Raw genomic sequence first — 72,089 nt, forward strand, 5'->3', positions numbered from 1 at the left:
ATTGCCAACCTTCTTTGTTAGTGGTTACGGCCTAGTTTTATCTCTTCTAGGGAGACAAGGGGAGAGTTTTAGCTGGAGTGGGAAGGTTAGGTTGACCTAGGCATGTTAGCTACAGGCAGTGTCGTAACTAAAGTCTTGTAGGCCCCGGTGCAATCTTTTGTCCGGGGCCCCAATGCAATCTTGCGAATTCCTGATAGTGATGGGTATGGGTGCCAAGGAGTTGAATCAATCTTAGACTAGTTTGGGTAATCTGTGGGTCCACTTGGCTAATGGGCCAGATGGAAGCTGCAATCTCAATACTGATGTCAGTGCTTATGGGTGTTGTGTTGTAGCTACAACTAGGACCTTCATGGCCAACTATGAGCTTCACACCAAGCCTAGCAACTTTTAGGAGCTTCACCATACATCTTGGGCAATTGCAGGTATTTTTGTTAAGAAAATGAGAAAGCGTTATAAAAGAAACTACCAGAACCAAAGAAACTCAGACTAACCGAGGTAGAACCATCTTATAACCTCCAATTCTTGTAGTATTGTTATCAGTGTTCGGGAGTATTTATAATACAAGTAATTAAAATAGTATTTAAAATACTTGTCAGGTATTTGTATTGTAATTAAAATACTTTTAGGAAGTATTTTCCGTATTTTAATTACTGTCTAAATTCAATACAAATGTTGAAATTTAAATAACCCACCTTACACACTTAAAAAGAACCAACAGTGCGAGTCACGTCATCACTCTCGTTTCTCGTATGTCGTGCGAGGTGAGACGAGAGGAAGGAAAATTCCAGCGCGTTCCAGCAACACAAGTCCGCCTTGTAGTGAAACGTAATTTAGTTTTAGTTTTTAATCATCCCGATCACGTAATCCATTCTGTAAAATTACTTAAAAAATGGAGGAAAATCATAATACCAGTGAAGGGGACGCAACCGACAATGATTCAGATCTCGAAGACCCGCATCTCCCTGCAATTTTGGACGGAACTTTTTTCAAAATTAACAAGATTAAATCCGAAGCGGCGGGGGCAGGACAAAAAGTGTCTGCTAACTGCAAGGCCTGTCCGAACAAGTTAATCACAGGTCAAATAAACTCAACGTCCGACTTCCTTAAGCACTTAAGGGTAAGTTATTGAATGACATCATGGTTTGGTTTTTATTTTACAATCCCCAACCCCGAAGCAAATTTTTAAAACCGGACATACGGTTTAGGGGTGCGTGAGTTGAAAGTGATAAAAGCCTTTTCCTTTTTTTTTTTTTGAATAATTTATTTTTTACCGCACTATTAAAAATTAAAATAAAAAGCCGATTTCAAATTAAAAATTAAATATAATTATATAAAATATAAAAAACTAAATTAATATCCTTTTTTAAACAAGTAAAATACATTCAAAGAATTTTCTCACGTGTCCAGAGATTCACGAGAATTGACGAGAATCTCGCCCACGCTGCATTAATTAATTTAAAACAATTTCTACGTTTTTAACATGTTATTTACTTGGTTTCTTTTTTTAAGTATCTGATCGGGAAAAATATAACTGTATGATTATGTCATGAAATACAGTAAATTAGCTTCATTTAGCCTATGTTCAATTGTTCCATTTTTTGTTTTTTATTAAATTTTTTGTTTCAATTTTTCAAGTGTTTTAGTATTTTTTAAATACGTTTGAAGTAGTATTTAGTATTTCTATTTAAAATACTTTGGGATGAAAGTATTTAGGATTTGTATGTAAAATACTTCAATTTTGTATTTAAAATACTTTCCCAAAGTATTTTCCCAAACACTGATTGTTATATCGACTGTTCACCTGCCTTGTTGCCTGATTCACTACTACCATCAAGAACTTCCCAACCACCATCAGGCAGGAGACTGACTATAGGGTGTGCCCTATGGGAAACTGCTACCACCAACATCCACACTTATTATATTATTTATACACAATTATAAAGTAATTTCTATGATTGATCTGGGAAAGTTAGCCACTTACCACTACAGAGACAGTCACCTGGACTATGGGATGAACAGACAAACCAGCTTAGCATTTCTTAATAGGGTATGTAACGTGAAGTTGCAATAATGCAACCCTTTTTAATGTCTGCATGCAAAATCTTGTTCGGTCAAAGATCTTTCAGATACATAGATGGACAGTATGGCTATAACTATAAACATATTTTATACTGCAGATGCCACAATCTATGTGCAGTAACATCTGCCATCCAGGAAACAGAACATCTATAAGGGAAGGACAACCAGTTTGCTGCTACGATTGCCTATCTTGTCCAGAAGGACAAATTTCCAACCAAACAGGTTAGTATTAATATTTTGTCCTTGTCATCACTGTCTACATATACAATCATCGGAACCTTAAAGAATATTGTACTCACATAAAAGGACCAATAAAAAATATTAAGGTCTACCAACCCATCTGAGGGCCCTCATGACTAAAATTGGGCAAAACGGTTCCCAACTATCGTCATGACGCTTAACATGCCCATGTCAATGCTGAGGTCGAAAAGACGTAACAGAAGGAGAGTATAATAATTTCCCTTCTGGTTCTATCTATACAAGTTCAGACCAAACCGAATCAGGGCTTCACTTCATCTGAATATAGGATAAAACCAAACCTCTTCTGAGGTTTGCCCATCTTTATTCATGACATTATGGCACCCAGGATAGAAAACACGTAACCAGATAATATACCTCCCATTACCACTGTAACGTTATTAGTCCTAGTGATAGGTTCCCTATAATCTTAAAAATTTAGCATACCGAACCGTAACTTGAGCATTCAGCTTTCAAATGTCAAGGTTACGTTTCTTCTATCATTTCAGACATGGCTGTGTGTATCATGTGCCCGGAAGACGAATGGCCCAATGAGGAGAAGACCGAATGTGTCAAGAAAGTTATAATATTTCTGTCGTATGATGATCCAATTGGAATTGTCTTGGCTTCCATAGCCGTCTTATTCTTTCTCTCTTCTGTTGTAGTTCTTGGGATATTTATTAAGAATCGGCACACACCAATTGTCAAAGCCAACAATCGGGACCTCAGCTACCTCATTTTATTATCACTTATGATTTCCTGCCTTTGTTGTCTCATTTTTATTGAACGTCCAGAAAGAGTAACATGTTTCTTACGACAAGCAATATTCGGAATCACATTCACTGTCTCTGTGTCATCACTTTTGGCTAAAACATTGATTGTAGTGATTGCGTTCAATGCCACCAAACCTGGGAAAAACTTAAGAAAATGGGTGGGGGCCAAAGTTCCAAAATACATTGTCTTCACTTTCTCCACCATTCAGGTGTTTATATGTATGATGTGGTTATTTGTAGCCCCCCCTTCTATCTATTATAACAAACAGTCGGAAATGGCAAAAATCATAGTTGAGTGCGATAAGGAATCGGCCATTGTTTTCTACATCATCTTGGGTTATTTGTGTATTTTGGCCTCTGTCTGTTTTCTCGTTGCCTTCCTTGCAAGAAAACTTCCAGACACCTTTAACGATGCGAAATTAATAACTTTTAGTATGTTGGTTTTCTTTAGTGTTTGGGTTTTCTTCATTCCCACATATCTCAGTGCTAAAGGAACATCGACGGTGGCTGTTGAGGTATTTGCCATCTTGGCCTCTAGTTCTGGGATGTTGTGCTCCATATTTGCACCAAAGTGTTACATCATTTTGGTAAAGCCTCATAAAAACAGGAAGAACTTTGTTTTGAAAGGAACTTTGTAAGACGTTTGATTCAGTTTACAACATACTAAAAAGAGTTTTCGAATTATAGTAGTAATATGTAAAACTGATGCCGAATAATGAATTAAATAATGAGTTCAAAATAAATATAAATTTAAAATTAATATAAATTAATATAAAATAATAATATAAAATAAATATAAATTTAAAATTAAATATAAATCTAGAATATAAAAAAATTTAAATAAAAAACAAAAAAACCCTAAAAATAAATGTAATAATGTTGACCAATAAAGGTCAAACATTGACTGTTTTGTCCTCCAGTAAGTATAGAAATCTATTTATAAATATATATATATATATATATATATATATATATGTTCCCTGGTACCTGGAGAGCAGAAGGAAAAGTGTTTTCTCATTCTAAGACTAAAGACTGTATCCTCATTATATAATTGCTGGCTGCTAACAATACTTGTTGCTTACTGCTGATATGTTCCTGTAAATAGTTCATCTCCAGTTGATGTCTCCTGCGCAAAATATCAATACAACCCTGAGACAAAATGTGTTGGAGGAGAGGGAGATTCCCTCCCTGCAGGACTGCCCATGAAGATGTGGAAACTCCATGGAACAGAAAAATGACTTAACTGTATTATTTTTATCTGAGACTATACTTAATGCTCTTAAGTAAAAAATCTATATTGCAAATAAAGTCTGTCCTTATTAAGACCCTGTGCACGTTCCAAAGTCACATCAATCTACTCTGACCCCTGTAAGTTTATGGCAGACTATCAGGAGGACCCGGCTTTGTACAAGTATATTTAATTTTTTGTTTGTGTAGTGTACCTATAAGAATTGCCCAGTTTTGCACTTGTGTATTTTGTATGTCGTTTGTGTGTGTGTCTTTGCCCGCGACTTTGTCTGCGTGTTGTTGGAGTTGATGATCCTCCTATATTCAGTAAATTGCTGCCATCGATGGTTTGCTAGCTCTGGTATTTCGGCAGCTCTTAAGCTGTCCTGCTGCTGAACTTGTTCCTCATACCATGCCTGTGATTGCTCCGGCATCTCTGCAGCTCGCTGGGATGCCATATAATAAGCGTGTTGCTGATGTTGATGATCCGCCTGCTCCAGCGTTTTGGAAGCTGTCAAGCTGGCCTGCCGCTGAACTCATTCCTCGCGTTGTGCCCGTGATTGTTCCGGTTTCTCAGCAGCTCACTGGGACAGCATATAATGAGCATGTTGTTGGTGCCGATGATCCCCATCAGCTCCACTTGAGGAGAACTCTGTGACTTCTGGCTCCTTCATAGCTGTCGTTTTAGAATTTTTCAACAAATTAGATTTTCTTTTTCCAGGCATGTTTAAAAGTAGCAAATTGCCAAATCGGTTTAAAGGTGTTTTCCTATCCAGTGTTTGAGCTTGGAGCAGATCAGATCATATGAAAATGCGTTTATACACTGAGGGTTAGCATGTGTTTACACAGAGAGATAACAGCCCTGGGACCTGAGATAAGCTGCTGCAAGAGCAGTGTAATATAGTATATGAACATAAATTCATAACAGTCGTGAACCCATGTCATTTACCGGCATAAAAAGTAGCCTATGTTTTAATCGAGATTACAATCTATCTATGTGCCAAATTTCATTCCAATCCGTTCAGCCGTTTTTGCGTGATTGATTAACGAATACACAAACACACAAACATACAAACTTTCACATATTAGTAGGATTTCTTTGTTGTTCTTGATTTGGCGCTTGAGCCCATGTTACTTAAATGATGTTTCCCTACTGGCCTCCTTCCATTTAATCTTATTAAATTCTGTCCATCCTGAACTGTTGCTGCTACAAATATTTAACAACTGTCATCCACCTGTCAATATTAACGATCAGATCAAGTATATATGGTTGTGACGCTAGGTTCACGCCTGCATTTGGGTTTCCATTCATTGGGTCTGCTTGGGGAATGGAAACCTAATCTGCTTAAAAAGCAGTTACTCAACAGAAACCCGTGCAGGACTTTTCTCTCTGCACTTTTTAAGCAGATTTGGGGACAGAAACCTCAAACGGAATCCATGCGTAGGTGTAAAAAACCCAGGGGCTGATTATTGCAGATGTGACTGTCCTAATGTACATATTGATTGATCACTTATATATATAAAAATTAGTTTCTGTCTGTCTATCCTCTAAGCACAACCAAACGACTGGACCGATCTTCACCAAATTTGGCCCACAGATTCATCAGGCATCATCAGGCATTTTATACTGGTTCTCAACTCTCTCGGACGTACCGTTCCTGAGATACAGTATTCCCAAAATAATGACCTGCATTAGCCAATACAAACCTGCAAGTCTTTCACTCATATTCCAACTGCCATACACATGGTCACTGCACATGCACAATCCAACACTGATATCCAAACTGAGATACACGCATCAGAGGATTAGATACACAGCTCAGCACACACTATCACACATCAGAGGACTAGATACACAGCTCAGCACACATTATTACACATCAGAGGATTAGATACACAGCTCAGCACACCCTATCACACATCAGAGGATTAGATATACAGCTCAGCACACACTATCACACATCAGAGGATTAGATAAACAGCTCGGCACACACTATCACACATCAGAGGATTAGATACACAGCTCTGCACACACTACCACAAATCAGATGATTAGATACACAACTCAGCAGACAGTATAACACATCAGAGGTTTAGATACACAACTCTGCACATACTATCACACATCAGAGGATTGGATACAAAGCTCAGCACATATTATCACACATCAGAGGATTAGATATACATCTCAGCACACACTATCACACATCAGAGGATTAGATACACAGCTCAGCACACAGTATCACACATCAGAGCTTTACTCCAGGTTTCCTTAACAACCCAGCCATTTTTCTTCACTGCAGTAGGTCAGCTTTAAAGGGGCAATGCGCTGTAGATGACACTGTTACACAAGGTCACATACACACAACTTTACTCCAGGTATCCATAACAACCGATCACAAGTTTTTCACTTATATTCAAACTGAGATACATGTGATCACATGATCACATGAGGGAAGCATAATGAGCACCGAAATAAAGTTGGACTTGGTAAATTCAGAAACCCAGAACCGCAACTGCCCAGAGAGCACTGCACACTCAGTGAACCCAAGTAATAGAGTAGCCAAAAAACCCAGAAACACTAACCTCAGTGGATAAATAAACAGAAGAGCTGGTCAGCACATAGAGAGATGTTCTGAGGTTTGCCAGGAGGTAGCAGAAGCACCGCAGGGAAGTCATACAGGCCACGTTGGTACACAGGAGGTCTCGCAGGTTCCAGGGACAGCCAAAAATGAAGTCAATCAAGCCGGGTCGCTACACAGGAGGTCACGTGGTAGCAGGAGGGAGAAGCAAATGTATAGTCAGGAGAGCTGGGTCATACACAAGAGGTCATGGAGTAGCCAAGCAGAGGTCATGCAGGAGTAGTCACGAAACAAGCTGAGGTCATCCACAGGACATCAGAAGGTAGCCAAATCAGGAGGTCAAGGAGAGGTAGATTGGAAGGCAATTCGAGGTCATGCACAGGAACACAGAAGGGCAAACAGGAGGTTCAGGGAGTCAGGATAGGAACAGAAGGGCAGGAGGAGCTGTCACCGGGTAATCTGAATAACCAGCAATGGACCGGAGCCAGAATGAGGCCTAAATAGCCTCCGGCCGCCGTTGACCCTGCTGACCCCGGAAGTAGGCCTTCTGGTCCCAGGAGGAGACCGGAATCCTCGCTGACTATTACAGAGGTTCCAGCCTGCCTCCATAGGACCGTAAGCGCCAACACGCGTTATCAACAGAGTGGACCCGGGACATTAACATCATTGTTATGCTATGTTCACATTAGCGTATCTTTGTTGTTGAACAATGGAGAGGTGGACTGCTACCATAGCAGAAATACATGGAGTCTTACACACTCCATTGCCTACAATGGGATCCATCGGTCGTCCATCGTTTTAAAACTGAATATGGCCTCTGTGTAGGACTTCTTCCTCTGCTGATTTTCAGGCGGACACTGCATTGGAGTCTCCAATGAAGACTATGGCGTAGAGGTGAACATAGTCTTAGGATGTTGTCCGAGCCTTGAACTTCAGAATCTACAGGTCAACATTGTCTCTGTAACTTAACACATGTACAGTATATATTTACCACTCTTTGGGGAAATAATGTCCAAGTTACAAAGTCCAGACCTTATTCGGGAACAATGAATCAAATATTATTCAACATGCGAAATTATAAAACATTTTTTAAACAGGTTTGTTTTCGTGAAACTAAAGTTTGCAATCTATGTAACTCTTTATTCCCTGGAAAGCTGCTTTTTCGCTGACTAATAATTACATCGGAATTATAATTACTTCTTTTGGAAGGTGACAATTTGAACTCTGCAATAACCAAGCGCTTTTCCCATTGGGACATGACATATATATATATACAGGACATGCTATAAAAGCGCTTTTCTGTTACGGGCATCTCGTGTAATTTTGAAGAGCAATATTTTTCAAATTAACCCTCGACGCTCCATTGACCATTTGCCTTTAATACATTGCACCCAAGGATTATGTCAAATGTCACTATGAAAGTCATTCTTAGAATTACATTGACACTGCTACTGATCTGTGAAGGCGCCTGTCAGACCGCAGCGTTTGGCTGCAGACCCGGGACGCCGTATCCTCAAAGACCATTCTACATGAGCGGAGATGTTTTTATAGGAGGGCTTTTTGATATACATATTTACTATAAGACTGAAGCTTTTAACTTCTCAAGTCCTCCGCATCTTCAGCCTCGACAGATAAGGTGAGAATGGATTTCTTCTCTTTGGTTAAGGTCCCACGTTGTGGAAACACAGCTTTTTTTTGTTGCAAATTTTGCTGTCAAAGCCAGGACTGGATTGAGCAGAAGGAAGAAGTATCAGAATTTCCTATAGATTTCCCATTCCTTCTAAATCCATTCTTGGCTTTGGGTCAAAAAAACGCAACAAAATCTGCAACAAAAAAAGTTGAGTCCCCGCAACGTGGGGCTTTAGTCTTTGTCTGTTATTAGATACAATTCCTAAACAAAATAATTCGGTTCTATCTGAATTTATCATTCATTTCAAGGTAACCAGATCAACGTAATGTACACGGTGCTTAGATTGGAGACTAAACCCTGCCATCTAGTGGTTACTAAGCCTTCTCCTCGATGGCAATATATGTCAGGGATCACGAAATATTTTTTTAGATCTATTTTACTATACACCAGTATATTCACTCCTGCGACTATGACCCACCTAAATTATCCCATATAAGTCACATAATAGGTCAACTGTAGATGACCAAGGCAGTCATAGTATTCCAAGTGTAATAGAAAATTCATGGCCAAAAATTAAAGGAAAATATTAAAAAACATGACTGTGTGTCTCTATGAAAAATACCGTACCTGCACTATACCGTGTTTTAGAAAATATTCTCGACACCTTAAAATACTATAAAAATTCTCCAAAACAAAAGGCTACCTATGTGGAGACTACAATATTTTACTCTAGAATTTAAAATAAAATTTCGGTGGGAAAAAACCCACAAAATTTCCACCAAAAAAAAAAAAAAAACAACTAAAAAATTAAACATAAGTTTTTGGTTCCTGAAAAGTACTGGTAACAGATATATTTCTATGCCACTAAATATAGCTTGAATAAATTTGTCACGGCCGTATTCCAACCTAAAGTAAGCAGGGAATGGAATAATTTACAAGAGATATTTAACTCTCTCTTAAAGGGGTTGCTTAAGGCTCCAAGTGTTTTGGATACTGATGACATGTCCGTATCTGACATGCAGACCCCGCACCAATTTGTTGATTTGGCTGCTTGAAGCTGTATACGGTATATACTGCTAGAAGAAGCTCTGCTCCTAGTTAAGTGAATGGGAGCAGAGATGCCGTTCTCCAGGTAGCACCACTACAAAGCCGTGCACATCAATAGGAGCAGAGCTGCTTCCAGCCATATATACGTAGTGTATATATAGCTACTACGCAGACTGAATGATTGGGTCTGTCTGTCAGACCACCAGTAATCAGATACTAATGACCTAACCTTCAACTTATCAGTATCCAAAATACATGGAGTCTTGGACAGCCCCTTTAAGGAGTTACGTAATTCCCTTGCACACAAATATTTCCCCAACACTTATCTAATTTTGTAGTCTATTGCAGATGACAACATTAGGTGAAAAAATGTCCCATGGTTTGATGAGACCAAAATTGTCCGCTTTCTCCGGGGCTTAGGACAGAAACCTGGCGGAATGACACAGGGAGCGCAAGGGCGCAAGTGTGATGCTGGTTTAATATGCTTCTCCCTGGTGACAGACTCCCTTTAAGATGGTGATGGTCCCTTTCATTGTCCCTTTATATGACCCTCACGCTCTCATTGTACAGGGTGTCTCACTTGCCAGAGGCTTGGAGCACAATCACATTGTAATGAAATTTGGAGCAGACATATTGAATTACATTATACATTACTCAGTAACACTGCAGCGATTTTTTGCAATTTTTTTTAATTCTTGGATAGTTCCGGGCTTAACCTTGCCATTGAGAGAGCCCCAGAAAAAACTATCTAGGAATTGAACAGGAACATTGCACAAGAAATTGCTCCCAATGTATTTATTGGAACATGTAACAATTTACTATTCCTGCAAAGTAACTATAGGGAATGAGCAAACGGTCTGAGGCTCCGCGTGCACACTCACTCACCTCTCTATTGGCTGGATAGTTAATAGTAGTTATATTGGTGTGTCTAAATATAGGGACACGAGACATATTCACACTTGTGGTACTTGATATTTCAGCATGCTCTTGGAGGACTTTTACAATTTTCTAAGTTTGGTGTTTGCAGTGGATGAGATCAATCGTAACCCCAATATTTTACCTAACGTGACCCTGGGCTATAACGTGTATGACTCTTATGTCGACCTCTTCAGGACTGTACAAGGGGCCGTCCGCATCTACTCAGGGAGTACTAAGCAATATCCAAATTACAACTGCGATAAATATGGCGTCCTTGCTGCCGTCATTGAGGGAATGGCATCTAGTTTCTCCATACAATATGCCAATATATTCGGAATCTATAAATACCCACAGGTAAGTAAATATAGAAAGGGCCCTTATGGCTTCAATGCAGAATGATCAGATCAATTGTACGGTGTGACATATTTAAGGTCATCCACTGCAGATCGGTTCTACAACCACTGGATGCAAGATAGTCATTGAAATCCGAACACATTTGCAAGCGGTGTGCAGTGAAAGCACATGGACCCCATAGACTATAACGGGGTCTGTGTGCTTGCCGCAACATCTCTGCACGAGTCATGTGGACAGGAAGCTATATTGTGAAGTAGCATGTTCCCTGCAGAGATCTCACGGCAAGCACACGGACCCCATTATAGTCTATGGGGATCTGTGTGCGTTCACTGCACACCATTTGCAAATGCGCTCGGTAGTCCATTTGGAGGGTCCCCATGCGGACTCCCCCAAACCGATTACCAAATGCAGATGTGAACGTGGCCTTAATGATGACTATATCAGTCTTTCTTATCTTAAAAGTATGTCGCACTTAAGATCTGAATAGGTTTGTACCCAAAGTTGCTGGTCATGGATATTAAGACTATATTCCGATCTGGCATAGAATCTTGTAGAAATAGAAAATTCAGGGTGCAATTGGTGCAGTTTGTGTTAGGAATTGTTACAGCTATCTGCTTCAGTATATGAACGTATATGGCCATTTTATTAGGCATTTTATTTTGCAGATCAGTTTCATGTCACAAGAACCTTTACAGAGTAACAAGCTTTATTTTCCGTACTTCTACCGCGCAGTCCCGAGCGAGAAGACCTTATACTCTGCAATAATAGCGTTACTGAAGCACTTTGGCTGGATGTGGGTTGGTATTATATATCCAGATGATGACAGCAGCATAAATGCTATAAAAATTATTAAAAACATGATAGTGGAAAATGGAGGATGCATCGAATTCACTAAGCTTGTACCTTCTATCAATGACTTCAATAAAGAACGAATCAAGGACATCGAGCAAACCGTTGCAAATTCCACAGCAAATGTTATACTTGTCTACGGATCCAAAAATTACGTCTATTACTTGGAGTTAAATGTGCACGTGACCAGCATTCCTGGGAAAGTGTGGATCCATACCGCAGAATCCGGTTTCCGAATACTTAACATGGCAAACGACACGGCCGTCAATGGTTCTTTGAGGTTCATTATGCAGAAAAATGACAACCCAGAATTTATTAAATTTATAAAAGAAGTAAATCCGAGTAGGTTCCCAACAGGACGGACATTTACAACATGGTGGGATGAGTTATGTGAAAACCGGTGTCCATTCAACCCAAGGAGAAGAAACTGCACAGGAGTGGAGAACGGAAGGCCGATATATTACTCCCATTGTAATCTGCGATTCACAGGCATGAGCTACATTGTATATAACTCGGTATACACAGTGGCTCATGCGTTGCATGAGATGTATCAAGAAATACCAATGAGCGAGAGACTCCTTGATAAGAATAAACTCAAATTTCAAGATTTAAAAGGATGGAAGGTAAGAATGGCGATACTACCCTAGCCACAGAATAGTGTATACGTTTACTTCCCATTCTAAAACTTCTTATAACAGGGGTGCGTTACTATCATGTTAGCTTCCCCTGCTTTGTTTGCATCTACAGAAAAAAGGGGGTAAGTATCTGAGTACCGCGGGTTCCGGAAATTAGACACTTACCCTCTTTTCCTACGGATAAGGCCGATTCAACACACCTGTGTGTTGCTGCCCGGCTGTGAATTAAAGGAACAGGCGGCACACTGGGGTCATGCAGATATCCCCCATTTGTTGCCCATGCACGGGGCGTGCCTCTGTGACCCCTTCATTAAATGAATAGGAACCATGGATGCAAAATAGGACAGGAATAGGACTTGCTCTATATTTTGTGGCCCACAATTCACGATCATGTGTACGGGCCCGTAGGAATGAATGGGTCAGTGTGCTATCTATGAAATACACGGATAGCACACTGACCCACACCACAGTCATCTTCAGCTAACCTAAATAGAACAGGGGGTAACAAGTTCCTCTGAATGCTCCACGTGAATGGAGCAGTGATATGAGTGGTTGGCCAATGCTCCATTACCTTCTATAAAGCTACTGAAGGTCACCACCCAACAGTCCCACAGAAATGAACTGGTAATGGATATTCATGCCCCTGTTCTCATTCAGACATTCAGACTCATAAGTGCTGGGTGATGTAGTGGTTGGACCACCAGGACGGAGACATTTCAGCATAGGCTGGACATGACCCGATTTTGCTCCCTATTTAAACATTCTTTAGTGACCTTGTGGGCTAGAATACTTAGATATCGTATTTTGAGAATTTACTCTGCTTTTGGATAGGCACATTAAAAAAGTTGGCCATCTAGTCCCCCTACAAGGCCCCCCACCTCCCATGGTGCTGTCTTCTTATATACTAGGACCTAGCAACCTCTGAACTTCTAATAGCTACACCTCTGTAGACAACCCCCTCTTAAATAGGTTGTCCCCCTGGTGAAAGTTAGTACCAGTTAGTACCAGTTAGTACCGTATATACTCGAGTATAAGCCGACCCGTATATAAGCAGAGTCGCCTAATTTAAACACAAAAAACTGGGAAAACTTATTGACTCGAGTATAAGCCGAGGGGAGGAAATGCAGCAGCTACTGGAAAATTTCAAAAATTAAAATGGTCGGAGTTTTTGGGTGCAGTAGTTGCTGGTGCTGGGGAAGGGGAGGGGGTGTTTTGGTTGTCTGTCTGCCCCTTCCCTGAGCTTGAGGACTGTTTTTTTTCCCCCACTTGGAATTCAGCCTGGCTGACTATAGGGGATCTGCAGTGCTCCTATTAACCCCTTCCCGACGGAATAGGAGCACTGCAGATCCCCTATATTCAGTAGACCGGGCACTGTCAGACACAGGGATACCTAATGTGTTTGTGTTTCACAGTAATTTTCTACCTATCTATGTATTCTAGGGAAAGGAGGGATTTAGAACTTTTATTTATTTTATTTTTTATCATTTTTTTAAAGCTTTTTTTTTTCTCACTATTTTATGGTAAATTCTATACATTTATACATTACTATTGTGGCTGGTCATAGACCCCGCCCCCCCCCCCCCCCCTCCAAAATTTTTTTTTTTCTTTGCTTGACTCGAGTATAAGCTGAGGGGGGCTTTTTCAGCATAAAAACTGTGCTGAAAAATTTGGCTTATACTCGAGTATATACGGTAATACAGCTAGTATTGCTGGGATAAACATATTAAATGTCTGGTATTAAATTTAGAAAAATAGGCAATCGTATAAAATGTGGTTGCATTGGAGTCCTCCAGATTAGGAGCAGATTTTTGCATTGGAGTCTTCCAGACTGGTTGCTCATTAATATAGGGAACCTTCGGCTCTCCAGCTGCTGTGAAACTAGAATTCCCATCATGCTCTATTTGATTCCATGGGAGTTCCAAGAACAGCAGAGCCAGTCTGCATGCTGGGAGTTGTAGTTTTGCAACAGCTGGAGAGCCGTACGTTCCCTACCCCTGCTTTAGCCTATGCATGACAACCTTATCTGCTAAAATGGCATAATGGGATAAATAATAAACCAAAAAACAATAATAATTACACATTTTAAACCAAGAACTAAAAAAGTTATTAATGTACTAAATGTTTTTGGGTTATTTTTTTACATGATATAATGTAACAAGAACATTCCGTGACTTTTTAATGTTTCCCTAACACTTTTTTTGAATTCCATTACAGTTGCATAAATACCTTAAAAAAGTCAATTTCACAAACCCGGTTGGACAAGATATTTTCTTTAGTAATGGAGAAATATCAGTCGGATATGATATTTATAATGTTATTTATTATAAAAATTGGACCATAAATTCCCAAAAAGTTGGAAGTTTTGATTACCACGCTCCAATAGGGAAACAGATCACTTTGGACAAGTCAGCCATGGTTTGGGAAAATAAATTCCCCAAGGTGAGTAAAATTCTATCAAGTGAACAGTGGCGTAGCAGGGGTAGCGGCTGCTACAGGGCCTGGGATATTGGGAGCCCGGCGACAGCCACTACCCCTGCATTTTTTTTTTCTTCTTAATAGGCCATTAGGATTGAGGTCAGGGCTCATAGAAGGCCACTTCAGAATAGTCCAATGTTTTCCTCTTAGCCATTCTTGGGTGTTTTTAGCTGTGTTTTGGGTCATTATCCTGATACAAGACCCATGACCTGCGACTGAGACCAAGCTTTCTTACACTGGGTAGCAAATTTCTCTCTAGAATCCCTTGATTGTCTTGAGATTTCATTGTACCCTGCACAGATTCAAGACACCCTGTGCCAGATGCAGCAAAGCAGCCCCAGAACATAACAGAGCCTCCTCCATGTGTCACAGTAGGGACAGTGTTCTTTTCAAGATATGCTTCATTTTTCCGTCTGTGAACATAGAGCTGATGTGCCTTGCCAAAAATTTTGATTATTGTCTCATCTGTCCATAGGACATTCTCCCAGAAGCTTTGTGGCTTGTCAACATGTATTTTGGCAAATTACTTTTGTCAGATTCAAATTATTTCTGTGACCATTGTGGGTTTTTCTTTCATTGAACAAGGGGCACCAACAATTTTGTCCACACCCAACATAATGATCTCATAAGGGCAAAAATCCTAATAGCAGGATGTAAGAAGAGGTTGTAGACATCAAATGTCCTAATTTTAATGGTTTCAAGTACATTTCAACATTATGACATTTTATCATCTAGATACCACGATCTGTGTGCAGTGAAATCTGTCAGCCTGGAAACCGTAAATCTGTTCGGGAAGGACAGCCAGCGTGCTGCTACGACTGTCTTCTTTGTCCAGAAGGCCAAATTTCTAACCAGACAGGTTTGTTTCTGCAAAAAAAAAAAAAAAGAAATTGGCAAGTTATTTCATACTAAATAGGATCCCAAAACAACACTACATTTGTAGCCAGTGTCGGACTGGGATGTCTAGCGTCCACCACTAGGGGCTCACCCAACTACTATGTCTGGCATAGAAGCCATATACAAAAGTCATGCCAATTTCCCGGCCTCATCACATTTCTCATCATTTACATCATGGTATAAAGTCCCATTATCTGGCTTCCACCCACCAGCCAAACTTGTTTCATACGCTTAGACTTGATACACTATTAATCTCTTATTGGTATGAAATAGTTTATCATTTATTTAAAGCCTTCAATGGTCTCTCTGCGCTGCACATCATGTCGTGATATGATGACGTAATGTGCCATGCACTGGGCCCCGTGGAGGCTGAAGAGGAAAACTATGAAAAGCATCTTAGGCCACCTAAATAAAATTTAGAGGGTTTGTAAGTTTTTGTTGCAATGTAGCTGTATATATAGCATATGGTGAAATATCTTAGGCTAGAAGGTTCACGTATCTAAGATCGTAAAAGCCAACATCAGTTATGTTGTACATTGATATAGTGTTTTGACAAACCTATATGTTAGGAATCTAATGCGACAATAACAGACAGTAAGTCCAGGGCAACCAGAATCCCCAAACACTGAGGCAAAAACAGTCCTGAGTGTGCAATGTTCTCCTAACCAGAGCGGAACCAAGCCTCAGACGTCTTCGCCAGAGCCCCTGATGGTGGAGTTGGACTTGGTAAATTCTGGGACCCAGAACCGCAACTGCCCAGAGAGCACCACATACTCAGCGCACCCCAAATAATAGAGGAGCCAGAAGACCCAGAAACACTAACCTCAGCAGATGAATAAACAGGAGAGGTGGTCAGCACAGAGAGAGATGTTCTGAGGTTTGCCAGGAGGTTGCAGAAGCCCTGCAGGGAAGTCGTACTGTCCAAGTCGGTACACAAGAGGTCTCGCAAGTTCCAGTGTTAGCCAAAAACGAAGTCAATCAAGCTGGGTCGGTACACAGGAGGTCACGTGGTAGCAGGAGGAAGAAGTAAATGCCTAGTCGGGAGAGCTCGGTCATACTCAAGAGGTCGTGGAGTAGCCCAGCAGAGGTCAAGCAGGAGTAGTCATGAAACAAGCTGAGGTCATCCACAGGACATCAGAAGGTAGCCAAAACAGGAGGTCAAGGAAAGGTAGTCTGGAAGGCAAGCTGAGGTCATACACAGGAACACAGAAAGGCAAACAGGAGGTTCAGGGGGTTAGGATAGGAACAGAAGGGCAGGAGGAACTGTCACCAGGCAATCTGAATAACCAGCAGCGGGTCAGAGCCAGAATGAGGCCTAAATAGCCTCCAGCCCGCTGCTGACTCCCCCTGACCCTGGAAGTGCCGGTCCCGGCCACAGAAGGAGACTGGAATCCCCAAAGACTAATGCGGAGGTTCCTGCCTTCCCTCACAGGGACTGGAAGCGCCACTCCAGTGCTGCAAACAGAGCGGGTCCAGCGGATGCTCCTGCCCCGCTTAACACTATAGTTTCCACAGTAGTCACAATGTGTAGATAATCAATATAGGTAAATGTACAAAAATGACAACTAGATAAAAAATGTTATCAAATATTCTTCTATCATTGTAGATGTGGATGTGTGTATCAAGTGTCCTGAGGATGAATGGCCCAATGAGCAGAGGAGAGAGTGTATCAAAAAATCTTTAACATTTCTGTCTTACGAAGATCCAGTTGGAGTTGTCTTGGCTTTTATCGCTATCTTGTTCTCTGCGCTTTCTGTTGTAGTTCTCGGGATATTTATTAAGAATCGGCACACACCAATTGTCAAAGCCAACAATCGGGACCTCAGCTACCTCATTTTATTATCACTTATGCTTTCCTGCCTTTGTTGTCTCATTTTTATTGAACGTCCAGAGAGAGTAACATGTTTTTTACGACAAGCAATATTCGGAATCACATTCGCCATCTCTGTCTCATCACTTTTAGCTAAAACATTGATTGTAGTGATTGCGTTCAATGCCACCAAACCTGGGAAAAACTTAAGTAGGTGGGTGGGGGCCAAAGTTCCAAAATACATTGTCTTCACTTTCTCCACCATTCAGGTGTTTATCTGTATGATGTGGTTATTTGTAGCCCCCCCTTCTATCTATTATAACAAACAGTCAGAAGTGGCAAAAATCATAGTTGAGTGCGATAAGGAATCGGCCATTGTTTTCTACATCATCTTGGGTTATTTGTGTATTTTGGCCTCTGTCTGTTTTCTCGTTGCCTTCCTGGCAAGAAAACTTCCGGACACCTTTAACGATGCAAAATTAATAACTTTTAGTATGTTGGTTTTCTTTAGTGTTTGGGTTTTCTTCATTCCCACCTATCTCAGTGCTAAAGGGACATCGACGGTGGCTGTTGAGGTATTTGCCATCTTGGCCTCTAGTTCTGGGATGTTGTGCTCCATATTTGCACCAAAGTGTTACATCATTTTGGTGAAACCTGAAAAAAATAGGAAAAACTTTGTATTAAAAGGGACCATATAGACCGATTGAGTTACGCAAGTATTAATAGACATTAACACTGGGGAATAGACGACGTTCAACGTACCAAAAACTTAATAGGCTTGGACCATTCCCGAATTTCCTCCTTAAAATTATATGATGTATCAGACTGAAAATGAGACTATTTTTGTAGAAATTTTAGATCAGCGGGATTTCCATACCATCAGGTGCCAAGGAAATTGACTGTGTCATATCTTTATTGTTATACTATGTGTGTAGGATTTACAATGAATCGGTTTATTTGCACATTCTTCATTTATCAGGAAATCTAAAGATTTTGTCACTATTTATTCCTCATACATTGGTCTATGTTGACTTCAATAAATTCTTTTGATGGAAAACTGATAAGACTGATTTTATTTTTGGATTTATGAGATTTATTGATAAGGTTTGACTGGTTAATGGTTCTGGTTTATTCTTCATTAAAGGGAGTCGGTCACCTACACCCAGCATACACTGTCTACCAATAAGTATTTGGACACCCATGCAAATGATATCATTGGAGTAACAAAGCCATTGTTGTTTATCTATTTGGAGCAACAGTAACACCCTCATTGCTCCAAATAGCTCATTTGCATGTGGACAAAAATAACTATATCTCTGCAACAGAGTCTCTGATTCACAAGAGATTCACACTGCTTGTGACTCGCATTGAAATCCATGGGAGGTCGTTATTTTAGGCGGATTCAACGTCATAAAACTCTGAGTCAACAGACCCTAAGATATCTATCGGGAGGGCTGGGTTGATATGCTGGGTTCTGGTCAGAGACCACCTTTAATAAAATGAATCACATGCTGCACAATGGTTACAATGATAATGATCTTACCTAATGTTTCATGTCCATGAGTTTTCTCTTGCTGTTAGTTAAAAATTTACGGACAGGACACCGTGTACTAAAAGTCCTCTTGACAGTACATGAAAGTATAAGGCTATTGCTATCTTTACTATCAAGATAGTGAAGCCAAACAATACAATACCATTGTGCACCTTTGTGAAGATGTACAATGTATAATAATGTAATAAATAAGAAAGTATTAAAAGACATAATAAATAATAATAGGATTAAACATCTATGCCGATCGCGGGTTCATATTGACAATTGTGTATTCCATTACACTGGTTTCTGATTTTCCATAATTGACTGCTTTGGCTTTAGAAATTCAGAATTTTTTCACCATACACCGGACTAAAATGACATCCGAGCCTCTGATCTAGATTTTATTTTCCGCTCTTCCTCTGAATTAGAATAGTAAGATTTACAGCATATGTACAGTTTCTACAATAGTTTTCTTGGAGCTACATGACTAGTTTATGAACCCCACGCACGTGTTGAGATGTGGGTTTTGCTAAGTAGTAAAGAGGACGACAAGGTGAGTTCATCCTAAATATTCCAAAACCAAACAAATGGAGATTTATCTTGGGTGAACTGAGATGACCAGTACATTATACGCTGGGGTCTATTCAGACACCAGAGTATAAAAGGTGGAGCCCCAGGGGAAGTGGAAGGCTGATCTACTCCTCATGTGGGCCAAATTTCTGCAACGTCTGATCTACTGCTCCTGTGTACTGAGCTTTGCAAACGTCTGACCACGGTTTCTGCTGATGTACTATTTCTTGCATCTCTTACTATTTAAGTACTGTACCATTGTCTCCCCTTTTGGACTCCAGATCTGATAACTAGGATAGTTAAAATTATTCTCTATGTTTTATAGATAGGTTCCTAGGAGCTCTGACAGTGTTCTACACTATGTTATATAGATATATAATCCTAGGAGTCCTGACAGTGTTATACACTATGTTTTATAGATAGGTTCCTAGGAGCCCTGACAGTGTCATACACTATGTTTTATAGATAGGTTCCTAGGAGCCCTGACAGTGTCATACACTATGTTTTATAGATAGGTTCCTAGGAGCCCTGACAGTGTCATACACTATGTTTTATAGATAGGTTCCTATGCGCCCTAAGAGTGTTATACACTATATTTTATAGATAGGTTCCTAGGAGCCCTGACAGTGATCTACACTATGTTTTATAGATAGGTTCCTAGGAGCCCTGACAGTATCATACACTATGTTTTATAGATAGATTCCTAGGATCCCTGACAGTGTCATATACTATGTTTTATAGATAGGTTCCTAGGATCCCTGACAGTGTCATACACTATGTTTTATAGATAGGTTCCTAGGAGCCCTGACAGTGTCATACACTATGTTTTATAGATAGGTTCCTAGGAGCCCTGACAGTATTATACACTATGTTTTATAGATAGGTTCCTAGGAGTCCTGACAGTGTTATACACTATGTTTTATAGATAGGTTCCTAGGAGTCCTGACAGTGTTCTACACTATGTTTTATAGTTAGCTTTCTCAGAACCATAAGAGTATTGTACACTATGTTTTAAGTCGATTTAAAGTGTGGTTTGTACCAAACTTGTTCGTTCCAAAACAAATCATGAACCTGAGCCATTGAACCCGAACACAGAACATACTGTATATTCAGAGGTTCATTTGTCTCTGAACGCGATATAAAATACATTATCTGAGTTAACAAGATATTGCTAACTGCAAATTCACAACAGCAGTCCCTTGGGCGACAGTTATGTAAGGTTAAAATAAATGAACATTATTATAATGTGTATGAAATTAGGGAGAAAATAATTATGGTTGTTCAGAAGCAGAAAGGACTGAGTAATCACTATGATTAAATTCCCAATGTGACTACCATCCCAGAGGACATAAGCTTTTGCTGTTAAATATACATACCTGTTTTATGGCGGCTTATTAGTCTTGTGCTTACATTTTTTTGTTTACGTCACAAACTCCGAACAAATGGAGGCCCCATGTCCATGTGTGTATTCCAAGGGAACGTCCGATGGTCTTTTCCATTTTATTGAACATAGAACAGTTCTATGTCATCGGGACAGAAAGGATTGGAGGACCCCAAAGAGCTAAGTGCATCACGGAATGTACTCGAATGGCACTCGGGGTCACTCCGAGGGTCATCCGACTGCATTCCATTTCAATCTTGCCACACATTAGAGGCACATTCGGGTCTGTGCATGGGTCTAATACTACATATTGTAAATAGATCCTCCTATATAATTGTAACTACAACCCCAATTCTCAAAAAAATTTGGGATGATGTGTAAAATGTAAAGAAAACAAGAATGCCATGAAATGGAACTTATATAGTTAGTATGGTTGAAAAAAGACACGTCTATCAAGTTTAACCAGGGGATGGGAAATGTCAAGACACATTTCCATAACCATGAATGCTATTTTACTCTAAAAATGCATCTAATCCTTTTTTGAAGCGATCAGCTGTGACCAGCTCCTGGGTAGGCTATTCCATAGACTCACAGTCCTTACAGTACAGAATACGTTCCTGGGTAGGCTATTCCACAGTCCTTACAATGAAGGAACTGTGTCGCTTTCTTGGGATTAAACCTTTTTTTTCCTCCAGACAGAGGGAGTTCGCCCTTGTCTTTTGAGAGGATTTTACATGGAACAGCTTTCCCCCATATTTCATATATGGGCCATTTATATATTGATACAGGTTTATCATATTTCCCCTTAAACGCCTCTTCTCCAGGCTTAACAGATTTAATTCTATTGGTATCTCCTCATACCTGAGATCTTCCATGCCCCTTATCAGTTTTGTCACCCTCTGTTAAACCTTACCCATCTCTAGAACATCCTTTCTATAGTGCCCAAAGCTGAACTGCACACCCCAGATGTAGCCAATGCATTGCGTTTTTTTCCGCACCACTTTTCACGGAAAGATTTAGTGTAATTTATCATTCCAAGAAAAACATTGCACCCTGGAAACCTCTAAAAGTATAGAACTTTGTTGGAAAGATGAAACCTAACACGAAGGTCGGACTGACCCAAATACGCATTGTCTGATCACACTGAAAGGAATTACTTCTTTACCTACATCACCGTCTTGGCAGGATCTTCTGTAACCTCGAGACTTGAAAAACTGACTTGATCATCGCTGCAATGATGTTATATAGATCTCTGTTCCTAAAGCTGAAGCCTAACACAAGGGATTGATCTCCAGTCCTGGGGACTTGAACTCTTCGTCAGGGTTGTGCCGGGTGAGTTCCCCATATACAGTAAGAGGAAAAACGAAATATGAGGTTGACTTTTTTAGCGTACAGTCTTACAACAGTGTCATTGGTGAAATTGAAATCATGCCCTAAGTGTTTAAGGGACGATGCAGATTGGAGCCATCTGATGTGGCTTTGCCCAAAAATTTATTGCACGCTGTGAGATAGTAGATGTTTTATCTAACATCTGAACAGATAAATGTATTCCTGACTTTTTTTTACATTTCTTTGAATCCTTTAATAGGTGCTGCTCCACTGAATCTGGCACAGTTGGAATTTTTTCTCTAGCCCCCACCATTTCTGAGCAGTCAGTGCAGTTGGTTTTGTTGTCGGATATGATAATAAGGGTCTCTACTGTCAGGTGGGCGGTGTCAGACAGGAGAAACATTCAAGGGGGTAGTTCTGAGCTTGGAATCACACACACTTGTCTGCTCCTGTTGTGGACAACCAACTTGTACAAAGCCTAGTTAATAGAGATGAGCGAACACTAAAATGTTCGAGGTTCGAAATTCGATTCGAACAGCCGCTCACTGTTCGAGTGTTCGAATGGGTTTCGAACCCCATTATAGTCTATGGGGAACATAAACTCGTTAAGGGGGAAACCCAAATTCGTGTCTGGAGGGTCACCAAGTCCACTATGACACCCCAGGAAATGATACCAACACCCTGGAATGACACTGGGACAGCAGGGGAAGCATGTCTGGGGGCATAAAAGTCACTTTATTTCATGGAAATCCCTGTCAGTTTGCGATTTTCGCAAGCTAACTTTTCCCCATAGAAATGCATTGGCCAGTGCTGATTGGCCAGAGTACGGAACTCGACCAATCAGCGCTGGCTCTGCTGGAGGAGGCGGAGTCTAAGATAGCTCCACACCAGTCTCCATTCAGGTCCGACCTTAGACTCCGCCTCCTCCGGCAGAGCCAGCGCTGATTGGCCGAAGGCTGGCCAATGCATTCCTATGCGAATGCAGACTTAGCAGTGCTGAGTCAGTTTTGCTCAACTACACATCTGATGCACACTCGGCACTGCTACATCAGATGTAGCAATCTGATGTAGCAGAGCCGAGGGTGCACTAGAACCCCTGTGCAAACTCAGTTCACGCTAATAGAATGCATTGGCCAGCGCTGATTGGCCAATGCATTCTATTAGCCCGATGAAGTAGAGCTGAATGTGTGTGCTAAGCACACACATTCAGCACTGCTTCATCAAGCCAATACAATGCATTAGCCAGTGCTGATTGGCCAGAGTACGGAATTCGGCCAATCAGCGCTGGCCAATGCATTCTATTAGCCCGATGAAGTAGAGCTGAATGTGTGTGCTAAGCACACACATTCAGCACTGCTTCATCAAGCCAATACAATGCATTAGCCAGTGCTGATTGGCCAGAGTACGGAATTCGGCCAATCAGCGCTGGCTCTGCTGGAGGAGGCGGAGTCTAAGGTCGCTCCACACCAGTCTCCATTCAGGTCCGACCTTAGACTCCGCCTCCTCCGGCAGAGCCAGCGCTGATTGGCCGAAGGCTGGCCAATGCATTCCTATGCGAATGCAGACTTAGCAGTGCTGAGTCAGTTTTGCTCAACTACACATCTGATGCACACTCGGCACTGCTACATCAGATGTAGCAATCTGATGTAGCAGAGCCGAGGGTGCACTAGAACCCCTGTGCAAACTCAGTTCACGCTAATAGAATGCATTGGCCAGCGCTGATTGGCCAATGCATTCTATTAGCCCGATGAAGTAGAGCTGAATGTGTGTGCTAAGCACACACATTCAGCACTGCTTCATCAAGCCAATACAATGCATTAGCCAGTGCTGATTGGCCAGAGTACGGAATTCGGCCAATCAGCGCTGGCCAATGCATTCTATTAGCCCGATGAAGTAGAGCTGAATGTGTGTGCTAAGCACACACATTCAGCACTGCTTCATCAAGCCAATACAATGCATTAGCCAGTGCTGATTGGCCAGAGTACGGAATTCGGCCAATCAGCGCTGGCTCTGCTGGAGGAGGCGGAGTCTAAGATCGCTCCACACCAGTCTCCATTCAGGTCCGACCTTAGACTCCGCCTCCTCCGGCAGAGCCAGCGCTGATTGGCCGAAGGCTGGCCAATGCATTCCTATGCGAATGCAGACTTAGCAGTGCTGAGTCAGTTTTGCTCAACTACACATCTGATGCACACTCGGCACTGCTACATCAGATGTAGCAATCTGATGTAGCAGAGCCGAGGGTGCACTAGAACCCCTGTGCAAACTCAGTTCACGCTAATAGAATGCATTGGCCAGCGCTGATTGGCCAATGCATTCTATTAGCCCGATGAAGTAGAGCTGAATGTGTGTGCTAAGCACACACATTCAGCACTGCTTCATCAAGCCAATACAATGCATTAGCCAGTGCTGATTGGCCAGAGTACGGAATTCGGCCAATCAGCGCTGGCCAATGCATTCTATTAGCCCGATGAAGTAGAGCTGAATGTGTGTGCTAAGCACACACATTCAGCTCTACTTCATCGGGCTAATAGAATGCATTGGCCAGCGCTGATTGGCCAGAGTACGGAACTCGACCAATCAGCGCTGGCTCTGCTGGAGGAGGCGGAGTCTAAGGTCGGACCTGAATGGAGACTGGTGTGGAGCGATCTTAGACTCCGCCTCCTCCAGCAGAGCCAGCGCTGATTGGCCGAATTCCGTACTCTGGCCAATCAGCACTGGCTAATGCATTGTATTGGCGTGATGAAGCAGTGCTGAATGTGTGTGCTTAGCACACACATTCAGCTCTACTTCATCGGGCTAATAGAATGCATTGGCCAGCGCTGATTGGCCAGAGTACGGAACTCGACCAATCAGCGCTGGCTCTGCTGGAGGAGGCGGAGTCTAAGATCGCTCCACACCAGTCTCCATTCAGGTCCGACCTTAGACTCCGCCTCCTCCAGCAGAGCCAGCGCTGATTGGCCGAATTCCGTACTCTGGCCAATCAGCACTGGCTAATGCATTGTATTGGCTTGATGAAGCAGTGCTGAATGTGTGTGCTTAGCACACACATTCAGCTCTACTTCATCGGGCTAATAGAATGCATTGGCCAATCAGCGCTGGCCAATGCATTCTATTAGCGTGAACTGAGTTTGCACAGGGGTTCTAGTGCACCCTCGGCTCTGCTACATCAGATTGCTACATCTGATGTAGCAGTGCCGAGTGTGCATCAGATGTGTAGTTGAGCAAAACTGACTCAGCACTGCTAAGTCTGCATTCGCATAGGAATGCATTGGCCAGCCTTCGGCCAATCAGCGCTGGCTCTGCCGGAGGAGGCGGAGTCTAAGGTCGGACCTGAATGGAGACTGGTGTGGAGCGACCTTAGACTCCGCCTCCTCCAGCAGAGCCAGCGCTGATTGGCCGAATTCCGTACTCTGGCCAATCAGCACTGGCTAATGCATTGTATTGGCTTGATGAAGCAGTGCTGAATGTGTGTGCTTAGCACACACATTCAGCTCTACTTCATCGGGCTAATAGAATGCATTGGCCAATCAGCGCTGGCCAATGCATTCTATTAGCGTGAACTGAGTTTGCACAGGGGTTCTAGTGCACCCTCGGCTCTGCTACATCAGATTGCTACATCTGATGTAGCAGTGCCGAGTGTGCATCAGATGTGTAGTTGAGCAAAACTGACTCAGCACTGCTAAGTCTCTGCATTCGCATAGGAATGCATTGGCCAGCCTTCGGCCAATCAGCGCTGGCTCTGCCGGAGGAGGCGGAGTCTAAGGTCGGACCTGAATGGAGACTGGTGTGGAGCGATCTTAGACTCCGCCTCCTCCAGCAGAGCCAGCGCTGATTGGTCGAGTTCCGTACTCTGGCCAAACAGCGCTGGCCAATGCATTCTATTAGCCCGATGAAGTAGAGCTGAATGTGTGTGCTTAGCACACACATTCAGCTCTACTTCATCAGGCTAATAGAATACATTGGCCAATCAGCGCTGGCCAATGCATTCTATTAGCTTGATGAAGCAGAGTGTGCACAAGGGTTCAAGCGCACCCTCGGCTCTGATGTAGCAGAGCTGAGGGTGCACAAGGGTTCAAGTGCACCCTCGGCTCTCCTACATCAGAGCCGAGGGTGCGCTTGAACCCTTGTGCAGCCTCGGCTCTGCTACATCAGAGCCGAGGGTGCGCTTGAACCCTTGTGCACACTCTGCTTCATCAAGCTAATAGAATGCATTGGCCAGCACTGATTGGCCAGAGTACGGAATTCGGCCAATCAGCGCTGGCCAATGCATCCCTATGGGAAAAAGTTTATCTCACAAAAATCACAATTACACACCCGATAGAGCCCCAAAAAGTTATTTTTAATAACATTCCCCCCTAAATAAAGGTTATCCCTAGCTATCCCTGCCTGTACAGCTATCCCTGTCTCATAGTCACAAAGTTCACATTCTCATATGACCCGGATTTGAAATCCACTATTCGTCTAAAATGGAGGTCACCTGATTTCGGCAGCCAATGACTTTTTCCAATTTTTTTCAATGCCCCCAGTGTCGTAGTTCCTGTCCCACCTCCCCTGCGCTGTTATTGGTGCAAAAAAGGCGCCAGGGAAGGTGGGAGGGGAATCGAATTTTGGCGCACTTTACCACGTGGTGTTCGATTCGATTCGAACATGGCGAACACCCTGATATCCGATCGAACATGTGTTCGATAGAACACTGTTCGCTCATCTCTACTAGTTAACATATTTGGCACCAAAACTAACTGCACTGATTGCTCAGGAATGGTGGGGACTAGAGGAAAAAAATACCAATTGCACCAGAATCAGTGGAACAACACCTATGAAGGATGCAAAAAAGCTGGAGATGGAAACTGCATACAATATAAGAAGACCTTCCTGTATCTATTTATTAAACGTGGCTAAAGATTCTTAGTTTGGAGAATTATTGGGACTATTGTAGAAGGAAGAAAAAGAAACTCCTTGCTTTTCTCTTCACTCGGGGGTGGTATTCTGAGAGGGGACGATGACCTTTTCTCTACATTTTTTTTTGAATTTATGAGTTTGTAAAAATTACAATTATTCAAACATGTCCCATTTCCACAAATGCAAACCTCTTCAGACAAGTATGACAAATTTGTCATACAACGTCTACTAAAATTTGCGCGGTGAGTGTTCTTTGCCAGAGATATTGGGGCTGATTGTTACCCTTAATTACTGTTGAAATTCATTACTTCTCAGTCAGCGCCCTCTATCGGTGTGCATACTTGAGGCACTGGCATCCTAATTACATCATGGAAGTCAGATTTGCATATTCTTCCCATGTTACATACAGATGTGGCAGAGTTAACCCGAACTTCTCCAATTGGCTAAATGGTTGCAGCAATGTGATATCTTCTCAGAGTAGATGACAAAAGACTTCGGATCGTGTTTTTTTTCAATGACTTTTCAGATTAACCTATTGTAGATGTTTGGAGTAACTCTGCTGCAGCTGTAGGTAAGTAGATTTGTGTGTAATAAGGTTCTTTTATCTTCTGCTTATACTCTACAACACACCGTATAGGAATACATAGAACATTAACACTTTTCATGTTTTTTTTTTTTTTACTTTCACCAGTACCTAAATACCCCACACTCAGAAACGTGATGATGTGGATATTCTTCATCTTAGTCTTGGTCAGTCTTGGTAAGTTGTCGTGACTATATGTGACATATGTAAAATCACAACAACCCCCCCCCCCCCCTTATGACTGCTGGGGGGCTTGATCATCAGGTCCCTTGTGTGAATAAAGGACTACAACTAGGGTTGAGCGATCGGGATCGGAAAAGTTTGGAGTACATTTCATGATCACAATCAGAATTCCGATCCTGATCTTTTCCGGCGGGATCGAGGTCGGAGGTTATTTCCCACAATGTTAGCTACTACAAGGTACAGTAATGGAGATGTAGCAGAGTCCAGTATACAGCACAGCAGGAAGGAAACAAAAGAGTAGCCATATACTGTTTCCTCCCTGCTGTGCCGTATACTAGACTCTGCTCCATCTCCATGACTGTACACTGACTTGTCTATCTACTCTTCTGTTTCGTCCCTGCTTTACCGTATACTCAGCTCTGCTACATCTCATGCAGTTTTGAGGCCTATGACAATTTTTTTTTTCCTTTGTTATTCAAACAATTTTTGTGTCTTTTTTTTCGGTGATAAACAGGGCTTTAATTTTATGTGGTTTTTATTTTTCCATGTTTAATCTATATTTTAATATCCAAGAAAATATAAATAAAAATTGAAGAAAATCCTTTAGAGCAAAGAACAGGGCACTCACCAGACAACGGGTCTTTAAAAGCAGTAAACATTTATTTCATTCCTTTAAAAATCCAGTACGTTAGGGAAGAGAAGATGAACAAATGATTTCAAGCATCGACGATCGTTTCGTGCAAAACTCATTTCATCACGCATTTTATCAAATAAAAATTGATGGGAAATATCTAGTTTTCCACGTTTTTCGGGTTTTGTTTTTTAATAGTTCTACAAAAAAATTTTTTAAAATATTTTTCCGTTATATTCCTTCTTACTTTACTTTGTAGACATTTATTGCTGTGTTGTTGATGGAGGGGTTAGTACCTGCATTTTAGTGGCGTTTTTGTGCACGCCATAAGGTCATAATGGGGGTGGGGTGGGCTTTTAATTTTCCTTGTTTTTAATGGTTTCTCCTGTAACTGGGGATACATACATCCCCAGTTACAGGAGGAATGAAGCCTCTAGGACCCAGCAGCTCCCAGCCCCCTAGTGGTCATGTAACCACCCGATTAGAAGGAAACCACATCATTGATCACTGTGTAGGCAGGGAAGGCTGGGACAGTGATAAACAATCTCTACCTTGCCTATGGGATGGTTCCTAAACCTACAAAGTCGTATATAGAGGTGGACCGCCCAAATGTGTATGTATCTTTTTAAGATACATAGATTACATTCACATTCTGGAGGACCTTATAGTTCTGAATATATTCAGGATACTATTCTAATATAATTTGTAACAAAAAAACAAACCAAAAGAAAAATTTTCAGACCATCAATCTTATGGTAAAGGGAAAAGATGGTGCAAGAAGTAAGAATTGGAAATCCCACTAAAATAATGTCGTCACATGTTTCATACAGTATATGGCTACTCCAAAATGATATTTCATTGGAACAGAACAATATGGCTGCTATGACTTGTCCATTGGCTGTGTCTAGTCGTGTAGCTGTGCCCCTTTTACATGAATAGGGTGGAGCAGCAATACCGGAGCAGCCAATGGACATAAACGTCACCACTCCCGAGTAGGGTTGAGACGATCTTGAGATTTCAGGATCGATTTTAAAATCTGATTTCTGATAATTTTCCAGCCGATACCGATATTTGCTCTATTACAGATCGGAATCCGATCCCGATTGGTCAACCCTAGTCATAGTTTCTCTAAGGGAAAGTCACTTTTAGGGTTGACCTGAACTTGAGATTTCAAAATCCGATTTCCGATCATTTGCCAGACGATCCCGATCGTGAAATTTGCTCGATCACCAATTGGGATCCGATCTTTTCTGAACCCTCAACCCTACTTCTGAGAAAGAGATCATCCATGGTTTTTAGAATATATATATTACATATTCTCACTGTATTCCAGGTGTTTATCAGAGTCATGGTTGTCACTGTGAACTTAAGGACAAAGGATGCGTGCTGACACGACCAGCTGTAAATAACACCGCCTGTAGATGCTTGAGGGCGACTCGTTCCATGTGTAAAGGTCTTCCCGTAGCTTGCCGACAAAGTAACTCTGCACTTTGCATTTATCCAGATGTATCAATTGGAAGTTGTCTTCAAGGTGGAGGGAATTGTGATGGCTACTCATATAACTGTGACTGTAAATTTGGTGCAGTTGGTTGCAGATTATCGACCCTTCCACCACCAAACTCCGCCTGTCGCTGCTCATTTTTATTTCTGTTTTTTTGTCATGGTCAAATTGTACTTTGTAAAGAACCAAATTCTGCCAATTGTAGATTTCCAAGATTAAACAAAGCCACGTGTGAACAGGGTGGAGGAAACTGCAGAGGATACTATAAGGAATAACGTAGATGTTAAGGGCATCCTTCACATGTGGATGGAGACTTCCTTATTTCTTCTGGTCTGAGCAAGGCAATGCAAACACTCATGTTGTGATTCAATGCTAGAATGAAATGACCTCCATTTTAGTATTTATCACTTAGATATAGAACTGTAGAGATATTACTGACAATTCTTACTTATTCCTCAAAGGGATACGATCATGAAAATTAAATTTTTTGTCCCTACAACATAGGAATAGCCTTAAGAAATGCTATTCTTCTCCTACTTTTAAATGTCTTCTCCGCGCCGTCATTTGGTAGAATTCCCAGTTTTCTTCGGTATGCAAATGAGTTCTCTCGCAGCACTGAGGGCGGTCCCCAGCCCTCAAACAGCACTGGGGTCGTCCCCAATGCTGGGAGAGAAATCTCCAGTGCCGCCTCCACCTTCGTCTGGAACGGCCTCTCTCCGCGTCTTCTTCCAGCGTTGGGGGTCAAATTCTACGCATGCGCAGTCGGCGCTGCCCGAGGCCCAATGGCAGAGTCGACTGCAATGCGCAGTAGTTTGACCCCTAGCGCTGCCTCCATCTTTGCTTCTTCTGGGGCTGGGGTCAAACTTCTATGCATGCGCAGCTGGCTCTGCCATCAGGCCTTGGGCAGAGCCGACTGCACATGCGTAGAATTTGACCCCCGGCGCCGCAAGAAGACGCGGAGAAAGTCCGTTTCAGAGGAAGATGGAAGCAGCGCTGGAGATTTCTCTCGCAGCATTGGGGACGACCAAAGTGCTGTGAGAGAACTCATTAGCATACCGAAGAAAACCAGGATTTCTACCGAACGACAGCGTGGAAAAGACATCTAAAGGTAGGAGATGAATAGCCTTTCTTAAGGCTATTCCTACGTGGTAGAGGCAAAAAAAATGCCATTTTAATGATAGAATCCCTTTAAGAATTGATGGGGGTCACTCGGCCCCATATTGAATTTTCTTACTGATGACCTACGCACGGGATAGGTGACCAGTATGTGATCTGTGGGAACCTCTACACATGGCACATTTACCTCGTATACAAGTAATAGGTCCAGGTCTCAGATCCCAACAGATCACATACTACAGGCCTATCCTGTGAATTCGGATTTTTGTAGAATTTTTAGGTTAAAAAAAAAAAAAAAAAAAAAGCGATAGAAATTTTCCATCTGCCATTCACATCAATGTCAAACTAGTTATGACATAACAAGGTGGAGATACGGCTACCAAAGTGACTCCATTTCCAAATAAATCCAATAATAGCCCGTCCAAGAAACTGTGTCATTCACTTTATATTTGTTAGAAGTACGTCAGTTTGCATTTTCTATAACCGATACATACAAAACATAAAGAGTATAAAAAAATACATGGAAATATGCCAACCAACATTAACACATTTTCATCCTGTTACATTTTCATTTTACCAAAACAGCAGATTTGGTACAATATTAAAAACAATTGCATAAAAATAAAAGCACCAAGAAATCGAACCGTGTATGGGCTATGGCCGGCCTTAAACAGGTCTTACAAAATGGGTGATTTGCATTAGGTAGATTATACTACTGCAACATAAATGACATACATGATTCTCATTATTGTCTTATGATGATTCTGGGTTAACGGTACAAACCACCAAGTCTAAGGGCTCATGCACAGGAGCGTACGGAGGGTCTATTTCACCTCCATGTTGCAAATGGAGACGCAACAGAATTCTATGGTCCCTACTGTACTGGTGGTCTCTTGCTATGGAGGCCCCGTCATGTACTTTAGGTCTATGGTCATTATTTGAAAGCAAGATTCAACCACACCGTAACAACCCAAAAAAGGCAAAAAGAACAATACAAATTTAAGGGGTTTCAGGAGTTTTGGTCTTTTTTTTTTTTAATGTTCCTTAGGATAGGTCAAAAATATCCAATTGTGGTGAGCCGACAGTCAGCTCCAATATGGATGGGCTGTTCAGGGCCGCATCAGATCCCTGTACTATACAGTGTACAGAGCCAGAAGATACCTCGGTATACTGTATAGTGGGCTTGAGCCATTACTGTATCTCAGCTCCCAAAAACATTCCGGATAAGTCGTAGGTTATGCAGCAAAGAATGTAACGTTTGACAATAGTTTGTTACGAATGCTCACATATACAGTACAATGACTCCAGATCAATGTCACTTAATATATAATGGTACCATTCAAATAGCAAGTTGATAGTCTGGTAACAAAAATGAGTAACTTGCTGATAAGGGGGTTAGGTCGCTGGATAATCACTGATCATGAGAACTGGGGTGTTTCGAACCCCAATTTGAATGGAGCTGCAGGACACATATAATTAATTTATATATATATATATATATATATATATATATATATATATATATATATATATTGTTATGGAGATCCATTTTTTTTTTTTTTTTTTTAATTAAACTTTGAATATACGGTAATTTTATTTATTTAATATCCCCTAGGGAAGGTGAAGTAGTGATCAGTTTTCTCCATATATACATAGAATTCCACCCAACCCTGACAGACAGACAACCTATTAGGCCATGCAACTGGAAGGATCTAATAGGCAGATAATAATGGCAGGTCTGGAGCCTTTGCTCAGCCCCAGCAGAAACTAACACATGGAAGCATGCCAAACTGAGATAGTCAAAGTACAGCCCTCGGGAAGCTCTGACAATTCCCATTGAACTAAACCGAACTAGGGCGCACCTTTCCGACTTGCCGCTCCATTCAAACTGGGCATCCCATTTATTGTGACTGTAGTGGGTCCTGGTGTTCAAACCCCCACCGATCAGCAAGGAACCCTATCCTCTGATTGTCAAAGTCTGATCATCTGGATAGCAATGATAGATCTGTGTGTGGAAAGATGACATACTAGTAGAGATGAGCGAGTACTGTTCGGATCAGCCAATCCAAACAGCACGCTCGCATAGAAATGAATGGACGTAGCCGGCACGCAGGGGGTTAAGCGGCCGACCGGCGTCAAAGCGGAACTACCAGGTGCATCCATTCATTTCTATGGTGCGTGCTGTTCTGATCGGCTGATCTGAACAGTGCTCGCTCATCTCTACATACTAGTCCATGCAACTGTGTAACTCATAACTCACAATTTATAACCTGTTAGTACCTTGTCTTCTGCAGTCTACTAAGTACCGACATGCAGATAATGATCTCATTGGACTCATCTCTGGTGCTCTCGGCGCCTGCACATTCTTCAGTGAAGCAGAAGACGTAAACCCCGACTTCATTGCGCATGCGCTGGTGAATGCGCACTGAGGCCAAGGTGTTCTCCTCTGGTTTCAATGCAGAACTGCACTGGTGCGGGAGTACAACTGTAGGGAGGAGTATAAAGCTTTTTTTTTTTTTCTTTAAATTTGTATTGCGGGTACTGATGGATTTATAACAAGTCAATTTCGGGACACTACAATCTGCTCTATAAAGTTTAGTGTCCCAAATCGCCCTGACAGATTCCATTTAAAACTTTCCCCTAAACCGCCTGCTTCCAACATGGAAGAACATCAGTGTGCTAAAATTTAGAAGCAGAGAAAATACTGAACACATTTCTGCCATACATTTTATATACAAAGCCTGGCATAAAACTACATTTATCTGGGAAAATAAAGTTTTACAAAGCTTGATACCAACTCCGGTCCAACAGTTAAAGGATTCTGAGCATGTGCGACCGACCCATCGACACTACCCTACAGCCTGCCGTATAGCACCAGCGCTTGGGCAATGAAGCCGGGCTGTACATCTAAAGGGAGTCGGTCACAAGGGTGAAGCATGCTAAACTAGCAACACAGGTAGGCCAGGCTCACCTAAATGTAACCCCCTTTTCCCCACCATGAAATCCATGCATCCAAGATGTGCAAGCCTGTTTGTCACTTAAAGGGATTATCCAGTTTCTAATATTGATGGCCTATCCTTATTCTGCTCTTCGGAGCCAGTGCAGCTCCCAGTAATGTGTATGTCAGTGGTGCACTGCTCTCTTGCTGGACAAATTGTAGTGGTGAGTATAGCTACTACAGCGCTGGCCCATAGACTGCAATGGGGCAGGGCTGCAGTACCAAAAGCTATCAATACAAATCGTAGCACAACTTGCCTTTTGAGTGATAAATTGCATTAAAAAAAAAAATAAAAAAAAAAATGGTGCACATGTACATACATGACATTTATTTATATACATACACATAGTGCGTGAAATAAGTTTTGACTATGTCCCCAATTCTCCAAGTAAGGTGCTATTGTCATGAAATCTACAGAAGCAAAGAAATCAAACCATAGAAGTCTGTAAGCTATGTGTAACAATTAGAAATGACCAAAGGCAAAAATTTCCAGAAGTGGAAATTTTCAGCTCGTGTACTGTAACTCTAAGAAGGGCTTGTTTATTGGCAAGGGGAGCAGTAACTAGTATTTTATAGAATAACAAAAAATTTTTTTTTTTGCTTTTTACAGAATGTGATACATTACTTTACTCTATGGGTTGTTACAGTTGCAGTCGTACCAAATATATATATAAAACATTTTTTAATGGTAAACCATTTTATTATTATTATTATTATTTTTTAATAAGTTTTTTTAATGAAACTTTGAACATCATTTTACTTATTTCAGGTTTCCCCTGGGGACTTGAAGTAAGGGTCTTTTGTTCGATTGTATAATGCTTTTGCATACATAGTATACCAAAGAATTATTGCCTATTCGTTTGATACTGACAGACAACCTATTAGGCCATGCACCGGGAATGGCCAAATAGGCAGATGATAATGGCAGGTCTGGGGCCTTTGCTCAGACTCCAGCAGACACTGCAACACACAGCAGCAAGCCCATGGCTGGATACAGTGAGCCCCATCCCTTTGTCCAACACCTTAGATCTGTGCTGTGGGACTTGGGTGTTGGACCAAGGGATGGCCATCATTATATCAGATATAGCTACCTCATTGCGGGAGTAAGCACCTGCTTATGACAAATATGTCAATCGCTGGTCTTTAAGTGGTTAACCACCTTGTGCAAAACCACATGGAAAATGAAGCCGTGCAGGGTTTCTACTGAAGTGAATAGGCTGTCTGTATAATGCATAGATGTGCATGGCCCTTCTAGAGTGAAACATATATTCTAGATGCTCTCTGATGTGGCTAGTGGATAAGGGGTTCTCAACAATACCCCAAAATTACCAATATGGTATCTGAGAATGTGTATTGCAAAGAGAGTCTGTCACCCGAACTCAGCATATCAACCCATCCCTACAGGGAGATTGCCAAGTTTCACCGGAATCATGCAGAGTTTTTCCTTTGTGAATAAGCGCTGCATAAGTATCATCATTTTGGTCAATATGTAAATGAGCTCTTTGGAGCCACTTAAATGCTTTTGAGCAATGGCAATGCCCTCATTGCTCCAAAGAGCTAATAAAACGGAGATATTCCAGCAACGAAGGCAGCGATTCACATGGAGAAAACCGTTTGATTCAGGTGACCACAACCTATCTATCTGCAGGGATGGGTTGATATGCCGGGTTCTGGTGACAGGAAGGGACTCGGACCTCTTAAATTATATATATGGATAGATTGGCACCATTTCACTGAATTTCCAGCTGTCATTTTTCCTGTAGTGTCCATTAACCCCATTCCAGAGATATCTTTACTTTCGGCTAGGAATTTCAGGCCAAACCACCGACTCTATGACTTCTTCATAAATATGGCAGCCATGGTCGGACTAAACCTGCAAAGCTCCTCTAATTCCCCAAAACAGGCCAGTGATTGATTAGATATGTAACTATACATCTAATATACAATACCAATAATTGTATCATATAATGAAAAATACTTAACCATTTTATTTTGAAGCCAGAACTTTTCTCTAACTCCAACTTCACCCAAAACAGACTCCGACAGCAATTCTACCAACCAGATTTTAGTTACTGATAAGTGTACTATAAAGTGGGCAGCCTTCCCCGAGGGATTTGGTGGAGCAGCACAGGTCTATAGATATATACAAGAGGTACCGTATTTTACGGACTATAAGGCGCACTGGACTATAAGGCGCATTGCCCATGAGCGCCTTATAGTCCGTCTCGGTTCATATATAAGGCGCACTGGACTATAAGGCGCAGTCCGGTGCGCATTATATGTTATTGAAAGCGGCGGCACGCAGACTTTGCCAGCGGCCGCTTAACCCCCCGCGTGCCAGCCGCTTCTATTGGAAGCGCTCGGCAGGCGAGGAGGGGCTCTATCAGCAAAATCATGCTGATAGAGCCCAACCGTAAAAGTTATATTAAACTAACCCCCCCCGTTTTAACATAAAACCCTGAAACAGAATGTGAAACTTACCGAGCGGTGCAGGGTGGGCGAGCATTCAGGCCTCCTCTTCCTCCGATGTTCCGTCCTCCTCCTCCGGCGCTCGTGAACTGATAATGGTCTGGGCGCATGCGCAGTAGCCGTAGTAGAAGCATTATGATATTGCGCATGCGCCCAGGCCATTATCAGTTCGCGAGCGCCGGAGGAAGTGGTCAGGACATCGGAGGAAGAGGAGGCCTGAATGCCCGCCCGCCCTGCACCGCTCGGTAAGTTTCACGTTCTGTTTCAGGGTTCTGTTTCACGCCGGCGTGACAGCAGGGCTGCCGGACACTTCCCATTCATTTCTATGGGAGCCGGCATGCGAGCGATCCCCATAGAAATGAATGGACTGCTTTTTTCCATTCATTTCTATGGGGAGCGCTCGCATGCCGGCTCCCATAGAAATGAATGGGAAGTGTCCGGCAGCCCTGCTGTAACGCCGGCGTGTACGGCTGTGATACACGCTGGCGTTCCGTAGTGTGAATGCACCCTTACGGTGCCTTTTATGTATGTATGGAAGCGGCACACAGACTTTGCCGCCGCTTCCATCCATATATAAGGCGCACCGGACTATAAGGCGCACTTATGATTTCTGAGGAAATCGTAGGTTTTTATGTGCGCCTTATAGTCCGGAAAATACGGTATATATACAGATCTATGGATACATACAAATCAAGAGTTTGGTGGAAATGGCAGATCCTCTAAGTAAGGGGGCGCTCACACTTGTGCCCGGTATCTACCCTGTGCCATTCCGTTAGGTTTCCATCCTCAGTCCTGAGAAACTGGACAGGGGACGTCTTCCCGGGGGTCAGCTTTAGAACCCATTCATTTGAATGGGTTTTTAAAGGTGACCGCCTTCGGCCTCTCTATGGGGAAACCAATTTTGTCAGCCGGACTTAAAGTCCTGCATGTTTCTCTGCGGAGAGGACACCGGCAGTCACCTTTAAAAAACCCAATTAAATGAATGGGTTTTAAAGCTGACCGCAGGGAAGACGTTCCCTGTCCAGTTTCTCAGAACTAAGGATGGAAACCCGGAGGAATGGCACAGGGAGGACACCCCGTGAACAGACAAATACAATACCTTGATATGTATGCAAGGTTCTACAGGCAGGCGTGATAAAACATAGTGTAACAGAAGTTTCTTGCCATAACCTAACGATACCATCTTAATAGTAAAAAGAGGAGACAACACAGTGTGCTGTGCTGCTAGAACCCAAAGGTATCCGGAACGCATATGGATCAAGTATGTAACAATAGTGTTAAAGTCCTACATAGTGCATGAACGTAAAGTTCTTACAAATACTGAAAAAACATATACAAATAGCAGGGTTGAAAACCACTTGGGACTAAGATAGATAGGAATGGTTATACTGATGGCCTAAACCCCAAGACACGCCATCAATATGTGATCTGTGGGGGTCCGACCCCTGGACCAAGCACGGATCAGCTGTAACAGCAGCCTCTGTGGATGGAGAGTGCGTGCACCAACACTCCTATACAAGTAATAGAAGCAATGCAACAGACCTTGTCTACTGCATTGTGGCAGTTCTGGAGAAGTGCAGCGGCACTCCCATTAACTGAATTGGTGCTGCATGCACTCTCCATACACTAGCAGTTCCCAGCACCAGAAGACTGCTGTTACAGCTGGTCTGTAGGGGGTCCAGGTGTTGGACCCTGACAGATCACATACTGATGATCTAGCCTGTGAATAGGTGACCAGCATGAAAAATCAATTTGGGGCTGACAAACCCTTTTAAAGAGAACCTTTCATGTCCTTGGGCACATGTGGTATTATATACTGCTAGAAAGCCGACAGTGCACGGTCGGCATTCCTGTTACGTGCCCCGGGTGAAGAGCTACCTGTGCCGTTACCGATAGCTCTTCAGTGTCAGAAGGGCGTTTCTGACAGTCTGTGAAGAACACTCCTCCTGACAGTAGAGTCCATAGCGTTGTACTATGAGAGGGGGCGTTCCTTACCGCCTAGCCATGACACTGAGTGGTGAGGTACTGGGGAAGGGGGCATTCCTCACTGCTCAGCGTCATGGCTAGGCGGTAAGGAATATATATAGGGCGCTGCTGCCTTCCCCAGGGTACTGATCAAACATGAGCACTCTGTTTACCGGATTATTGATTTTACCAAAAACGAGGAAAATCAATGCATTGTGCATTATGTTGCATTGACTACTGGTCTATGGCTGTGGCTTGGTCCAATTCTGAAAAGACCCACAAACTGTTTCTTTCCTCTGTATGTCCGAGATGACATGACTGATTGACACCTGCAAAGTACACTTTTTGCAAAAACAATAAAATTAATAAAAAAAAATAAAAAATACGGTAGTAATAATATAATGAACAAGATTGATATCTGCAGCTACAGAGTTTTGTACATTCTACCTTGAAGGTAAGACAAGAACACCTGCGTAGTGCACATAGACACATAACACTTTCGGAAAGGCCATAAGGCCCTTCATCCACTAAAATGACCTTATTATTATTATTTTTTATGTAGCATATAGGCGGATTATGTCATATAGCTGCTGGTATGGTAGGGGAATCCTGCAAGTATAACTACTCTGCATTTGTCAAGGAATACTAGTAAAGATGCGTCTCTAAAACTTTTTTTTTTTAACAAGGTTTTTTTTTTTTTTTTAACAAAAAAAACACTGAAAACGTCAACTTACAAAAAAGCGAGAACACTGACGATATCCTTGTAACCCCCAGCAGGGGTAATAAACAATAATAAAAATACTTTCAATGAGCTAGCAATTTTTTTTTTCTTTTTACGAGTTCGACTCCTTAAATTGCATAAAAGAGCTACGTTAGATTTCAACTTTTTTAAATTAGGATTTTTTTTTTGGTTGAAAGCAGTCATTCCCAACCTTATTTTTTTTTTTTTTTTTATGCTGGAACCCGAGTGTTTCAGCGTGAGATTATCGAAGGACGCCAAAAAAATGACAGTCTGTAATTGAATGTATTGCATATCTTTTAGCGGACGTTGGTGATCCACATTTGGTCTCGACCCATAGAATGCGTACCTCTATTTTAGAGGACCTGTACAGATTTCCATATGCAATCATTATTGCATAGCGGTTAGTGTTTCCAAAACTGATGAGATTTTCCTATTCAATACAAAAAAAAAAAAAAAAAAAAAAAAAAAAAAAAGGTATAAACCAAGTGCTCTAGTCAAATGATTGAAAGGTCTGAGATGTAGACATCTTTTTCTTTTTAGAACGTTAAATATTTTTCAAGTATTACCCTTTGGAACACGTACTTTGAAAGATTTAAAGAGTTTTTCAACTTTTTAAAAGTCTGCATTTTTTACCCTAGAAACAGTGCCACTCTGGTCCATAGGCTGTATCTGATATTGTAGCTCAAGTGCATGAATGGCGCCAATTCTGAAAAAAATGCAGACCTATATTAGTTGATCTTATACAAATCCTCTAACTAGAACAGTCTCTTAGTGTTCAAAGATAAGCTTCTAAAGTGGCAGAACGCAAGTTGGTCAACATAGGACGCAATGGTTGTACCATTTACCAGGTCTGCTGGACAACTGGTGAGAGTAACCATTGGATATCGAATAAAAAAAATTTAAAAAAATTGCAGACCTTTTTATTGCTTGTTTCCTATCAAAACCAGTTTGGCTTAGGTCTTTGGTATATCCCAAAGTTCCATTTCTATAGAGATCCCTGTATTTCGTTGCCCATTTTGAACAACCTTATCTAGTGTGAGTTCTTTGGTGACGTATGAGACACGACTTCTGACTGAAGCTTTTATTGCATTTGTCACATTTGAATGGTCTCTCTCCTGTGTGGATCCTTTGGTGTTGGATCAGCACCGAGTTTTGGATAAAGCTCTTGTCACACTCATTGCACTTATAAGGCCTCTCCCCTGTGTGTGTTCGCTGGTGGGTGATCAAGTGCGAGTTGCGGCTGAAGCTTTTGGAGCAGAGTGTGCACTTGTACGGTCTCTCCCCAGTGTGAATACGGTGATGCTTGATCAGGTTAGATTTAACGGTAAAGCTTTTATCACACTCTGAACACTTATATGGTCTCAGCTCCATAGACTTGCAATGTTTGGAGGCCAAGTCAGTACATGAAAGATTTTTTTCGCAAAAGAACCAGGTATACTGACTGTCCATCTGCTGCACGGTCATAATAGGACCTGAAGTCCTTTCGTCAGTACTGAGTGCAGAAAAACCATTTCTTGCTTTCCATTTGGATGCCGGATAGAATTCAGCATTTATACCATCATTAAAACACTGTGACAGAGAGTAGGTCATGGATAGAGGCTCCGGCTGGCCCCTCAGTTTGTCAATACTATCTTCTTCAATGCTTGTGACGATGGGAAGATTATCTGCGAATATATAAAACACGTATGTTTAGTTCACACCTTCTACTCATTAAGGCTGAGGACCCACGTTGCGGAAACGCAGCTTTTTTTGCTGCAGTTTTTTGAGCCAAAGACAAGAATGGCTACAAAGGGAATGGGAAAAATATAGGAACCTCTTATACTTCTCCCTTCTATTCAATCCACTGCTGGCTTTGGCTCAAAAAACTGCAACAAAATCCTCAACAAAAACCACTGCATTTCCGCAACGTGAGGCCTTAGCCCTATGGGGGTTTTCCAGACTTAAAATATTGATGACCTAGATCTGACACGTAGGGGTCTGACACGTGAACTCTATTCAAACAGCTCTTTGAAGTAGCTGCAGCTCTCATCTGAATACTGCAGGCTTATCATAATTATGAGGCCATTAGAATTGTGGTCTTGGAAAACCCCTTAAAGGGATTCCATCATTAGAATCCCTTTTTTTTCAGGCCTACCACGTCAGAATAAACTTAAAGGGGCTCTATCAGCAAAATCATGCTGATAGAGCCCCACATATGCGTGAATAGCCTTTAGAAAGGCTATTCAGGCACCGTAAAAGGTTATATTAAACTACCCCCCCCCCCCCCCCCCGTTTTAAAATAAAACCCTAAAAAAGAATGTTATCTACTTACGCATCGTGCAGGCTGGGCGGGCATTCAGGGTGTGTCTTCTTCTTTATCCCCGCATCCTCTTCCTCTCTTCGCTCGTGAACTGACACTGATATAAAAAAAATGGCCTGGGCGCCTGCGCAGTAGCCGTAGTAGAAGCCGCATGCTGCTGCGCAGGCGCCCAGGCCATTTTTTTTTATATCAGTGTCCGCTCGCGAGCGCCGGAGGAGGACGGGACCGGAGGACATCGGAGGAAGAGGAGGCGGGGATAAAGAAGAAGACACACCCTGAATGCCCGCCCAGCGTGCATGTTCAGTAAGTAGATCACATTCTTTTTTAGGGTATTATTTTAAAACTGGGGGGTAGTGTAATATAACATTAGTGGTGCCTGAATGGCCTTTTTAAAAGGCTATTCACGCATATGTGGGGCTCTAGCAGCATGATTTTGCTGATAGAGCCCCTTTATGAAAGGCTTCTCTTCACCTATCTTTAGAAGTTTATTCCGTGTCACCGTTCCGGTGATATTCACGGGTTTCACCATATGCAAATGAGTCTCTAGACGGAACTGGGGGCGGTCCTTTGTGCTGCCTGAAGACTCTCCAGTGAAGCCCTTCTTCTCGAGACTGCTGACTGTGTATATGCGGTGGCCATTTATCGGTGGCCGAATGGACAATCGTGTAAGGGGCCACAGGAAAATGGCCGCCACACATACGCAGTCGGCGCTTTCGGTTGAAGACGAAGAGAAGAGGTGGTCTCAAGAAGGAGGGCTTCGCTGGAGAGTCTGCAGGCAGTACAGGGGACGCCCCCACTACTGTTTGAGTGCAGTGGGACCGCCCCCAGTGCTGTCTGGAGACTCATTTGCATAAGGTGAAAACTGGAAATATCACTGGGATGCTGGCACAGAGAAGACTTCTAAAGGTAAGGGAATAAGGCTTTCTTAAGGCTATTCCAACGTGGTAGACATGAAAAAATGGATTCTAATGATAGAATCCCTTTAAAGGGGTTCTACAGGATTTTGACAACTCACATAGGAGACCAGGGAAGGCGAGACATTAAAAAAATTAAATAAAAATCATACTCCCCTATCCCTGTGTCCGCCACTGCTGCCTGTCCTAGTGCACACAGTGAACCCATCTTGTCCTTTCCTGTGGCCTGCAGAGCGTGTGCCAGGACCGAGCAGTGTTAATGGACAGCAGAGAACTGGAAACATGCAAGTATTTGGGGTTTTTTACGTCACCTTCCCTGGCCTCCTCAATGAGTTGTCAAATTCCCGGACAACCTGTTTCAGATGGCCATGCTCATCACTCAGACCTTTCAATTTCGACATAACTGGACAACCCGCCTAAAGGTATAGAAACCTCCCATGTCTGCTCAGAATCTGCTCTTTCAACTACCTAACCATTGTATCAGTGTTTGGCTTTCTTCCTTACTCTGTTGAGAAGGCACGCACCAATCGGCTGAGCAAAGTGTATATGTGTACAGGTTCGATCAGATAGTTGTCAGATGACTTTTCTGCACAGATATTCCTGATAGCTTTTGTTATACCAATGTTATATGGATAATTTAAAAAAAATGAAGAAAGAATACAATACAATACAATGTATCTTTGGCACATCGTTTCTTACTCACATGAATTAAAGTACCGCTTAACTTCTCCTTGTGACTGCAGATGGACGTTCAAATAGCGATCTTCGTCAGGTTTTACTTTTGATAGAACCTCATCCTCATTGGTATCGTCTTAAAAAGAAAAGAAATCAAGAGACCTCAGTGTGGGAAAGAAGTTTCAGTTACACTTCGGTATCAGTCATGTGAATTACTTTTTGGACATTCCCATAAAAAGTATTGGAAGTCACAATAACGTCCATAAAAGTATTTTTACACATTGAAAAAAAAATCTAATGTCTATTCCTAATCCTCTACTGTATTACAAAGCTAGTGATGAAATTCCTAAGACAGTAAATATGCCTAATTGTATCACAATGTGTGAAAAATGCAAAGAATCATGACCTGTTGTTGCCTTGCTGGCAGTTCATAAAGCCAATGAAGACTTGTTGCATCCAGTACAGGAAAAACTGTTGAAATATCACTTTATTCCATCACATGAGAAGGTCCTGAGGTACCCTGCAATTCCTCAATAAAAACTCATTACATGTATAAGTACACACGTGGACAAATTGTCGGTCGCCCTCGTTTAAAGGGGTTGTCCCATCACAAGGATCCTATCTATACTGCTTGTTAATGTGAATGTAAGACTTTTCCTAAATATATTGCTTCAGCAAAACTGCTTTGTTTGTCCACTATCTTACTTTATTCAATTCTTTGTTGACACATCGCTTGACTTATCTGGTCAAAAGTCAAGTGATGTATCTGCCTGCTCTCAGGGGGGAGGGAGGAGGGGTTAAGTGTACGGGAGCGAGCCTGGAGGGGGGGTAGTTTACACTTTCAGGGGGGGGGGGGGCCGCCATTACAGACCCAGCATCCGCTGTAATAGAGAGGCGGATGCTGGGGAGTGTTAGACGCCGGCACAGGTGCCTGCAACATCGCTACGCTCCTGCCCTGCATGAAGCCAGCAGCGGCAGGAGCGATGCTGCTATTCCGCTATTTCATGCAGGGCAGGAGCGTAGCGATGTCGCACGCACCTGTGCCGGCGTCTAACACTCCCTAGCATCCACCTCTCTATTACAGCGGATGCCGGGTCTGTATAGCATTGTGAAGGCTGTACGTCTGATGCCTAGCTGCATCGGGAGCGCACACGCAGGGCCAGCGGCATAGAAGCGACGTCTTCTCGCCGCTGGCTTTGCATATGTAACCCCGCCCACCAATGACGCAACAAAGCAGGAAGAAAGAAGATTTTACAGCAGCGAACACTGGTGAGTATGCGATGTGGGAATACCCCTTTAATGAAAGAAAAACCCACAATGGTCACAGAAATAATTTGAATCTGACAAAAGTAATTTGCCAAACCACATGTTGACAAGCCACAGAGCTTCTGAGAGAATGTCCTATGGACAGATGAGACAAAAATGGAACTTTTTGGCAAGGCACATCAGCTCTATGTTCACAGACGGAAAAACGAAGCATATCTTGAAAAGAACACTGTCCCTGCTGTGACACATGGAGGAGGCTCTGTTATGTTCTGGGGCTGCTTTGCTGCATCTGGCACAAGGTGTCTTGAATCTGTGCAGGGTACAATGAAATCTCAAGACTATCAAGGGATTCTAGAGAGAAATGTGCTGCCTAGTGTCAGAAAGCTTGGTCTCAGTCACAGGTCATGGGTCTTGCAACAGGATCATGACCCAAAACACAGCTAAAAACACCCAAGAATGGCTAAGAAGAAAACATTGGACTATTCTGAAGTGGCCTTCTAAGAGCCCTGACCTAAATCCTATTGAGCATCTTTGGAAGGAGCGGAAACATGCCGTCTGGAGAAGGCCCCCTTAACACCCGACACAACTGGAGCAGTTTGCTCATGAAGAGTGGCCCAAAATCCCTGCTGAGACAGAAGTCTCATTGACAGTTACAGGAATCGTCTGATCGCAGCGATTGCCTCAAAAGGGTGTGCAACAAAATATAAAGTTACGGCAACCCTCATTTATGTCCGGGCCTGTGTCATGAGGTTTATTTAAAAAAAAAAAAATTCTGTTCAAGCGAAAAGCAATGTCTGACTTTCACTTGTTCATTTTCATAGAATTTTTACTTATTATTACTTTTGTCAGATTCAAGTGATTTCTGTGACCATTGTGGGATTTATTTTCATTAAACGAGGGGGAACAACAATTTTGTCCACGTGTGTATATGGGGAAAAAAAGAATGGTTTCCCAGAATTAAAATAAACTCACCTTCTATGGGACTGCCTGACTGCACCAAGTCATCTGAGGAGCACTGATCTGTGTAGCGCATGATTTCCTCCTGTTTGATCTTCATTAATATATTTGGATTGACAGTAGGGTAACCTAACAAGAAACACAGACATGTCAAATGCACACACTTAAAGTTATCAGACAGAGCTGCTACATTGTATGAAACCTCCTTAATGTCCTTAAAGAAGACCTTCCAACTCCTTCAACTTGAGCTCTGTTCATAATTCTTTAATAGGTCCCTCTCTCTCCCTTAAAGTTTCTCCCTTCTAGCTAAATTGTGGTTTACTCTGAATTTACTAGGGAATTTCCGTCCATAGATACCATTCAAAGACAAGATGGCGAGTGCAGGACTTGCTTCGCAAGGTGAATGGAAAAGAGAGGAATCCACATAGCAAACTGAGTATATTTGTTTCTGACTAGCTGCTTGTGTTATTGCTGATGGGATGTTAGTCAGTCAGTAAGTTTCTTTCCAAACTGTGCTGAGATTTTTCTTTATATGTGTTAAGGATCTGTTTATCAGCATCATGTCAGGTACTTGCAATCTAGTGTCCTTGGATCTTATGTTCTTAGGTTTTTCTTCCGCTATTTGCTATTTATAGGTACTCCAGAATAACATGTAAAAAAAAAAAACCCAATTACTACCAGTAGTAGTAATAAGGGATAGGGGAAGGGCAGACTGCTCTGTATTTTATACATTCCGTCTTAGACAGAAATACACATATATGTTGCAATCATAATGTGGGATTATATAGTCACAGAACACATTGCCCAGCAAGACCTTGTTTCTCATCCCCATATGTGGTTTAAAGTTCAAGATTCAGGTGACAAGTAGCCCTGATCATGACAAACAAATTAAAAGCAAGGCCGATATAAGTCAGCAGAGGCCCCATGACAAGTGCTGGAGGGACACCATTATCTGTGTCTTGTGATTTATCTTTACTGCAGCTATAAATATGAACTTCTTACCAAGTGATATTAAAGCTTCGTAGTTCTCTTTCATCTTGTTCTTGTAGAGTTCTCTTTGCCATTCCTCGAGCGTCTCCCACTCTTCGTCCGAGAAATAAACAGCTATCCGATTCAGGGTGGCCGGAGTCTGGAACAGACATTCATGATGGTCCACATGGCAATCCTTACGTTACATTACTCATATCATTCTATATGTCTCTAGCACGGTAAGCACCAAATCCTCCAGGAATTTTGGTGCACCACAATAATGCCTGAATCTGAAAACATGTGTGTCTAAAACGACATCTGTGAGTTAGGACTGGAGAGTTCCTCTTAACAAGTCAGCTTCAGGGAATACTGACAAAACAATGGTGGAAAGGACAGAGCGGATTTATTAGCTAGCTCACTGCTCTGGGTATATAAAAGCCATGTATCCTAACTCTGTATCGTGTAAGATGGACGACTGCCAGAGAATACAAGTGTTAGCACATTCTGCTTAGAAGACAAGAAACAAGCATGAAACAGCGGACATACCTTACGCTGCAACGCCCTGGGAACAGGGCCGAATCTGTCCTTCAGAAACTGGGACTTGAGTGGAAGCAGTTGTCTTCTCCAGAGTTGGAGTTTTCTTGGACGTATATTTACCGAGTCGTCTTCCTGTAATTTTATAGATCAGTAAATGATTTCTCACATGAGAATTATTATACCGTAGTAATGCACTACATTGGTGCAATGTGGATGTCAACAACTATCTCCATTGTATCAAACAGCAAAAAGGGCTATTAAAGGGCTATGATTAAAGGGACATGAGGAGTCTACCCCCACCATAAGCATTATTTCAGGTATTTTGGTGGTGGTAGACGCCCTTAATAAAGGAACCTGTCATCACATACTAACACATCACATCTGCCGCCAAGGTATTATACAGGGCACTAATAGATTGGTAAAGATTAGAGATGAGCAAACACTGTTCGGATCAGCTGTTCCGAACAGCACGCTCCCATAGAAATGAATGGAAGCACCTGGCACGTACACTTTGCCGGCGGGCGGTCGCCGTGCCAGGTGCTTCCATTCATTTCTATGGGAGCGTGCTGTTCGGAACGGCTGATCTGAACAGTGTTCGCTCATCTCTAGTAAAGATGCCACTCTCTGAATCCTCCCATTTCAAAAAGCACAGTATTACCTCTAATATTAACCCTTTTCTGTTCCCCCATACAATGCCAGATCAAGTATACTGGCTCAGTTTCAGGCCACAACTAATCTGTGTGCTCTAGACCTAGAGAATGGAAATACATGTGCACATTGTACTGGCACCGCTATGAATACTACTTGTGGCATTACATAGTAACAGAAATGTCAGTACAATGTGCAGAAATAGACGGGGACATGCATTGGTTACCTGTCAAGGACACACAGGATAGTTGTGACTGATGATCGAGCTGCAGTATTCTGTCTCTCTTTAAATATGGGGCAGGAAAGGTATTTGTTAAAGGCAATACTGTGCTTCTAACTGGTCTATGCATGAAGATCTAGCACCTATACAGATGCCAGATGTCTCGTACTACAGGAACCCTACGAATAGAGAGGACAGCTAGAAGTGCAAAACGATTGTAAAAGGAGGAAAAAATGCATGATAAAAAAAAAAAAAAGACTAAAATTGCAATTAACAGAAATGAAGCAACAAGCCAATGCAATTTTTTCCAGATTTGAACAAAATGACAGGTATGCGTTAATCCTAATACATTACACCTAATGGATTATTCTAATAGATCTTACATTTAGTACTGATTTATTCCATTACCTACATTTATAAAAGATGGCGATACTTATTCCAAAAAACTCTGATCACCCTTCATGTGACTGCCACCACTAGGGGAGCTAACTGTATACAAATGTATACAGCCCTTGCTGAGCTTAAAACATACCTGCCATTTCAGGATAAGCTGCTATGTGTGTGTACATGAGAAGTAATACCATTTCTAACCATTCTATTACTTATAGTCTGCAATTTTTAGCATTTCCCTCAAAGCTCCATATATTCCAACTCTTAATTAGGCCTACGACAACATAACTCGGGGGTCTTGAGCCCCTAACAGTTCCTCTTGGAGATGGTACGTGGACACTAACTGTCATTCACTGCACACAGCAAGTAGAGGAGAATCTGCTCTATAACTATTGTTATTGTCATAAAAAACTCCCCTAGGACCATGCAGGACATATATAGAGAATTACTGATGTACCAATGTGAATAAACTGCTTTGCTTGTGCCGGAACATTTCTATTTATCTACTCCATCAAACTAAGGCTACATGAACATAAGCGTGCGCATGCACGGGTCCATGACAAAACGTCACGGACAGTGCAGTCCCATACATTTCAATGAATGAACCCTGCCGCAAAAATGACAGGAATATGACCTGTCCCAACAACATGGATCCTTGATAATACACAGTCATGATAGCAGGCTCACACCGCAAACAGTCATGTGCGTGTATCCTTGTCTTTCTCCTGAATTTCGTGCTCTCACCTTCAACAGACTTTAGTTATCTGACCAACAATCCGTCAGATCAGTGACTTTCACAATAAAAGTTGTTTTAGTACAGGGAGCATTTCAAGTTCTATTCATTTATGCAAAGTTTGTTGAAACGACAATGTCCATTTAAACAAAATTACAGATATGCAATAAACCTCTAGAGCCACAAGTAAGACAGACTGCTGCAGTATCCTAATGCAGGAGTAAACAGGGCCTTACTCTGTGTGCCATAAGAAATGTCATGAATTGTTCTCAAGTACCGTCTGCGCTGCAGAATCCTGGGATGTCGATGGACTCGTTGTCTGCTCTTCTTCTATTCTGGGGCGTTTCTGTTGCTCAAGAAGATTGTCTAGTAGCTGAATTGAAAGAATCATTGTATATTACATAAAACAGGTTGCATATATCTAGCAGTGAGCAATAAAGGAACAAAAAGAAATACTCGACCAAACAGATGGACACTGCGCTACTCCTACAATAAAGGAACAAGACACATATCTAAAGCCACCACTGGCAAAAAAAAAATACACCAAAGTACAAAAACAATACTTTTGATTTAAAGGGAGTCGGTAACCAGTGTGAAGCATATTAAGGGTAAGTTCTCACAAAGGAAAAGGCTGCCGCCGTGTGGTTTTTTTCATGCAGCTAGCCGGGACGGCATACCTATACAGTGTATCGGTATCCTGCTCCTGATTAGGCCCGGGTGAATGGGCCTAACGGGCCTTACACTAGGGTTGAGCCGATCTTGAGATTTCAGGATCAATTTTAAAATCCGATTTCTGATCATTTTCCAGCTGATCCCGATCGTCGATCGGGATCCAATCTTTCCCGATCCCTCAACAATAGTCAATGCTTCTCTATGGGAAAAGTCACTTTTAGGGTTGAGCCAATCTTGAGATTTCAAAATCCGATATCCGATCATTTCCCGGCTGATCCCGATCGTGAAATTTGCTCCATCTTTTCGGATCCCGATTGCTCAACCCTACTCTACACCCGTCCATGGGTTGCGTTTGATAGCTCACTTGCACTGCAATACCAAACACAGCCTGTGAACAGGTAGAGTAGGGTAGGCTACAGGGTATTGGAACAACACAGCCATATTTTTTTTACAATACTGGACAACCCCTTTAAATATTACACTTTCTATATCATTTTGAGCAGAGGTCTCTGAGGTAGACCTCTATGAACCAAGGTGTTCTACATACAAAAGACACGACAATCACCTGTTTCCTTTCATGAATCTTCAAGTGCTGAGCAGCTTGTCTCCGTAGCTTAGGAGGACCTTTGGAGAAAAGAGTGGGGACCGCATTTGCTTTCAGTTTTCGTCGTGTTCGCTTGTGGTTCGGTTCGGATGGAATGAGCGGCGAATCACCATTCATCTCAAACATGTCCTCTTGAAAGTGCTCTGAACATAGAACAAAGTGCCCTGGGTCCTTGAGTAAGGTATTTCGTACAAACTCTTGCACGTTACCTACGTCGGTGCGGCTATGATGTACCCATGTTTCTGCAAGAAGCAGCTCCTTGGGGAACGAGTGCATGGAGACCACTGAGGGAAGCTTCCCACTATGGTTGGTGCAGCCATAGGCAAAACAGTGAGGCATTTCAACCTATGAGAAAGATAAAAAAAAAGATAAAATAATATTTAATAGAACAGGTCATACACATTAAAGAGCGGGTGGACAAACATTTCACCTGGTAAAACGTTACTAGTGTCAACTAAAGCTGCCATACACAGCCAACAGTTATGGGCCAAACACTTGACCCAGTTACACATCACCAAAATGTTGGCTACACGTTGGATGGCCATCGAAACCCAATGGAAGGCTCAGCCAGCATATATGTATGGACTGCTTTATGAGAACACAAACCCTGTTATACATCTAAGGGTCAGTTCACACGTGAAAACCGCCTAGCTTATTTGTGCGAGGTAAAAAACCTCGAGGAGTTTTTTTGACGCTGTTTTTTGCATTCCGCGCGGTTTTTGACGAGGTTTTTGACGCGGTTTTCGCTAGCGGTTTTCGCTAGGTTTTTTTTTCCTATATGTGCTATAGAAACTGCAGGCGAAAAACGCGCGGTTTTTTGCAAAAAACCGCGCGGTTTTGTGTGCAAAAAACCGCGCGGTTTTTTACCGCGCGGTTTTCGCCTCCCATTCACTTCTATGCAATTCTTCAGGCGTTTTCCGCCTGAAGAAAGGTCATGTCGCTTCTTCAGGCGGAAAACGCTAGGAGGAAAAAAAAAGCTAGTGGTCTACATAGACCACCATGTTAAAGGAGAGGTTTTTGAAGCGAATTCCGCTGTCAAAAACCTCCCCTTTGCCCACGTGTGAACTAGCCCTAACCTCACTCAGATATGGCCTATCCTTGTGGAGAGCCTGAAGAGCAGTAGAAAGACTTGGAGGTGATTCTCTCCAACACTCCATAGGTGGAACCCTTGGAAATCAACATTTGACCACTAAAAGAACTTTGAACAATTTAAGCTTACAAAAGTGTTTTTTCCCATTCAAATGCTATTACAACAAACAAGTGCACAAGGATGTAATCTATTCTCCAAAACGAAAAGGGCAACCACACATCTTCATCAACCTACCGGGCCAGAAAGCCCCACAAGGGTGATGGATCACTGGCATTCATTACATGAAGCCTATGGAGAACCTGCCTTTCTTCTCTTTTCTATCAAGTGTGCCAGCAAAGTGATCACTAGGAGCCATAGTGGTTAGTGAAGATGGAGCCGACATCACAGAATCTAAGGGCACTACCCTTCCCCCGACAGTCCCCATGCACACGGGACAGTCCAGATTGGCTGTATTTCTTGGTCCGATGGAGGACATCCCTGCCTCCTTATTGCTGTACTGTCTGTACTACGTGCAGTATGGGACAGTGACGCCATGGGCAGATCTCCTCATTAGTTTCAAACTGGGAAATCCAGACAACTCATGAATCAGATTTGCTGGTCTGAATTGACCAATGCGCATGGGGTCTAAGCCAAATCTGTCCAACTGGAGCAGGCGGATCATGGACAACAGCAATTGGCTAAATAGAAGCGGATCATAGATAACAACAACACGCAGATGAAGTCGTGGGCAGAGGCTAGTTTGACCATAAGTATAAAAACTCAAAATCCATCCTAGCTAGAAGGCCTGTGCAATGAGAGAGGTGTGAGCCCAAAAGTGAAGTGTATCAAAATGTATCACCTGTAGGAAGACGCCCTATTGGGTTCAGGCACCCCAGAGTTGACCACTCCTGGGGCATTTCAACTACCCAATCTCATGGCTTCAACTGAGTCGCCTATAGCTGTTAAACCAACCTCTGATGGGAAGAAAAGAAAAAAAAAAAAAAAATATATATATATATATATATATATATATATATATATATATATATATTTTTTTTTTTTTTAAGGAAATGATGTCACGTTCTTGTCCAAAAATCTACCCATATACTAGAATGTCGTTCTAATTGTGGCTGCTCGTGTTTTTCTTGTCCGGACTCCGCCAGCTATATGTGCCAGGTCCAACATTCCAGACACATTAGGTGTCCCAGTCCTTCCGCCTCCATCATGGCAGGGAATAAGCAGCTTTGAGAATTAATGGTGACGTGTCCAGAGGCAAAAATGTTAGATAAGCAAATTATCGACCTGCGTTTTCTGCTAAAACAGTTTCATATGGCTGAACTCCTGACACTGGGTCTCATGCTATAGACAGACATTTTACCCCGGGCCTGGGGAGACATCACAAGACTCTGCAGTAAGAGGAGTCAGACAACAAGGGGCACCTCATGACCGGCAGGAGGAAACCATTTCACACACCCATCAGAGGAAGCTCTGAGGTTACACACAGTTTTTTTTTTTTTAATGATACGACTGTATTGCCTGGTTATCTCGCCATCAAGACGGAAGCATCCAGGCCGTGGGCTTGAAGAGTCATGGGAAAATTCCCCAGGAACTGCAGCAATATCTTCATGCCCACCGGTACCACCAGACCACTTGCATATGATATAATGATAATGACTTGCGTTGAACCATTATGTGGCCCTCACCCGCAACAATAGGGCTGCAAAAAAGTTGGGCAAAATTAGCAAAAACCCCATATGTGCTTTGAAAGGGGTTGTCCGGCAAGTCTTAACCGCTTATGTCTGGTTCAGGTTATTTATGTATTAAACCTAGGGCTCCCAGGGTGGCATCTACACCATGTCAGGTAATCTGAATGTACACCCCACACACTGCTCCTGAGACTGCCGTGGATAGAAAGATACGTGACCACTGTGGCCAAGGTCATGTGTTGGGAACAGAAAACTAACTCATCAAAATAAAGATGGATCCGTTCTATAACAAACTACAAGGGACCCTAAGGGACTCCATAGACTATTCATCTGGTATTCATTGCTTTCTAAGGCCTCGTTCACATTGTGTTGGTAATCCGTCTGAGGCAGTCTGCATGAGGACCCCTTCCCCCCAAATGGAATACCGAACGCAACTGCAAGCGGTGTGCCAGTGAAAGCACACGGACCCCATAGACTATAATGGGGTCTGTGTGCTTGCCACCAGATCTCCACAGGGATCATGTGGACATGAAAGTAATTCACAACCAAGTTTCCTGTCCGCATGATTCATGCAGGCAGCGCGCGGCAAGTACACGGACCCCATTATAATCTATGGGGTCCGTGTGTTTTTACTACACAGCGCTTGCAGTTGCGTTCGGTATTCTGTTCGGGGGGGGGTCCCCATGCGGACTCCCCAAATGGAATACCAAACGCAGATGTGAACGAAAGGTAACAGAAATAGCTGAACAAAAATCATGCTTTCGGGATTTTATAGGATACGTTCAGATCATGAATGTTACCTCCATTTAGAACATCTGTTTAATGGAAGCAAAAACCTGAAGCAAATGGATGGCCATCTGTCCACGTAGACTTCAATGTCTGTTGTTTTTTTGGATGGAAATGAAAGTAGGGAATACTACTATATTGGTATTTTGTGTCCTCCAAAAAAGCAATAGCAGTAATCACTTACATGGCTCTATCTCCAGAGCGTGGTGGTGGTGGTGGTGGGGGGGTTAGAGTCACAATCATGGCCTTGTTTTACTGCCATTCATCATGTCTGTGTCCCCAGTAGATCCTGAGAAATGAGTGGTTGAAGTGACACTGCATATACTCACAGCTCCACTTCAGCCAGTGTGCAGGGAGAGGAGAGGGATTCCTCATTGTCCTTTTCATGGGGAGGGGGTACCATGGACTTTTCTTCATGATATCACCTCCCAATTATCAGTCAGAAAGCATATTTGCCACCCCTTAGGCCCACTTCACATTTGCGTTCGGGCCATTCCGTTCCCCTATCCGCATGAAATAGGCAGAGAGAAAAGCCTTGCAAACAGCACTTTTCTTTCTGCATTTTTCAAGTGGAAACCACACGGACCCAATTATATGCTATGGGGTTCACGGGTTTCCTTAGGTAACCGCTTTTTTATGTGGATAGGTTTCCCTTCAGGGGGTCCCACAGAAATCGGAACCTAGATGTGAACCGGGCCTTAGATACTGTGGTGAATACGGACTGCAGCACCTAAGTGGTTTTACAGACACAAAAGTAGTACGCATTATCCCCCCCCCCCCCCCCGGGAAAAAAATAAATTAAAGAACTCACATCTAATATTGCCAGATCCTTGATAACCCCTAAAACAAAATGTACACATTATTCTACATAAGTGCCATGAACCATAAAATTCGAAAGTCTGAATTGACCTTTTCTCCTCATCTCACCTCTCAAAAAGAAAAAGTAATAAAGGCCGGTCTACAAGTCTTATGTACCCACATAACACAATAACTGCTGACACAGCCACAAACCTTTACAAAACCGCAGCCTTTATAAGTGCATCCTAAAACAAGCTTTTTAGCTGCACCATGTCCTGTATTTGCAGTCCAGTGCCCCTGGATCTCCTATATATCACTTGGGCATTTCTCAGCTATGTGTTTGTAATTGTACAGTTACTTCTTGCAGAATTACATTGAAATAAACCAGTAGTAATAGTAATGGATAGATATGAGAGGGGGCAGACTGCTCCTCAATGTGCACAACCTCAAAGATAAATGTAAAATGTGCTGTAGCAATAATGTGATTATTAGCAGCAGAAAAACTGAATGGACATCATGTATGATAGCTTATACAGTCCTATGATAAACTGGCCATATACCATTCACATATTTCAACTATTTATGAAAACTCAGTTACCCTTTAACTAGTTTGAGAAGTACAACTGATCAGAATGCTATTAAAGGACTTGTGCAAAACAATGATGTTGAGCTGCACCCAGTGACATCACATTCATCTGGCATATGGCTATGCTGCAGCTCAGTCCCATGCAAATGAATGGAACTGGGCTACTATACCAAGCACAGCTACTATACAATGCTGTGTTAAAGGGATTCTGCCTTTAAAAAAACTTTTTTTTTCTCGTTGACACGTAGGAATAGCCCTAAGAAAGCCTATTCTTCTCCTAGCTTTAGATGTCTTCTCTGCGCCGCCGTTCGGTAGAAATCCCGGTTTTCATCGTTATGCAAAAGAGTTCTCTCGCAGCACTGGGTGCGGTCTCTAGCGCTCAAAAAGCACTGGGGGCCTCCCCAATGCTGCGAGAGAACCCTCTAGCACCGCCTCGATCTTCTTCAGGAACGGCCCCTCTTCGTGTCTTCTTCCGGCACTGGCTTCAAACTTCTAGGCCTCGGGCAAAGCCGACTGCGCATGCCCACAAGAAAATGGCCGCTTACACAATATTGTAAGCAGCTATTTTCTTTTGTCTGGCAGGCATGCGCAGTCGGCTGCCCGAGGCCTAGAACTTTGAAGCCAGTGCCGGAAGAAGACACGAAGAGGGGCCGTTCCTGAAGAAGATCGAGGTGGCACTGGAGAGTTCTCTTGCAGAATCGGGGACGCCCCCAGTGCTGTTTGAGTGCTGAGAACCGCCCCAAGTGCTGCAAGAGAACTAATTTGCATACCAACGAAAACCGGGATTTATACCGAACGGCGGCGCTGAGAAGACATCTAAAGCTAGGAGAAGAATAGCCTTTCTTAAGGTTATTCCTACGTGGTAGGGACAAAAAAATTGAGTTTTAATGATAGGATCCCTTTAAGTGAATAGTGAAGATGATATAGCAATCGATACCATGTCCTGGACATCCCCTTTAAGATTCTGGATCCACAAACATGAAAGGAGCATTAGGGGCTACATTTGATCCTATTGCCAATAACATTCCTATATAGATAAGCTTTTACTAGAAACATTTTGGAGTGAGCTGAACACTGAAGCCCTTTCCATGTATTATGACAGCTGTTGACCTCTTTCCTCTTCATATGCCACCAACTGTGATAAGCCCTTGCAGAGCTCGGAGCCGTCCCACCATGGCCACACCTCGCCTGGTCCATCTGCCAGCACTGCAAGCCTCCGTATATGTCTCATATACTTACTGGATTCCTGGTGACTCATACAATTAGACATCATGAGAAACACAATTAATACCGGTAATCTGACTTCTGACGAAGCTTCAGACACTTAACACAAAGACACAAGGGAAACGCTCCATAACAGATTGCCCAGAGGATAAAGGAATGCCTGCCACAACCTGCAGATCTATGTGCAGGCGGATTAATCTCTCTGCCTTCCCCTTTAATCAGGGTCTTAGTGCATAGTTGCTGCTAGAAAGCGTGTTTGCAAATGTAGGGAGAGATTGGCAAGAATGGAGATTGTAATGATGACTGCAACATGTATTCAGGATCCAGTCTAGTCTTCACTGACTTGAATGGGACTGAGCTTGCAGTAGCATCTTCTACTGCTACACAGTGTATGGAGCTGTGCTAGCTGTGGTACATTGTGGCCACTCCAGAATCAGACCCCTGCCAATCTACTATCATTGACCTATCCTAAGGAAGTCAGGACACCCCCATACACATTAGATGATCAGTGTAATGTGTGGGGTCAGGTTAGCAGTCAACCACTGATAGACTCATGACTAGGGTGGGACTGCCACTTTAAATGCTCACCCAGATGTCTCCCATAGACTTGTTTAGCCACTGCTTCATACATGACTATAAGAGGGAATACAGCCAGGAGCCCCCATAATTTGATCCCTGGGGTTTCCAGTAGTCAGATCATATCCAGCGGTTAAGTATTGCTTATTGGAAACCCTATTTACTGTTTAAAAAAAATGTATTATAGCTTCTGATTTCTCAAGTATCACGAGTTCTGAGTCACATCTGACACATCGCACATCTGCTCCACTTGTGTAACACTGAATACAAACCACCACAATGCTGTCCGAAGCCTTCATTATATACAGTAGGTAGTAATGTGACAGCTAAGGATGGGTTCACACCGGCACCCGGTCTCCGCTTTCGGGTTTCCGTCTTCTGCCAAAAGAAACTGAACAGGAGACGGAACCCCGGCGGTCAGTTTTCAACCCCATTCACTATGGGGTCCGTGTGCTTTCACTGCACACTACTTGCCGATGCATTCAGTAGTCTGTTCGGGGGGTCCCCATGCGGACTCCCCGAATGGATTACCAAACGCAGATGAGAACCAACCCTTAGGCAGCCACATGAACAATATATGCAACATCATCCCTGCACGACCAACAGGTATTGTATTGCTGGCTCTGGAATGGCGGCACTTTAAAGAGGACCTTTCATATCCTCTTGCACATGTGGTTTTATAAACTGCTAAAAAGCCAACAGTGCACTTTATGCAGCGCGCTGTCAGCTTTCCTGTTATGTGACCCTGGGCTGGAGAGATCGGTGCTGTAAGTTTCGGCACCTATCTCTGCCCTCCGCCAGAAGGGCACTCCTGACAGTCTAGCTGGGCTTTGAGGAACACCCCTCCTGACTGTACTTGTCCATATACCGGTACTGGGGGGTGTTCCTCACCGCTCAGCATCCATCCTGGGTGGTAAGGAACGCCCCCTCTGAGAGTAAAGGGCACATAACGGGAAAGCCATGGGGCACATAACAGGGAATTCAGTGCACTGTCTGCTTTATATAAAATTGTGCAGGAGGACATGAAAGGTCCTCTTTAAAATGCTTGCATAGGCAACTAGTATACTTTATACAGTTCCCTAATATAAGGGCTTATTTACACCACTAGGAATGTCTATGGCTGTAATTACAGGTCTCTAAAAACGACCATCTATAGATAGAGCCATGTGAACAGACCCATAGACATTCATGGATTTTAAAGCAGCTGTTCAAACAGTCATGCGAATAAGTCCTTTCAACGGGCATCAATGGGCCGACATGATGTTAGGTCAGTAAAAAACGGCACTGGCGTGTGAATAAGGCTTTTTCGAAACAGTCAAATAAAACAGTGAATGGATAAAATAATACAGAGCAAGAAAAGAAGAGACAAAGTTCCTAAATGTCTACACAAATATAACAAGTCCTGTTCACGTGATTTCTCAGAAAGAGAATGTCTTTGTAGAATGGGAGGAAATCCACGCAAACACGGGCAGAACATACAAACTCCTTGCAGATGTTGTTCCTGGTGGGATTCAAACCCAGGACTTCAGCACTGCAAGCTACTGTGTTTTGTTTTTAATACTCCCACTTGAGGTGTTCCTATACATAATGGGAGTAGCAGTTTTTCAAGAACTGTAGGGCTGCAGACTAACCCTTCTACGACCACCCGACGAGAATATACAGAGGATAAAAGAGGAATACGTTGCAAGCTCATCTTTTTATGCAGCCCTATTGCAAAAAATATAAATTACAAAAAAAAAAACAAAAGCAACTTATGAGGGTCAGAATAGGACACACACATATATATATATTTAATTTCTCCCCCATGACGCATTTCTTCTTCTATTTGCAATACATTATATAAACTGTTAAATGGTTCCGTTAAAAAAATGCAACTTCTGGGAAAAAAAACAGCCCTCGTGTTAGATGATGTAATTATTTAAGGAAAATTTAAAAAGTTCCGGGTTTTGGAAGCAAAGATGAAGCATGCCATAGCAAAAGTTTTCAGCATAGATTTACAGGTCCAATCGGATGGACAACAAGTCTCAGCAACTATAAACAATCTGTGCAATAGCTGAAATATATAGCGCCCTGATATGTAATAGGACAATCTCTTACAATAACACAGATAAGCAATACTGTGACCCCCCCCAAAATGTTATCTGCCCCCCTGATCTCACCTGCTGGCTGCAGACACTCCTCTATAGACCACTGAGCTGTGCTAGGGGGGCAGGATCCAGGCTTGCTCTTCTCTGCTGTCACTCTGCTGTCATCACTGTCATGTGTCACATACACTGGTCCATAGACGTATCTCCTATATACACATGGATATATAGTCTATACCTATAGCACCCTGTATACTGGCAGTCTGGGCAGGCGCAGTCCTATGCCACAGTCTGTCTGCAGGGAGAAGTTACAGATGCCCCCCTGCCATCGCATGCTGGGAGACAGCTTTCATTGTTGCTCACGTATCTGGGACAGCCCCGCTGTCTCCTGCCGTCTGCACTGTATTGTTGTTGCACAGGGACTCCAGACAGGAAACGGAAGCAAGAATTAAAAAAGTATCCAATGAGAGCGCCGTGTAAAGGAGAGTGACACATGATCTAGCCAATCAAACGTAAGGCTGCTGTTAATGGGCGGGGCCACATCAGTGCCGCTTAGACTTGTGAAGGAGAGCCTCGCGCATTGCACAGTGGAAATTGCTACCCTGGGGTTGTAGGTAGTCAGCCAATCAGCGAGCTAAGGAAAAAGACGTCACAATGGCCAGGCGGGGTTATGTCAGGGCTAAGGAATGATTGACATATATGTGGGCGGGGAATGTAGTGTTTTGATGTTATAGAGGGCGGGGCTTTTGGATACACGTCACAGCTGATCCCTGCGGGCTGTGTTATAGAGCTAGGCTGCAGCTGAAACTGCTCCCGTCAGAAGTTAGTCTGACCGCGATCATTTAACCACTTGGTTACCGCAAGTCATTAGCAAAAGCGGTAACTGAGAGATTAGACAGAAGGAAGAGGCTTCCCCGTGACACAGTGGTACTGAGGGGCTGTCATGGCAACCCAAGGCCTAACAGGTCTCTAGGTACAACTTCTTGCTGAGGCGACCCAATACTGGGGTCTAGTCAGCAGTGCACCTCTTTATTTTAAAGGGATTTTCCAGTCCCCAGGTGGTTGTCCTATACATGTGATGACAAAACTATGGCACGGGTGCCAGAGGTGGCACTCAAAGCCCTCTCTGTGGGCACCCATCTGTGAAACAGATTAGACTGTGTGGGGTCACTGTGGAGCAGATTGTACTTTATGGGGGCCACTGTGGAGCAGATTGGACTGTGTGGGGGCCACTGTGGAGCAAAATGTACTGTGTGGGGCCCACTGTGGAGCAGATTGTACTGTGTGGGGACCACTGTGGAGCAGATTGTACTGTGTGTGGGTTACTGTGGAGCAGATTGTACTGTGTGGGGGCCACTGTGGAGCAGATTGTACTGTGTGTGGGCCACTGTGGAGCAAAATGTACTGTGTGGGGCCCACTGTGGAGCAGATTGTACTGTATGGGGCCCACTGTGGAGCAGATTGTACTGTGTGGGGACCACTGTGGAGCAGATTGTACTGTGTGTGGGCCACTGTGGAGCAGATTGTACTGTATGGGGCCCACTGTGGAGCAGATTGTACTGTGTGGGGACCACTGTGGAGCAGATTGTACTGTGTGGGGACCACTGTGGAGCAGATTGTACTGTGTGTGGGTTACTGTGGAGCAGATTGTACTGTGTGGGGGCCACTGTGGAGCAGATTGTACTGTGTGTGGGTTACTGTGGAGCAGATTGTACTGTGTGGGGGCCACTGTGGAGCAGATTGTACTGTGTGTGGGTTACTGTGGAGCAGATTGTACTGTGTGGGGGCCACTGTGGAGCAGATTGTACTGTGTGGGGGCCACTGTGGAGCAGATTGTACTGTGTGTGGGCCACTGTGGAGCAAAATGTACTGTGTGGGGCCCACTGTGGAGCAGATTGTACTGTATGGGGCCCACTGTGGAGCAGATTGTACTGTGTGGGGACCACTGTGGAGCAGATTGTACTGTGTGTGGGCCACTGTGGAGCAGATTGTACTGTATGGGGCCCACTGTGGAGCAGATTGTACTGTGTGGGGACCACTGTGGAGCAGATTGTACTGTGTGGGGACCACTGTGGAGCAGATTGTACTGTGTGTGGGTTACTGTGGAGCAGATTGTACTGTGTGGGGGCCACTGTGGAGCAGATTGTACTGTGTGTGGGTTACTGTGGAGCAGATTGTACTGTGTGGGGGCCACTGTGGAGCAGATTGTACTGTGTGTGGGCCACTGTGGAGCAAAATGTACTGTGTGGGGCCCACTGTGGAGCAGATTGTACTGTATGGGGCCCACTGTGGAGCAGATTGTACTGTGTGGGGACCACTGTGGAGCAGATTGTACTGTGTGTGGGCCACTGTGGAGCAGATTGTACTGTATGGGGCCCACTGTGGAGCAGATTGTACTGTGTGGGGACCACTGTGGAGCAGATTGTACTGTGTGGGGACCACTGTGGAGCAGATTGTACTGTGTGTGGGCCACTGTGGAGCAGATTGTACTGTATGGGGCCCACTGTGGAGCAGATTGTACTGTGTGGGGCCCACTGTGGAGCAGATTGTACTGTGTGGGGACCACTGTGGAGCAGATTGTACTGTGTGGGGGCCACTGTGGAGCAGATTGTACTTTATGGGGGCCACTGTGGAGCAGATTGGACTGTGTGGGGGCCACTGTAGAGCAAAATGTACTGTGTGGGGCCCACTGTGGAGCAGATTGTACTGTGTGGGGACCACTGTGGAGCAGATTGTACTGTGTGTGGGTTACTGTGGAGCAGATTGTACTGTGTGGGGGCCACTGTGGAGCAGATTGTACTGTGTGTGGGCCACTGTGGAGCAAAATGTACTGTGTGGGGCCCACTGTGGAGCAGATTGTACTGTATGGGGCCCACTGTGGAGCAGATTGTACTGTGTGGGGACCACTGTGGAGCAGATTGTACTGTGTGTGGGCCACTGTGGAGCAGATTGTACTGTATGGGGGCCACTGTGGAGCAGATTGTACTGTGTGGGGACCACTGTGGAGCAGATTGTACTGTGTGTGGGCCACTGTGGAGCAGATTGTACTGTATGGGGCCCACTGTGGAGCAGATTGTACTGTGTGGGGCCCACTGTGGAGCAGATTGTACTGTGTGGGGACCACTGTGGAGCAGATTGTACTGTGCGTGGGCCACTGTGGAGCAGATTGTACTGTATGGGGGCCACTGTAGAGCAGATTGTACTGTGTGGGGGCCACTGTGAAACAGATTAGACTGTGTGGGGTCACTGTGGAGCAGATTGTACTGTGTAGGGGCCACTGTGGAGCAGATTGTACTGTGTGGGGATCACTGTGGAGCAGATTGTACTGTGTGGGGGCCACTGTGGAGCAGATTGTACTTTATGGGGGCCACTGTGGAGCAGATTGGACTGTGTGGGGGCCACTGTGGAGCAAAATGTACTGTGTGGGGCCCACTGTGGAGCAGATTGTACTGTGTGGGGACCACTGTGGAGCAGATTGTACTGTGTGTGGGTTACTGTGGAGCAGATTGTACTGTGTGGGGGCCACTGTGGAGCAGATTGTACTGTGTGTGGGTTACTGTGGAGCAGATTGTACTGTGTGGGGGCCACTGTGGAGCAGATTGTACTGTGTGTGGGCCACTGTGGAGCAAAATGTACTGTGTGGGGCCCACTGTGGAGCAGATTGTACTGTATGGGGCCCACTGTGGAGCAGATTGTACTGTGTGGGGACCACTGTGGAGCAGATTGTACTGTGTGTGGGCCACTGTGGAGCAGATTGTACTGTATGGGGCCCACTGTGGAGCAGATTGTACTGTGTGGGGACCACTGTGGAGCAGATTGTACTGTGTGGGGACCACTGTGGAGCAGATTGTACTGTGTGTGGGTTACTGTGGAGCAGATTGTACTGTGTGGGGGCCACTGTGGAGCAGATTGTACTGTGTGTGGGTTACTGTGGAGCAGATTGTACTGTGTGGGGGCCACTGTGGAGCAGATTGTACTGTGTGTGGGCCACTGTGGAGCAAAATGTACTGTGTGGGGCCCACTGTGGAGCAGATTGTACTGTATGGGGCCCACTGTGGAGCAGATTGTACTGTGTGGGGACCACTGTGGAGCAGATTGTACTGTGTGTGGGCCACTGTGGAGCAGATTGTACTGTATGGGGCCCACTGTGGAGCAGATTGTACTGTGTGGGGACCACTGTGGAGCAGATTGTACTGTGTGGGGACCACTGTGGAGCAGATTGTACTGTGTGTGGGCCACTGTGGAGCAGATTGTACTGTATGGGGCCCACTGTGGAGCAGATTGTACTGTGTGGGGCCCACTGTGGAGCAGATTGTACTGTGTGGGGCCCACTGTGGAGCAGATTGTACTGTGTGGGGACCACTGTGGAGCAGATTGTACTGTGTGTGGGCCACTGTGGAGCAGATTGTACTGTATGGGGGCCACTGTAGAGCAAAATGTACTGTGTGGGGCCCACTGTGGAGCAGATTGTACTGTGTGGGGACCACTGTGGAGCAGATTGTACTGTGTGTGGGTTACTGTGGAGCAGATTGTACTGTGTGGGGGCCACTGTGGAGCAGATTGTACTGTGTGTGGGCCACTGTGGAGCAAAATGTACTGTGTGGGGCCCACTGTGGAGCAGATTGTACTGTATGGGGCCCACTGTGGAGCAGATTGTACTGTGTGGGGACCGCTGTGGAGCAGATTGTACTGTGTGTGGGCCACTGTGGAGCAGATTGTACTGTATGGGGCCCACTGTGGAGCAGATTGTACTGTGTGGGGACCACTGTGGAGCAGATTGTACTGTGTGGGGACCACTGTGGAGCAGATTGTACTGTGTGTGGGCCACTGTGGAGCAGATTGTACTGTATGGGGCCCACTGTGGAGCAGATTGTACTGTGTGGGGCCCACTGTGGAGCAGATTGTACTGTGTGGGGACCACTGTGGAGCAGATTGTACTGTGTGGGGGCCACTGTGGAGCAGATTGTACTTTATGGGGGCCACTGTGGAGCAGATTGGACTGTGTGGGGGCCACTGTAGAGCAAAATGTACTGTGTGGGGCCCACTGTGGAGCAGATTGTACTGTGTGGGGACCACTGTGGAGCAGATTGTACTGTGTGTGGGTTACTGTGGAGCAGATTGTACTGTGTGTGGGCCACTGTGGAGCAGATTGTACTGTGTGTGGGCCACTGTGGAGCAAAATGTACTGTGTGGGGCCCACTGTGGAGCAGATTGTACTGTATGGGGCCCACTGTGGAGCAGATTGTACTGTGTGGGGACCACTGTGGAGCAGATTGTACTGTGTGTGGGCCACTGTGGAGCAGATTGTACTGTATGGGGGCCACTGTGGAGCAGATTGTACTGTGTGGGGACCACTGTGGAGCAGATTGTACTGTGTGTGGGCCACTGTGGAGCAGATTGTACTGTATGGGGCCCACTGTGGAGCAGATTGTACTATGTAGGGCCCACTGTGGAGCAGATTGTACTGTGTGGGGACCACTGTGGAGCAGATTGTACTGTGTGTGGGCCACTGTGGAGCAGATTGTACTGTATGGGGGCCACTGTAGAGCAGATTGGACTGTGTGGGGGCCACTGTGGAGCAGATTGTACTGTGTGGGGCCCACTGTGGAGCAGATTGTACTGTGTGGGGACCACTGTGGAGCAGATTGTACTGTGTGGGGGCCACTGTGGAGCAGATTGTACTTTATGGGGGCCACTGTGGAGCAGATTGGACTGTGTGGGGGCCACTGTGGAGCAAAATGTACTGTGTGGGGCCCACTGTGGAGCAGATTGTACTGTGTGGGGACCACTGTGGAGCAGATTGTACTGTGTGTGGGTTACTGTGGAGCAGATTGTACTGTGTGGGGGCCACTGTGGAGCAGATTGTACTGTGTGTGGGCCACTGTGGAGCAAAATGTACTGTGTGGGGCCCACTGTGGAGCAGATTGTACTGTATGGGGCCCACTGTGGAGCAGATTGTACTGTGTGGGGCCCACTGTGGAGCAGATTGTACTGTATGGGGCCCACTGTGGAGCAGATTGTACTGTGTGGGGACCACTGTGGAGCAGATTGTACTGTGTGTGGGCCACTGTGGAGCAGATTGTACTGTGTGTGGGCCACTGTGGAGCAGATTGTACTGTATGGGGCCCACTGTGGAGCAGATTGTACTGTGTGGGGCCCACTGTGGAGCAGATTGTACTGTGTGGGGACCACTGTGGAGCAGATTGTACTGTGTGTGGGCCACTGTGGAGCAGATTGTACTGTATGGGGGCCACTGTAGAGCAGATTGGACTGTGTGGGGGCCACTGTGGAGCAGATTGTACTGTGTGGGGCCCACTGTGGAGCAGATTGTACTGTGTGGGGACCACTGTGGAGCAGATTGTACTGTGTGGGGGCCACTGTGGAGCAGATTGTACTTTATGGGGGCCACTGTGGAGCAGATTGGACTGTGTGGGGGCCACTGTGGAGCAAAATGTACTGTGTGGGGCCCACTGTGGAGCAGATTGTACTGTGTGGGGACCACTGTGGAGCAGATTGTACTGTGTGTGGGTTACTGTGGAGCAGATTGTACTGTGTGGGGGCCACTGTGGAGCAGATTGTACTGTGTGTGGGCCACTGTGGAGCAAAATGTACTGTGTGGGGCCCACTGTGGAGCAGATTGTACTGTATGGGGCCCACTGTGGAGCAGATTGTACTGTGTGGGGACCACTGTGGAGCAGATTGTACTGTGTGTGGGCCACTGTGGAGCAGATTGTACTGTATGGGGCCCACTGTGGAGCAGATTGTACTGTATGGGGCCCACTGTGGAGCAGATTGTACTGTGTGGGGACCACTGTGGAGCAGATTGTACTGTGTGGGGGCCACTGTGGAACAGATTGTACTTTATGGGGGCCACTGTGGAGCAGATTGGACTGTGTGGGGGCCACTGTAGAGCAAAATGTACTGTGTGGGGCCCACTGTGGAGCAGATTGTACTGTGTGGGGACCACTGTGGAGCAGATTGTACTGTGTGTGGGTTACTGTGGAGCAGATTGTACTGTGTGGGGGCCACTGTGGAGCAGATTGTACTGTGTGTGGGCCACTGTGGAGCAAAATGTACTGTGTGGGGCCCACTGTGGAGCAGATTGTACTGTATGGGGCCCACTGTGGAGCAGATTGTACTGTGTGGGGACCACTGTGGAGCAGATTGTACTGTGTGTGGGCCACTGTGGAGCAGATTGTACTGTATGGGGCCCACTGTGGAGCAGATTGTACTGTATGGGGCCCACTGTGGAGCAGATTGTACTGTGTGGGGACCACTGTGGAGCAGATTGTACTGTGTGTGGGCCACTGTGGAGCAGATTGTACTGTATGGGGCCCACTGTGGAGCAGATTGTACTGTGTGGGGCCCACTGTGGAGCAGATTGTACTGTGTGGGGACCACTGTGGAGCAGATTGTACTGTGTGGGGGCCACTGTGGAGCAGATTGTACTTTATGGGGGCCACTGTGGAGCAGATTGGACTGTGTGGGGGCCACTGTAGAGCAAAATGTACTGTGTGGGGCCCACTGTGGAGCAGATTGTACTGTGTGGGGACCACTGTGGAGCAGATTGTACTGTGTGTGGGTTACTGTAGAGCAAAATGTACTGTGTGGGGGCCACTGTGGAGCAGATTGTACTGTGTGTGGGCCACTGTGGAGCAGATTGTACTGTATGGGGCCCACTGTGGAGCAGATTGTACTGTGTGGGGCCCACTGTGGAGCAGATTGTACTGTGTGGGGACCACTGTGGAGCAGATTGTACTGTGTGTGGGCCACTGTGGAGCAGATTGTACTGTATGGGGGCCACTGTAGAGCAGATTGGACTGTGGGGGCCACTGTGGAGCAGATTGTACTGTGTGGGGCCCACTGTGGAGCAGATTGTACTGTGTGGGGACCACTGTGGAGCAGATTGTACTGTGTGGGGGCCACTGTGGAGCAGATTGTACTTTATGGGGGCCACTGTGGAGCAGATTGGACTGTGTGGGGGCCACTGTGGAGCAAAATGTACTGTGTGGGGCCCACTGTGGAGCAGATTGTACTGTGTGGGGACCACTGTGGAGCAGATTGTACTGTGTGTGGGTTACTGTGGAGCAGATTGTACTGTGTGGGGGCCACTGTGGAGCAGATTGTACTGTGTGTGGGCCACTGTGGAGCAAAATGTACTGTGTGGGGCCCACTGTGGAGCAGATTGTACTGTATGGGGCCCACTGTGGAGCAGATTGTACTGTGTGGGGACCACTGTGGAACAGATTGTACTTTATGGGGGCCACTGTGGAGCAGATTGGACTGTGTGGGGGCCACTGTGGAGCAAAATGTACTGTGTGGGGCCCACTGTGGAGCAGATTGTACTGTGTGGGGACCACTGTGGAGCAGATTGTACTGTGTGTGGGTTACTGTGGAGCAGATTGTACTGTGTGGGGGCCACTGTGGAGCAGATTGTACTGTGTGTGGGCCACTGTGGAGCAAAATGTACTGTGTGGGGCCTACTGTGGAGCAGATTGTACTGTATGGGGCCCACTGTGGAGCAGATTGTACTGTGTGGGGGCCACTGTGGAACAGATTGTACTTTATGGGGGCCACTGTGGAGCAGATTGGACTGTGTGGGGGCCACTGTAGAGCAAAATGTACTGTGTGGGGCCCACTGTGGAGCAGATTGTACTGTGTGGGGACCACTGTGGAGCAGATTGTACTGTGTGTGGGTTACTGTGGAGCAGATTGTACTGTGTGGGGGCCACTGTGGAGCAGATTGTACTGTGTGTGGGCCACTGTGGAGCAAAATGTACTGTGTGGGGCCCACTGTGGAGCAGATTGTACTGTATGGGGCCCACTGTGGAGCAGATTGTACTGTGTGGGGACCACTGTGGAGCAGATTGTACTGTGTGTGGGCCACTGTGGAGCAGATTGTACTGTATGGGGCCCACTGTGGAGCAGATTGTACTGTATGGGGCCCACTGTGGAGCAGATTGTACTGTGTGGGGACCACTGTGGAGCAGATTGTACTGTGTGTGGGCCACTGTGGAGCAGATTGTACTGTATGGGGCCCACTGTGGAGCAGATTGTACTGTGTGGGGCCCACTGTGGAGCAGATTGTACTTTATGGGGGCCACTGTGGAGCAGATTGGACTGTGTGGGGGCCACTGTAGAGCAAAATGTACTGTGTGGGGCCCACTGTGGAGCAGATTGTACTGTGTGGGGACCACTGTGGAGCAGATTGTACTGTGTGTGGGTTACTGTAGAGCAAAATGTACTGTGTGGGGGCCACTGTGGAGCAGATTGTACTGTGTGTGGGCCACTGTGGAGCAGATTGTACTGTATGGGGCCCACTGTGGAGCAGATTGTACTGTGTGGGGCCCACTGTGGAGCAGATTGTACTGTGTGGGGACCACTGTGGAGCAGATTGTACTGTGTGTGGGCCACTGTGGAGCAGATTGTACTGTATGGGGGCCACTGTAGAGCAGATTGGACTGTGGGGGCCACTGTGGAGCAGATTGTACTGTGTGGGGCCCACTGTGGAGCAGATTGTACTGTGTGGGGACCACTGTGGAGCAGATTGTACTGTGTGGGGGCCACTGTGGAGCAGATTGTACTTTATGGGGGCCACTGTGGAGCAGATTGGACTGTGTGGGGGCCACTGTGGAGCAAAATGTACTGTGTGGGGCCCACTGTGGAGTAGATTGTACTGTGTGGGGACCACTGTGGAGCAGATTGTACTGTGTGTGGGTTACTGTGGAGCAGATTGTACTGTGTGGGGGCCACTGTGGAGCAGATTGTACTGTGTGTGGGCCACTGTGGAGCAAAATGTACTGTGTGGGGCCCACTGTGGAGCAGATTGTACTGTATGGGGCCCACTGTGGAGCAGATTGTACTGTGTGGGGACCACTGTGGAGCAGATTGTACTGTGTGTGGGCCACTGTGGAGCAGATTGTACTGTATGGGGCCCACTGTGGAGTAGATTGTACTGTATGGGGCCCACTGTGGAGCAGATTGTACTGTGTGGGGCCCACTGTGGAGCAGATTGTACTGTGTGGGGGCCACTGTGGAACAGATTGTACTTTATGGGGGCCACTGTGGAGCAGATTGTACTGTGTGGGGCCCACTGTGGAGCAGATTGTACTGTATGGGGCCCACTGTGGAGCAGATTGTACTGTGTGGGGACCACTGTGGAGCAGATTGTACTGTGTGTGGGCCACTGTGGAGCAGATTGTACTGTATGGGGCCCACTGTGGAGCAGATTGTACTGTATGGGGCCCACTGTGGAGCAGATTGTACTGTGTGGGGACCACTGTGGAGCAGATTGTACTGTGTGTGGGCCACTGTGGAGCAGATTGTACTGTATGGGGCCCACTGTGGAGCAGATTGTACTGTGTGGGGCCCACTGTGGAGCAGATTGTACTGTGTGGGGACCACTGTGGAGCAGATTGTACTGTGTGGGGGCCACTGTGGAGCAGATTGTACTTTATGGGGGCCACTGTGGAGCAGATTGGACTGTGTGGGGGCCACTGTAGAGCAAAATGTACTGTGTGGGGCCCACTGTGGAGCAGATTGTACTGTGTGGGGACCACTGTGGAGCAGATTGTACTGTGTGTGGGTTACTGTGGAGCAGATTGTACTGTGTGGGGGCCACTGTGGAGCAGATTGTACTGTGTGTGGGCCACTGTGGAGCAAAATGTACTGTGTGGGGCCCACTGTGGAGCAGATTGTACTGTATGGGGCCCACTGTGGAGCAGATTGTACTGTGTGGGGACCACTGTGGAGCAGATTGTACTGTGTGTGGGCCACTGTGGAGCAGATTGTACTGTATGGGGCCCACTGTGGAGCAGATTGTACTGTGTGGGGACCACTGTGGAGCAGATTGTACTGTGTGTGGGCCACTGTGGAGCAGATTGTACTGTATGGGGCCCACTGTGGAGCAGATTGTACTGTGTGGGGCCCACTGTGGAGCAGATTGTACTGTGTGGGGACCACTGTGGAGCAGATTGTACTGTGTGTGGGCCACTGTGGAGCAGATTGTACTGTATGGGGGCCACTGTAGAGCAGATTGTACTCTGTGGGGGCCACTGTGGAGCAGATTGTACTGTGTGTGGGTCACTGTGGAGCAGATTGTACTGTATGGGGCCCACTGTGGAGCAGATTGTACTGTGTGGGGCCCACTGTGGAGCAGATTGTACTGTGTGGGGACCACTGTGGAGCAGATTGTACTGTGTGGGGGCCACTATGGAGCAAAATGTACTGTGTGTGGGTCACTGTGGAGCAGATTGTACTGTGTGGGGGCCACTATGGAGCAAAATGTACTGTGTGTGGGTCACTGTGGAGCAGATTGTACTATGTGGGGGCCACTATGGAGCAAAATGTACTGTGTGTGGGTCACTGTGGAGCAGATTGTACTGTGTGGGGGCCACTATGGAGCAAAATGTACTGTGTGTGGGTCACTGTGGAGCAGATTGTACTATGTGGGGGCCACTATGGAGCAAAATGTACTGTGTGTGGGTCACTGTGGAGCAGATTGTACTGTGTGGGGGCCACTGTGGAGCAGATTGTACTGTATGTGGGTCACTGTGGAGCAGATTGTACTGTGTGTGGGTCACTGTGGAGCAGATTGGACTGTGTGTGGGTTACTGTGGAGCAAAATGTACTGTGTGGGGGCCACTGTGGAGCAGATTGGACTGTGTGTGGGATACTGTGGAGCAGATTGTACCGAGTGGGGGCCCTATACTATTTATATCACACAGTATCTGTCTTATAGCAGACATGATATTATTACAGGTCATAAAAACATTACGTGGTCACTATAAAACAGATCTGTGCAATGTAACTAGTGAACATTAAGTGTTCAAAATGATACCAAATGCAGTACAAAGTTGTTTGTATAATTGCAAGCTTGGTAAAGCCTCACTCGCACAATGATACTTTGCAGGTCCGTGATTGTCTGAAATTGTGGATCCGCCCAGTATTGTTTAATTCCTGTGTTGGCACTTTGTGATAAATGAGTGGGTTTTGGGTTGCAGTTTGGGCACTCGCTCTCTAAAAGGTTCGCCATCACTATTACCAATAAACATTCATCAGTATCTGATCGATGGGGCCCTGACACCCAGACTCCTCACAGATCAGCCGATCCAGCCACCTCCCACCAACTCTTCTATTCAAGTAATAGGAGCAGAACTACAGTACCCTGAAGCCACCACTATACAGTGGATGGAGCTGCAGCTTAACCCTTCCCTGCTCTTTTCTCATTTTTGTTCCGGACCCAGAAAACCCCATTATACCCTTCGTCACATGGACGTTAATCCTTTTTGTGTTTTTTCTTTTCTATTACTCCCAATTTTTATTCACATAGCCATATAAGAGCTTGTTTTTTGCAGGACAAATTCTACTTTTTAATGCTACTATTTCATACTCCATACAATATTTTGGAATTGCAATTGGCTACAATGCTGGTGTGTGATAACATCGCAAAAGACAACAAAAAACAAGGGTAGATATAGATAGAAAGTGTCTAAAACACATAGAAAGCGATGTGTAAAGACAGTTTTTTGGTGCAAATTATGCCAGAACTCTGTTGCATATTTGTTAGTTTATCTGCCCTTAGGTGTTTGATGATAAGTGCCATAGGATATGGTGCCCAGTAGAATTACTTAAAGAGGACCTTTCATCAGATCGGGCACATGAAGTTTTATATACTGCTGGAAAGCTGACAGTGCGCTGAATTCAGCGCACTGTCGGCTTTCCTGATCTGTGCCCTGGGTAAAGCGCTATCGGTCCCGGTACCGTAGCACTTTACAGTCAAAAGGGCGTTTCTGACAGTCAGGAACGTCCTTCTGCCCAGCAGCGCCTATCGCGCTGTACAGTGTGAGCGGGGAGGAACGCCCCCTCCCTCTGCTCACAGTGCTCGTCCATAGATGAGTATTATCAGGAGTAGAGGGGGCGTTCCTCCCCACTCACACAGTACAGCGCGATAGGCGCTGCTG

General features: G+C 44.4%; 1 protein-coding gene across 1 annotated transcript; it reads right to left on the minus strand.

Moving 5' to 3' along the window:
* Window positions 1-39,924: 39,924 nt before the first annotated feature.
* On the minus strand, window positions 39,925-59,538 carry LOC142185087 (uncharacterized). Its single transcript, XM_075260339.1, has 8 exons — window positions 59,203-59,538; window positions 50,260-50,643; window positions 49,300-49,395; window positions 47,041-47,163; window positions 46,528-46,654; window positions 45,541-45,654; window positions 43,331-43,438; window positions 39,925-41,078 (listed from the first exon to the last, which is right to left on the minus strand). Exons 2-8 carry the CDS (start codon window positions 50,635-50,637, stop codon window positions 40,441-40,443), a joined length of 1,584 nt encoding a protein of 527 aa, XP_075116440.1. The 5' UTR covers window positions 50,638-50,643; window positions 59,203-59,538; the 3' UTR covers window positions 39,925-40,440.
* Window positions 59,539-72,089: the final 12,551 nt, after the last annotated feature.

This window comes from Leptodactylus fuscus, chromosome 11, assembly GCF_031893055.1.
Source record: "Leptodactylus fuscus isolate aLepFus1 chromosome 11, aLepFus1.hap2, whole genome shotgun sequence".
NCBI classification, from domain to species: Eukaryota; Metazoa; Chordata; class Amphibia; order Anura; family Leptodactylidae; genus Leptodactylus; species Leptodactylus fuscus.

Excerpts from the sequence above, each read along its gene's own strand:
- LOC142185087 (XM_075260339.1), bottom strand. The coding sequence starts at position 50,637 with ATGCCTCACTGTTTTGCCTATGGCTGCACCAACCATAGTGGGAAGCTT. Across the intron at positions 45,655-46,527 it reads CGAAGCTTTAATATCACTTG|GTTACCCTACTGTCAATCCA; the intron begins GTAAGAAGTTCA and ends GTTTCTTGTTAG. Across the intron at positions 43,439-45,540 it reads GTCAGGCAGTCCCATAGAAG|ACGATACCAATGAGGATGAG; the intron begins GTGAGTTTATTT and ends TTTCTTTTTAAG.